This window comes from Hirundo rustica, chromosome 16, assembly GCF_015227805.2.
Source record: "Hirundo rustica isolate bHirRus1 chromosome 16, bHirRus1.pri.v3, whole genome shotgun sequence".
Lineage (NCBI taxonomy): Eukaryota > Metazoa > Chordata > Aves > Passeriformes > Hirundinidae > Hirundo > Hirundo rustica.
This window is the reverse complement of record NC_053465.1, coordinates 994448-1063580: the sequence shown is the minus strand read 5'-3', so window position 1 is coordinate 1063580 and position 69133 is coordinate 994448. Positions and strand designations below refer to the sequence as shown.

General features: G+C 48.3%; 3 protein-coding genes and 1 long non-coding RNA gene across 8 annotated transcripts; 3 read left to right on the top strand and 1 right to left on the bottom strand.

The window, feature by feature from the left end:
* Positions 1 to 9388: 9388 nt before the first annotated feature.
* Positions 9389 to 11423, bottom strand: MOCS3 (molybdenum cofactor synthesis 3). The gene is made up of 2 exons (XM_040079972.1): positions 11259 to 11423; positions 9389 to 11096 (listed from the first exon to the last, which is right to left on the bottom strand). Exons 1-2 carry the CDS (start codon positions 11421 to 11423, stop codon positions 9828 to 9830), a joined length of 1434 nt encoding a protein of 477 aa, XP_039935906.1. The 3' UTR covers positions 9389 to 9827.
* An 81-nt stretch (positions 11424 to 11504) lies between these two features.
* Positions 11505 to 17302, top strand: DPM1 (dolichyl-phosphate mannosyltransferase subunit 1, catalytic). The gene is made up of 9 exons (XM_040079973.2): positions 11505 to 11625; positions 12029 to 12128; positions 12805 to 12838; positions 13246 to 13322; positions 13433 to 13458; positions 13753 to 13848; positions 14365 to 14433; positions 14723 to 14837; positions 16919 to 17302. The coding sequence occupies exons 1-9, from the start codon at positions 11519 to 11521 to the stop codon at positions 17021 to 17023; spliced, it is 729 nt and encodes a 242-aa protein (XP_039935907.1). The 5' UTR covers positions 11505 to 11518; the 3' UTR covers positions 17024 to 17302.
* Positions 17303 to 24141: 6839 nt separating this feature from the next.
* ADNP (activity dependent neuroprotector homeobox) lies at positions 24142 to 47833 on the top strand. 5 transcript variants are annotated; one of them, XM_040079757.1, is made up of 8 exons: positions 24142 to 24183; positions 28580 to 28707; positions 33975 to 34127; positions 35388 to 35433; positions 36469 to 36775; positions 40736 to 40848; positions 41850 to 41942; positions 43776 to 47833. In XM_040079757.1, the coding sequence occupies exons 4-8, from the start codon at positions 35395 to 35397 to the stop codon at positions 46902 to 46904; spliced, it is 3681 nt and encodes a 1226-aa protein (XP_039935691.1). In that variant the 5' UTR covers positions 24142 to 24183; positions 28580 to 28707; positions 33975 to 34127; positions 35388 to 35394; the 3' UTR covers positions 46905 to 47833. The 5 variants fall into 5 exon arrangements, with proteins under 5 accessions (XP_039935691.1, XP_039935688.1, XP_039935693.1 ...); XM_040079754.1 differs by having other exon boundaries at positions 33972 to 34127; XM_040079756.2 differs by lacking the exon at positions 24142 to 24183 and adding an exon at positions 25188 to 25529 and having other exon boundaries at positions 33972 to 34127.
* Positions 47834 to 61564: 13731 nt separating this feature from the next.
* On the top strand, positions 61565 to 62784 carry LOC120760305 (uncharacterized). Its single transcript, XR_005703348.2, has 3 exons — positions 61565 to 61704; positions 61843 to 61922; positions 62469 to 62784. It is a non-coding gene; the product is annotated as an uncharacterized LOC120760305 (long non-coding RNA).
* Positions 62785 to 69133: the final 6349 nt, after the last annotated feature.

The following is a 69133-nucleotide window of genomic DNA, read 5'->3' as shown; positions in this document are numbered from 1 at the left end:
TTGTAATTTTCAGAAATACTGCTTCTTATTGGCATGTCTGGAGCAGGTTACGAGAAATGTCAGAATGCAGAATGGTTTTATGGCTTAAATGAAGGCCAAGGACATAACACTGTCCTTTCAAAAAAGTAAAATCAGTTTCTCAGTCTGTGCTGTTTGGCCAAACCCACAGCACACCGATTTTCCATTCAAATGCATTTAAAATACAAATTGAAGCTGTTCTGACATGCTTGTTCCTGAAGGAAAATTCCCAAACTTTTAAAAACGCACTTTACAAATAATTAGGCCTCTAGCATTCTCCAGTCTGTGGTAGGGAAATGTGCCTGTGAAACATTACTGCAGAGTGCTAAAATATCCAGTCTAAACTCTTGGCAATTAATTCTGTGCCAAAGCTGCAAATGAACCAGCTTTTCACTCTTGTTCTTCATCTTTAATTAGAGTTGGACAAAAAACAGGAACATCGTGACAAAAAATTTTTCTCCCCATTTTTTTAAAATTTCAAAACTGTTTGATCATCTGGAGCATTGGCTCCAGCACAAGTGCTATGCATCTTCTACCTTTGTGTCAGCATTCGTTATAAAAAGAACTGGTAATTAGATTAGTCCTGTGAGCAACAGTTGCTTATCTAAGAATGTGTTTGACAGGCTGAGCCATAAATAAGGAGCTGTATGTGAATATAAGGAGAAATCAAGACTCACCAAATAAAACCTAAGCTCATTTCCATGTTCTGCTAGCTAATAAATGCTGTAGGGCCGTCCATTTTCTCACTGTCTTTATGTTAATGCTCATTTATTTCATGTATCACTTTTTTTCTTTCTTTCTTTCTTTTTTTTTTTTTTTTTTTTTTTTTTTAAATCCCACAACTAGAGCTTGATTCTAAAGCCCTTGTGCAATAAAAATAAAGTAAAAACATCCCCCTGGAGTTGGGTGTTGGTTGAGCAAAACTGTGAAAGCGCCTTGCGTGCTGCGAGCCGTGCCGAGGCAGGGCCAGGGAAGCTGTGTGTTCCCGCCCTGTGTGGAGCTGTACCCGGCAGCAGGTGCTCCTAAGCAGCTCGACATGTGTGACTCTGAGGGCTGGACCTGCTGTGTTTTACAGGGGAGCGCTGGCTGTGGTCCCTGCGCTAAGGAAATCCAGCTCCGAGCCCTCAGAGCACAACTTCAGCGTGACCCCACCCGCGGTGCTCCAGCTCTCCTGGGGCTCTCCGGTCATCACGCCTCTCTGCAGTCTGTTATCTGGGTTTTTAGTCAGATCCATGAAAATTCTGGCTGGGCTCAAAAGCTGCCTGAGGGCTGTCACTCCTTTTTGGCCTTTTTGCAGCGTGTGCAGTCAGCAGGACAGCTCCAATCCCAGCACTGGGCGCTCTGATGGAGCCAGAAGGGCACTGAGCTGCCCACAGCAGCACGTGTCTGCAGCAGCAGGGGCTGGCTTTGCTCTGACTCCTGCTCTGGGTGCTCTGGCCAGCTGGAATCCCAGAGCAGGAGCTGTATTCCTTGGATTAATAAAGTGCTGGGCCCTCCTTGCATGTCCCTGTGCTCCTTCAGGAGCAGAGGGATGGAGGGTGGCACAGCGAGTGGGGCTGGGGCTCTGAGCAGGGCCCGGCTGTGCCAGAAAGCACCAGCAAAGGAAATCATCCCCCTGCTGAAAATCCAGCTCAAGAGTGTATAGGGACACCTCTTCCTCACGTGTTGTCCCAAGAATCAAAATCACAGCTCTTTGGGACAGAATTTTAAAATAATTCAACAAAGAATCTGTCAGATTCAGAAGAGAATGGGAAGGGTCTGTGAAAACTGAGGAAGAAAAGTCCCTGTTGGAAGCCGAATTTCCAGGTAAGGTGGTACAGTAAACTACTTTCTCTGAAATCCTTCCCTTTCCAGCCTCCTCCTCCCTCAAAACCAACACAAACCCTTGGTGGGTGCAAGACAGAAATGAAGGCAGAGCCACGTGGCTTCTCTAACAGCACATCAGAGAAGGTGAGCTGAAACCTCCGTATTATGCTAACACTCACTGCAGGTCAAGGTCTTAAAAAATTCTCTGTGGGGAATATTTAGAGCTTGTCTCCATTTGACCCTTTACAATGTTCCCACTTAATTCAGAACCCCAGATCCCCACAGTCAGAGGCTTCAGGAGCATCACTGAACAGTCAGAGGCTTTAGCAATGTCTAATTAAACACAAAGCTCATGCAGGGCTGAATCACAGATTCCCACATCGTCAGAGGCACGTCTGGGAAGGAAACCTGGAGTGCTCCACACATTCCTGACTCGTGTGGGAAGAGTTTCACTGGGGGTTCAGCCTGATGCAAAAGCAACATGGTTTGCTGCAAAATTTCACATCCCTCTCTTGGGTTTGCAACAGGCTGAAAAGCTGGAGTAGATAATTCTAAACCTACACAGGGTGAATTGACTGTTTAATAAAAAATTACACAAGAAAAGAAGTGTCAAATGTGACTTTGAAGACCATGACATCGATCCCTGCTCACATCAGGCAGTTCCATCAAGCCCTGCCCTGAGCAGCTGGCTCTGGCTGGGGTGTCAGAGATCTCAACGTTTACAGTCATTACTCACCATTTACTACCAGGAGCTGGTACAATACTGTGTGACCCATCTTCTCTGCGTTGATAGTTCTGTTGGCTCCCCCGTGCGAGATTTGACAGTGGATTTAGTATCTCATTACCCAAAAGATGGCAGTGGTACCAAAAGACAGGAGAAAAAGATCCCGAGTCTGACAAGCTGGTGGACCTGGAGTCTCCCAGACACAGAAAGTGCACCCTACAGAATCCCAAAAGATATGGAGCCATGGAACTAGAGTCTGACAAACATCTGACAGCAGATGAATGTCACCTCTGTCAACAAAAATGCATCTCAAAACTTCCATTGCTAGGGCAGAAATTGCAAACCACTAGATTTACCCACTCACTCCTTTGCCACCTCCTCGGTGGCATCTCGACCATCCCGTTTCAGCATCCCTAAGGATCCCAGCGCTCCTGACTCAGCAATGATCAGGTCCAAAGCAGAAGGGTGAAGCCAGGTCAGATGCCAAATGTGCTCCCTGAATGGAAGCAGCTCTGTGTGAGTCCCCAGGACAGGACTCCTTGTCTGGCTGTCAGTCACTCTGAAATCATACACCACGAAAAAAGACACATTTCTACACCACAAATGAAGTCAGGGAGAATTCTGTGTGCTGACACCCTGGAAAAGTTCAGTTTGGCCTATTAATTATTGACAGTGAAACTAGTCCTCCCTCCCTTTTTGCTCATTGTTTTTCTTTGTCATTTCCCAGTGTCTCACATCCTCTGAGATACTCCCTAGAAATCCCTAACGAGATGAGGAATGTTATTAGCCAGGAGCCTGCCAGGAGCATGGTGAGGAAGCGGCAGGATCAGGATATCAGGGGATCTTCTGCCCTCTTCAGCGGGGCTTTCACGTTTTCTTTGCCTGCAGGAACTACTCCAGAAGCAAATGTCACTTGAACAGAAATAAAGTTCTGCCATAACTGGAACCACAGCAGGCCAATTAGGGTAATTAGAGCATATTTGCTCCACTTTATAAATATTCATTAATTATCCCTGTAGCCCTTGTGACAGGAGCTGGAGCCCTGTGCAGCACCAGAGGCAAGCAGGGCACAGAAACCTGAGTAACTCTGTCAGGCTGAGGTCCCAGCTCCTCCTTTGTCAGGCCCCCTCATTAATGACAGCAGCTTTGTAGCCATCCCTAATTATGGTCATAATTTGACTCCTACATTCAGTGTGAGTCCAGAAAAACTGGGCTGTAAACCACATTAATTAGCCTGCTCCTGGGAATGGCCTGGAATAGAAGAAACTCCCAGCCGTCATCTGGAGATTGAGATTTTTAAAAAAAACTTTACAGCTCATTTGACAGCTCTCAGTCAGGCAAGTGAAGTGGTCAGCAAGATAATAATGTTTCTCTTTCTGTTAAAGATAACAATATAATTTAAATGGTGCCTACCTCAGGAACAAAGAAAGCACCAGCATAAATTTCTATAGTTAATTCTATAGAGAAATGAAGTTTTGACACGGAATTGCTGAATGATAAATTGAAGCGCTGCTCTCATTCTCATTAGCGATGCACCTCATGTCACAAAGCAGCTGAGAGAAATCATCCGTAACTTTCACGGCGCTGGCAGCTCCCAGGCCAAGGAAAAGATGACTCAGTTTCTTTCACTCATAAAGAAAAGCACGTTTTGGGAAATCGTTAAAGATTATCCTCGTGCAAGCCAAACCCAGCAGCGCAATTGCAGGTGACTTTCATTTTGGAGAGGAATATTTCTGGGGACAACGCCCGTGGGCAAAGGTAATGCTGCAAAGCATCACATGGCAGAGTGAGGGGAGGCTTCCAAGAGCCCTGAAATTGGTTTGAGAAAACTTTCCTTTGGGACAGACCCGGGGAAAGCTGCAGGTGCATTTTTTCCCTGCTGCTTTCCCCTCGCTCTCCACTGACAGCACAGCTCCAGCAGCAGCTGAAGTGCTGCCAGCCCCGGCACGGCACCGTGGGAATTCTGCAGGAATTTCCCCATGGAAAGGGAGCTCAGGCCTTGGAACTGCCCAGGGAGGTGTGGATCCCCATCCCTGGAGTGTCCAAGGAATTCCTGGAGGTGGCACTCAGTGCTCTGGGCTGGGGACAGGGTGGACATGGGGCACAAAGTGGACGGGATGTTCCTTGGAGGGTTTTTCCAACCTCAGTGATTCTGGGATTCTGGGACTCTGGGATCCTGGGATTCTGGAACTCCGGGACTTCGGGATTCTGGGACTCTGGGATTCTGGGATTCTGGGATTCTGGGACTCTGGGACTCAGGGATCCTGGGATTCTGTGATTCTGTGATGAGGTACAGTTACATTTTTGCACATTCCTGACAGGCAAAGCCAAAGGACAGGTGTTCCCTGTAAATGCGGCTCCGGTTATTTTCTGTATTGAGTATAATTCTATTTCTCACTAGGAGAGGGACCGTGCCCCAAAGGCCCCAGAGGTGGCTCCGTGCTGGGGAGGGCCAGGAACGGCTGAGGAACGCCGCAGATCCGGGGTGTGAGTCGGTGCGGGGAACGGACGGGGTTCATCCATGCGGAGCAGAACAGTCCCGATCCAGGGATCTGACATTGCCATCTACGGGCCGCTCCCGGCAGCTCCCGCCTGCTTCCCGTCCTGAGGCACCCACCTGCGCCAGCCGACTTTAAAAGGGTGGAAAACAAATCTGGGGAAGTTCTTTTTGAAATCCAGAGGAAAATATTCAATCCGTCGCACTGCAGCCGTGGCTTCTCGTTTCCAGAGCGGGCTGGTGGATCTGCAAGGACACGAGGATGGAGATACCATCACCATCACTTCTGGGAAGTGTGAAACTCCTAAAAATATTTATGTAGCATTTATTTGGTTTCAATGTTGATAAGTGATGCTTTTCAAAAGGCTAATGCAACTTTATCTGACTAAAATAAAGATTTTTCAAGGTCACATGGGCAATATAAACATCTCCATCACCCCAACAAGAACAGCCTAATAAGTAAATTATGGTTTTATCTATTAAAAAAAAGAGAGAATCTACTTGAAATAAAAAATAATAATAATTTAAAAAAAGATGGTAATCTAATTGAGGATGAGGAGGCAGCTATAGAGTGTTTTAATGTGTTCCAGTCACTGTCACACCTGCTACCTCCCACTACTCCAGCAGTAAAGTGAAACTGAGAGCAGTGTTTCAGAAGAATGTCTGAAATGACAACATGCAAGTCCTGGAAATGACTTCCATAAATTCTGCCTAAAACTTGTCTGCCCCCCATCTGGAATACACCTCTGGGTGTGCACATCCATATGTGTCCGAATAAATACATATGCAAAGGACAAGTTTAAACACTTTATTGATTTTCAATAATTTCAAACCCTTACAATGGTGACGTTAGAAGTGTGTTTCACAAAATGAGAACCTCTCAGCAGGGCCTGTAGGAACAGGACAAGGGGGATTGATTTAAACTAAAAGGGATAGATTCAGACTAATGAAAAGGAAGGTTTTTATTCATGTGAGGGTGGGGAGGGGCTGGCACAGGGGGCCCAGAGAAGCTGTGGCTGCCCCTGGATCCCTGACAGTGTCCAGGGTGGACACTGGGGCTTGGAGCAGCCTGGGATGGTGGGAGGTGGTTGGGATGAGATGAGCTTTAGGGTCCTTTCCCACCCAAACCATCCTGTGCTTCCATGACTCCTTCCACTGCCCCTGAGCAGGCAAATGCCCATTTGCCAAAGAGACTTCATTTCCAGCCAAATTGCTAAGGCGCCATTTAAATCTGGAGATAACCTTTCTTCACCAGTAGGGATTTGGTCTCCTAGCAACAGCACGAACACCTTGTGAACCAAACTACATCTTCTACTCCCAGCAGGGCCCCGGGAACATCCCAGCTCTGGTCCTTCCTCCCGTGAGTCCAGCAAAGGGTCAGGACACCAAAGGGGACAGCCAGCACCCAGGGGAGGGTCCCAGGGAGCAGGAGAGCAGCTGGAGCTGTGCACAGCACCTTGTCACAGCCCGCTCCCCTGCCCAGCTTTCCACATGCCAGCTGCGGCTGCAGCTCTAGCCTGACTCTGCAGCTCAGTGGGCACCACCTCTTTAATTACCCCTAATGCAGACTACAGGTAATTTCTTCTCTGGCTGGAAAACGTGTACCACAGCAGGACTAGACTGAATTTGTATCAGCTTGCTTTTCTGGTACGGTTCACATGACAGCCATCATTTTGGAGGGCAGCTATTTTTTGTTCTTAGCAGGAGTATGAAATGCCAGAATTGCAGACACTTCGCCATGAAAAGAACAAGAGGGCAAAGCAGCACCATCACACAGATGCTTTTCAGTTGGCTCTGGATCAATCACATGAAATATACTGCAAAGACAAGATGAAACGAGCACAGTCAATGATAAAAGCCTGTTGAATGGGCAAACAGAGGTGATTTTCCTTTCCTGTGGTGAGAGCAGAGCATCCCAGCTGTTTCGCTGCGGTCAGGGGAGCACAGAGGGTGCAGCTTTGTCAGTGCCCCCATCAGAGCAGGTGCAATGCCCCACTGCCTTGTCCAAGTCCCACAGTCCATGAATTTCAGCTATTACAACTGCTCTAGAACATCCTTATTAAATTGGCTCCTTGGAACCTGCTCACTGGAGTAAGATCTCAACATAACACACAGAGCAGAGACTGGGGGAAAGTGACGTGCACCAGAGGAGTGCAGAATAAAACTTTGCCATCTCTGCATTTCTTCTGTCTTTTGCCTTACTCTGCTTTTCTCTACTTCTCCTCCTGCCCTGTACATATTTCCCCACCAAGATGTTGAGGCTGCAGAGTGAGGTAAAGCAGCAGGGCTGGTATATTTAACCAAGCCACAAAAGGCTGATGCCACAAACCAATTCGTGTGTGCGTTTTCCTGTTGTTCCATTGCTCCAGAATTTGCTACCCTAATCCACATTAATATTCATCTCCATTTTATTTTATTTCCCTGGTCTTTTTTTTTTGAAAGACCTGCACAATGATGGATTTGCACAAGGGACCTCAGCTCTTGCTAAGCTTGAATTGCATCTCTTGAGCTCGGGAACTGTGTGGTTTATTAACTTGCAGTGCCACCTAGCACACAGCCCTCACATTATTCTTTCTCTAGTTTTAAAAAAGACAGCTCAAAGCTTTTGCATTAAAACAAAGGACAAACTTACTGGAGTATTTTAAGGATCTAACACCAAGTTTTGTTTTGAACAGTTAAGTTTTTATTAGAGAATGCAACCCAGAGACATCGAGGGTGAAGGACAAGATCCCGTCCTGATCTCACTCCTCCTGATAACACAGCCCAGCCATGCTCAGAGCTCCTTGGGCAAACAGCTCCTCTGCATTCACAACGTCAGCACACCCCAACAGCTCAACGGTGCTTTGGCAGCAATACAAATCACAGTTTTAGTGCTTCTCTTAGAATTTCTAAGTAGAGTTTCTCCCAGTGAACAGAGAAACCACTACACGTTTGGAATTCAAGAATTAAAGCAAGTCAAAACAAAAGATAAGCCTGCAGTAATAAGAATGGTTTGGGCTTAGTTATGATTTTATGACCCTTGACTGTTCAGCCTATCTTCAAAGAGTCCAGCACTCCCAAGGACTGCGTTTACAGGAGAACACACAGGCAAAACAATCCTGGAACAGGGGGAAAGACCTCACACACAGTTTCTACACACCCAGATTTCGAATCAAAGAGTTTTTCCCTTCTCCCCAAATCCTTGGGTTGACCTTGCTTGGAAAGACTGAAAGGAATCCCTTTGTCAGGTCAGAGGGATGCGTGACACAGTACCCACTGTGGGTATTCCAGGATTACTGCTACTGCTGCCTTAGACATTTCAGTCTCTTGTTGGCCTTGCAGCGAAGAGGAGAAATCACAGTGAAGACGGAAAAAATTAAACCCAGGTCAGGCATTGCAAACAAGCCCCCCTGTTTCTAATTCCCAAGAGGGGAAACCCTCAGAATCCAGACATTTCGAGGGAGCTGTGCCTCCACAACCCAACCACTCTCAGGCACACACCACAAACACTGAAGATTACTTTAAGTCGTGGCCTTTCACGTCTTCATTGTCCTCTAAACGGCGAGATCTGACTCTGTGTTTAGGAATTCACTACTGTTCCCTCAGGAGACTGCCACTGCCAGAACCATGGCATGTTACAATACAGATGGGAGTGTGGCTGTTCTCAAATTTATTTTACCAAAATACACATTTTTTTTCAACTACTAATTATAATGGCACTATTTTTTTTTTTTTCCTGGTACAATGCGAAGATTAGTCATGACAGGTGGTTTTTTCCTCCTCAGGAAGTAAAGAAATCCATACCTTAATTAATAAAAGGAGATAATTACTATGCTGAGGTGATGAGGCCTCAGGCAGCTCTGTTGAGAAGCTATTTATTTCTTTTTCGTTTCATCCAGTTAAGTACAGACACTCTCCAGATGTGAAGAGCTCTTCACGCCAGCGAGCGAATTCAACTGGGGAGCTGCAACTGCCACAGCAACAGGGAGAAAACTCAGGAAACAGGTTTTCGTCCTTGTGGGAGGGAGGATAAATAGCTGTTTTTTCCTCTCTCACCTCCTCATTACCTCTCCATCTCTGAAATCTTCTATGCACTGATAAAAGAGTTTTGTGTGTTTTACAAACTTTCCGTGGTTAAACTTAGGTCTTATTAACGGTTAACCTCAGTTTCTCTGTTCAAGCTGGGGAACCCACCACTTTGCCACCCAACAAACGAGGATGGATGAAGCTCTTAGCACCCTGGAGCTGTTCTAGTCCATGAATACACTCGGCTTCTGCAGAGAACTGAAAGGTGTTCACCACCATGGTCTCATGAGTGCTGTCCTGGCAACTCCCTGTGACAGATTACAGTGCTACAGACCAGCTAGAGATTAACAGTCATTATTTTTTTATTCATTTCATGCACTGTTTCAATTTGTTAAGCAGTTTGGAGACTGAGTAAAGACATGATTCCTGTGTTTTGTTGTTTTCCAGGCTACAAGCGCGAATCGGGATATTCTCAATCATCACATGCACAAGCCAGTAATTATGCCAAGTTTTTACTATTACATCATAACCAAGGAACACATTTCTTTCCACTTTCATGGATAGATTTACATTTTTATAAAAATAATCAGCTACAAAAATACGCATTTTTCTCACGAAAAAAAAGGTAACATAAAAGAGCAATATGGTATTTCTGTCTGGTTTTTCCATGGGTATTTCTGTCTGGTTTTTCCATGTGATATAGCCATTACACAGAGGAGCTGGAACCCTACAGAACTTACTCTGCGAATGTGTGGGGTTTTTTCACAATTTAAAATTCTAATACTGAGGAAACGTTGAGTCAATTTTAGTGGCCCAAGCCATGAGCCCCCCTTTAATATCCTTAGCTAACACAGAACCAAATTCTTCGGCAGGTAACTCCTGCAGGATCTTTACAGCCTTCTGGGAATCATTTCCTAACTTGCAAACAACATATACAGGGACGGAGGCTTGGCCATCAGTTCTCTGCTTTTCTTCGCTAATTCTATCCTGTAAATGCCGCAGGGATTCCTCATCTTTCTCCTCCAGTTTCCTCAGCGGGATGTGGACAGCGTGCTCCAGGCGGCAGATATCCACCTCCACCTGCGGCCGCACGTCCAGCAGCACGTGCGGGACGCGCTCATCCAGCAGCTCCTTGTAGCGCTGCACGGAGATCCTGTCCCCGGCGGGCAGCAGCTGCAGAGCCCTGCATTTGTCCGTGGCGGAGGAGCCGCAGAACGCCTCGTAATCCTGCAGGCAGGTGACGCTGGGGCTGTCCCCGCACACGGCGCAGTCCGCTCTCCTCGGCCGCAGCTTGATGTTGCGGAACCTCCCCTCGAGCGCGTCGAACATCAGCATGTGCCCGTTGAAGGTGGAGCCCATTCCCGAGGCGATCTTCAGCACCTCCAGCGCCTGCATGCAGCCGATGACGCCGGTGACGACGCCCAGCACGCCGCCGTCGGCACAGTTGGTGACGGCGTCGGGCGGGGGCGGCTCGGGGAACAGGCAGCGGTAGCAGGGCCCGCCGCCGTGGTTGTACACGGCCAGCTGCCCCTCCAGGCGCAGGGCGCTGCCGGACACCAGCGGCTTGCCGGCCAGCACGCAGGCGTCGCTCACCAGGTAGCGGGTGGGGACGTTGTCGGAGCAGTCGGCCACGATGTCGTACTGGCGCACGATGCGCAGCGCGGAGCGCGGCCGCAGCGCCCCGCGGTACGGCACGTACTGCACGGCCGAGTTCAGGCGCCGCAGCGCCGCGGCCGCCGAGCGCGCCTTGGGCCGCCCGCGCCGCGCCTCGCCGTGCAGCACCTGCCGCTGCAGGTTGCTGGTCTCCACCACGTCGTGATCCACCAGCCCCAGGCGGCCCACGCCGGCCGCCGCCAGGTACTGCGCCAGCGGGCAGCCCAGCCCGCCGCAGCCCACCACGAGCACGGAGCTCCGCGCCAGGCGCAGCTGCCCCCGCACGCCCAGCTCGGGCAGCACCAGCTGCCGGCTGTACCGCAGGATCTCGGCCGCGCTCAGCGCCGACCGCGCCGGCAGCGGCGGCAGCTCCGCGGGGAAGCCGAGGGTTCCCTCCTCCTCCTCCTCCTCGTCGTCATCCTCCTCGTCGGCATCCCCCGAGTCCCCCCGCGCCAGCTCGGCCGCCGGCCGCTCCCGCGGCCCGCGGGCTCCGTCCTCGTCCTCGGCATCCCCCGCGTCCCCCCGCGCCGGCTCGGCCGCCGAGGGCTGCCGCACGGCGCGGGCTCCCTCCTCCCGCTCCCGCTCCTCCTCTCCGTCCTCCTCCTGCTCGGCCGTGTCCCCCCGCGCCAGCTCCGCCGCCAGCCGCTCTCGCAGCCCGCGCAGCTCCCGCTCCCGCCGGCGGATCTCCGCCCGGAGCCGCGCCGCCGCCGCGCCCGCCATGGCCCGGCCCGCTCCGGCTCCGGCTCCGGCTCCGCTGCCGCTCCCCTCCCGCTGCCGGCCCCGCCGCTTCCGGCCCCGGCCGCGTCACTGCCGCCATGGCGGCGCCGGGCCCCGGCCGCGTGTCCGTGCTGCTGCCCACCTACAACGAGCGCGACAACCTGCCCCTGGTCGTGTGGCTGCTGGCGCGCACCTTCCGCGACAGGTACCGCCCTGGGGGACGGCCCGGGGCCCGCTGCGGGCGCGGAGCCGCGGGATGGCCGGGGCTCGGAGCGGGATCGGCGCCGCCGGTGCGGGGTTTGGACGGGGTTGGGCAGCGACGGGTGGGTCTGTAGGGCTGGGAGATGCCCGGCCATGAAGTGGCGGCGCAGGTTGGGAAGGCAGTGATGCCATCCGTGCGCACACAGGGGTCCCTAACCCGCAGTGAGTCACAGGAATCTTTTGGAAAAGCTCTGCCGGCCCATCGAGTCCAAGCCGTGCCCAGTGCCCAGTCCACAGCGCAGAGCACTGAGTGCCACATCCAGGAATTCCTTGGACACCTGCAGGGATGGGGATCCAGACCTCCCTGGGCAGCCCCCCTGTTCATTGGGAAGTCACTCTCGTTTCAGTGGAATCGATTTTGAAATTATCATCATTGATGATGGAAGCCCGGATGGCACACAGGAAGTTGCTCAGCAACTGGAGAAGATATATGGATCAGATAAAATAGTGAGTTGTGTATTCGTTTGGGTTTTTTTCTTTTTTTATATTGGAAAGCACTGTAAGTCCTTGAGAACTGGGATGGATTTCCTGGATTCTGCACTTTCTTTACATTCTTAAACAAGTTGTTGTACACCACTTTAGACAAGTGTAAGATCACGATAGTTCATAATGCTGCATTCTGACCAAATATGCAAAATCATTAATTGTTTGCAAACTGCTGTCAATCCTTGGTGCATTGCTGTGTGCTCCTGAGCAATGACTGGTGAGTGCTGCTGTACTTGGTGCAGGCCTGAGGGAAGGATGTGGTTTGGAAAAGATTTAATTTCATTTTATTTGACTGCAGGAGTAAGGAAATCGGGAACATGAAAGCTGGGCTGGGTTTGTGATTTATTTTTAATCTGTCTCATTGCATTCCTCAAGAACAGGAGTTTTTAATGCACTATTTTTATCTGTGCAATATATTACTGCATAACCCTCAGTTATACACAAGATGTTGTCATTTACTCAGTGGCAGTCAGATACTTTTCCAGTCTGTTACTGCATAAATGCCAAGTTTTTTAAAGTATTTCTGCATTAAGTTGCATATGAAGATTGTTTCAAGAAAAAAATATATAGGAAGTTTTGGAGGCTTTTTAAAAACTGTATGTCAAGTAATTTATATGTTTTTCTATATCCCCTGTAGCTTCTGAGACCCAGAGCAAAGAAGTTGGGCCTGGGTAAGTCCTTATTAACTCTCATTACTAAAAACAAATTAAAAATCTGCTGGATACTTTGATCGATCCAGTATATAAAGGTCCACAAAAAATCACAATAAAGCCCAAAAGCAGAAACACATTTTCATCAAGTTGTTCGTAAACAAACAAGCTTTAAAAATGCACATAAAAATCCCAAACACAGAAAGTGCCCAGAACCTCAGACCTGACGGTTCCCCCTGCCCTGCAGCCACAGAATGGGGTGTGAAGTACTGGGGATGCTTCGGAGCCCATCCTGCTTCCCTTGGCTCCTGAGTGCACGTGGCGCTTTGTAAATGCCATTTCAAGCAGTGACCCCTCCTCAAGTGAAGAAGTTCCTCTGTGCGTTTCTGTGTTAAAAGAGCGAGGGCAATTATCTCTGTTTCCATCAGGCACCGCTTACATTCACGGAATGAAGTATGCCACTGGGAATTTCATCGTTATTATGGATGCTGACCTCTCCCACCATGTAAGGCTGCGTTTACGGACTGTGGGTACAGCCTGTTGGAATTCAGTTTTCACTGGTTGCTGTTATTTTACCCCCGCCCTTCTTCCTGATCTGTCTTCCTTTCATTTCAGCCAAAATTTATTCCGGAGTTTATCAGGTAGGTGCCGACTGTAGTATGAAAGTTGATCTTTATAAATTATTTATGAGGCAGTCTATGAAGTTCTATACCATAGTGGGTAAAAAATAATTAGTAAGATTCCCTGAAGTAGCTCCTTATAAAAGAACAATTAACAGGTGTTTGAATAATGCTCATAGCCACCCTAACTTTCCTCTCCTTATTTGTTCAGAAGTTTGTAAAAATACAGATTTTGTACTGAAAGTGTGATTGTTCTTTGAAATTTGTACTTTGAAACATTCCTCCAGTTTTTCTGATAGAACCAATTGTTTACAGAAAGCAGAAAGAAGGCAATTTTGATATTGTATCTGGAACAAGATATAAAGGAAATGGAGGAGTGTATGGCTGGGATTTGAAAAGAAAGTTAATCAGGTTAGTACTCTTCAGCTCTTTACACAGAAGTTTGTTATTTGTAAATAATAATTCCAAGTACTCCATCGCTGTAAGCTGAACTCTTTAGTACCTGCTGGGCACTGCAGAATCACACTAAACACCAGAAGCACCCACACTGGCCAATTCTTTGGTCCAAATCCACCGAGAAGGGCTGGAATGAGATGGGTGGGCTTGGAAGATGGGTTGGAACAGTGGCCTCAGGTTGGACAGACATCCAGTTCCATCATCCAGGGAAGGGGCTGGGGCTGAGACCTGGCAGCTGTGAGGGAATCCCTCAGCCTGCACAGCTGGAATGCTCCTGTCCCTCCCCCAGAACAGGCAGAAGTTAACGTTGGTTTATTTATCCTGCAAAGAATCTGGAGCACAAGCTGTGTTACAGTCTGATCTGGAGGTGGTATCACAGGGACTGGATTTGGATTGTCCCTGGTTTTTCATAGCTGGAGTAAGTGCCCATCTTGTACCAAACAACTCTGACACTGATGTTTTCTTTCGCAGTCGTGGAGCCAATTTTCTGACTCAGGTCTTGCTGAGACCAGGGGCGTCAGATCTAACAGGGAGTTTCAGGTAGGGGTCTGGTTTGCAATTCCTAAAGTTTATGGGAAAATAAGAAACTGCTGGACAAGGAACTGGAGTAAGAACAGACCTTCTTTACTGGGGACTGTGAAATCTGTTTGGAAAGGGTGGAAGAAACAGTGGATTAGATTGCAAGAACTGCTGCTCCCAGGACCTCATTAGAGAGCTGTATAAATAGTAATGAGCTGAGTGACTGCAGTTCAGATTCCTACACACTGTCTGGATTTCTAAATTCCAGAAACCGGGCTTCAGGTTTTATTTCCTTTGGAATTGCTTACAGGTTGTACAGAAAAGAAGTCTTAGAGAAACTGATGGAGAAGTGTGTTTCCAAAGGCTACGTCTTCCAGATGGAGATGATTGTCCGGGCCAGGCAGTTGGGATTCACCATTGGAGAGGTATGGATGGGGCAAGCTGGGAGTACACTGTGCTTCCCTTCCAAGGGACACACACACTGCTGACTGCTGGCTACTTCCAAGGAGCAGCCAAGATTTTCAAATTAATACAATAAAATAAAGAAATTACATGTGTAGAGTTCTGTTTTTCCAGCTTTGTCAGGTGAATGCCAGACCTGAAGTTGCAGTTATTTACTCCTCTGGCTTCTCAGATCCTTCCCCTCTTCCTGTTTCCATTCCTTCAGCAGCATACAATTTTACAAGGCTCTTCAAAGGAGAGAAGGAAACCAAAATACACCACAAAGCTGCTCAGAGCCTTTTCTTCCCTGCTTCCTATTGTACAGACATCGCTACTCGAGCCTTTACAAATCATTTCATTTTCTCCAGCAGCCGGATTCTATTTCAGATTCGTTCTCTGTCAATTATTGCCTTGTTATTTTCCAAGTTTTCAGCTCTCACAACTTTTCTGCTTCTAAACTCTTTGAATGTGCTGTCTACAGTCAATGAAAAAACTCCATGCAATTGTTAGATTCTCTATCTCCAGCAGTCTGCTGCCTTTTTTATTTCATTGAATTGCTCTTGCTGGTCTCTTTAAAGATGATTCACTGGGAATCTCTCTGCAGGAGAATCTGCATGAATTGTCAGAGAATTCTGGTGCTTGTACTTCTCTCTCTAAACTTCATGTGTGGCATTTCTCCATCGACACGGCGTAGAGCATTTCCTCACAACAAAGCAGCTCTTCTCTGCCACCATTTTTTCTTGTGCAGCAGCATCCCAGGGAAAGATATTTCTTCAGCAAAGTTGAGAATTGAGATTGAGCTCTGCCAGTTTAAAAGGAATAAATGGCTGACGGGAACTGACCCAGGCTGTACCTGAAGAGCTGCATGCACATCTCTCATGTTTTGCTGCACTTCACCGAGTGTGCAGTGTCCTCCAGCACACGGAACAGAGCCTTGGAAAATGCTGGCTGTGAGAGCAGTGATAGAACCTCTTGTGCAAGGAAGGCAGAAGTGCAGAAACACCTCAGTGCTTAATTCTGTGCTGAAGGGTGATACTGGTGCCCCCTCATTGGATGAGATGTTAATTATTCTTCATCCTGGTCAGGAAATGCCACTTGTGCCCTCCTGCCCTGGCTCCGGACTCTGTGATTTCTGCCCATTTCCTGTAGACCAGCTCTGTGGGGTTGCCAGGATTGTCCCTGGGATCATCAAGGTGACACTGCTAAGACAGCAGAGTCACTGCTGAGTCTCTGCCTGCCTTTCTGGGCATCTTCTTCCCACCTTCCTGTCCTGGCCTGACCTGCTGGAATTGTGAGAGACCCTCTGGCACACGTGCAGGGGGCTGTGTGTTCCTCTTGCCGAATGATTTCTGGTTGACACTGCCAGCAAAACACCAAGCCAATTTTTTTGTGCCTTTTTCAATTGCCATTCTTTATTTTAGTTCCTGAAGTGTTTCAATTTCGCAGACAAACATTAGGGAAATGGTTGAATATTCTAACCCAGGGTTGGCAGAATGTGCTGTCACGTGTGCCCTGTGTGTGCTCACAGGAGTGAAAGCACAACATTCCCAACATCTCATGAGTAGTGAGTTCATCTGGACACTGTCACTTTGTGAAGGAGACCGAAATTAATGTTTTAAATGTCAGTAAATCCTGCAACTAATCTATAAAATGGCCAAAGACCAATAAAAACAGGTCTTGTACAATAGGCACTGCCATGTTCCCAAGTCATCCCCCAGCCAGGCTGAGGCTGAGCTGTTCCAGATCGGTGCTTCCTGAGGCACTGACTCAAAGGCTCTGGGTTTGGCTGACAAGGAAATGCTGGAGGCTTTGCTTTGCTCTGCCTGGGTGGATCATCCAGCCGTGAGGAATGTCTCTGGATCAGCCCTAAAGGTGATAAACCAAGTGGTTCCAGCTCTGGGGAATTACACGAAAGGCCCCGGTGAGAGCTGACACAGGGGAGCCAGCCTGGTGCTCGCCTCCTCCCCGTGACTGAACAGCTCCAGTCAAAGGCCCTTCTTTTGTTTACACAATTTCTGATGCTTTTGGCTTTGAACCTCAAAAACAACTCTGCTTGTTTCAACAGGTTCCCATCTCGTTTGTGGACCGTGTCTATGGGGAATCCAAACTGGGAGGCAATGAAATCGTCTCCTTCCTAAAGGGGCTCTTGACCTTGTTTGCTACAACCTGAGAGTTCATCCGAAAGTCGTTGTTCCAGACAAACCTTTTCTGACATCTGTGTAGATTGAAACATAAAATAGCAAAAGCTTGATAATTTGTGCAGTGGCCAGAAGACCTGCCGTGACCTAAGAACTGAACAACCATCAAAAATAAATCAAATATTCTGCAGCCCAGAATGCTCGTCCCTACAAAAACGGACTGTATGTTAAACTAAAAATTAATAAAGGCTAATGCTTTCTTATTTTTGTAAAAATAATTAAGTCCTAATAAAGAACACCAAGCTAAATGATCTTTTGCATTTGGAAATGAATCATTATTCAGCAGAAGTTAAGGATAATTTTGAAATAAAGATGAGCAAGGACAAAAAAAAAAAAAAAGAAAACCCACACCCCAACCTGAATGTGTCCTATCTTTGTCCTATGGCTTGTAAATAATAATTTAAAAAAATTAGAAAGTCTGTGGATAAATGGTAAATTTCTACTTCAAAGTCATCACATTGATAAAAATAATTCAGTAAAACTTGCAATAAAGGTTTATTTTCTACTGGATTGCTTTAGAGCCTGTCCTCTGTTCTCTAGTGGGGTTGTACGGATTCTGATAGTTTCTCCTCTGCTGACTGTCCAAAGCAAATGCTCCAGATATAATTAGCTTTAAAATAATAAAAGATGTTGCTGCAGGTTTTGAATCCACATGTAACTAGATCACAGTGACTGACCTGTACATTTTGTGACATTTGCCTGTACTTTTTCAGAAAATTACATATAATTTCATTTGCTGCAGACTAATCAGAGCAACAATATACACAGAGATACATCTCTGGATTTAAGGGCCAGTGAAATCTGCAGTAAATAGGTTGTATCTATTTATGTCTCATTTGGAGGTTTCATAGCAAAAAGCATTATTTTAAGTTAAAAATAGTTACAAAGTTTTTAATGACCAAATAATTTGGGTTTAGATGTTTATTCAAATGTACATAATGCTGATCATTTGCTGGAATGCAAATTAAGCCTCATGAAGTTCATCTTTTCCTCATTTTTCTGTAGGGGTATATAACTGAAGTCCAGTGTATGAATTATTCATCATCTGACTGCTGTGAATTAGGGTTCAGCTTTTAGAAGGTCCATGGGTACTTTTTAATTACAAAAATTGCCTGGTAAAATTCCTTCATTTATTGATGAGATCACATTTGGAGGAAGGTGCTTTCACATATCAATTAGGGTCATAAAACAGGAGTATTTTGAGTGCTGCAGTGTGTGAAAATTTGAAATGTGACAGGGCAACAGTCAGGTTTTAGGTAAATAGGTGAAATTCCTCACAATGCTTAAAAGTGACAGATTTGTAAGGGAAAATAACTTCTCTAAAGGAACAAACCCAAGAGCTCCATGGCATCAGGACATGAGCAGACACCACAGAAGTGCTTGAAATAAGGAAAACTGATCTCACTCTGCACCCACCTGCTTGCAGGAAGCCCCTCTGGAAGGAACCAATCCCTGGATCCCATGGACGGGAGAAGCATCAGGAGCATCCAGGCTTTTCTGCCTTAGTGGGATATACAAACACACACCATGGAAACCATTTGGCTTTTCCTAGCAAAAGAAAGTCTTGTGATCTTGCTGTTCTCAAAATGTTAGTAACAGACTATAGTGGAACAGCACTTGTATAATCTTTGGAGATCAGGTGCTTGGAACTCCATATAATGTCTTAAATATTCATGTACCAGGGATTTATATAGTGGCATTTTAACTCTCAGTTCCTTAATACCATTGCAATGTTCTCCTTGCCTTCTTGTGGCCACCACAAAACACTGACTTGACATTTACTGAGAATTTTTCATTTTATGTCCTTGGCTTTACAGTTCCCCATAAATCAGCTTTTCTTAATTACATCCATATTCATTTCCTATGAAGGCACAAATACTCTGCTAATGTACTTTCTCTATTATACCTTCTTAGGAATCTGTGTCTGCCAGCACTCAGTCATCTGGCAGGAGCAGGAGCTTTAATTGCTTCCTGTCTCCCATCAGTTCAGCGCGGGGCTGGGCGTGTTTAATGCCGGTGGAGGAGAAGGGAACTCACGTTTGGCACCGCTGAGTTTCCACCGCTTCCCTGTCCCTGAGCAGATGCAGGGTGTCGTGTATGAGGCCCAGCAGTTCAGCTCCTCCGAGCCAGGAGGATGCTGGAGCCGGGACAACCCCCGAGACCCCAGGGCCTGGCTTATTTATGTTCTGGAATGTGAATCCAGAGTCAGCCCCAGATCCCTAGCTGCTCTCTTTGGTGAGGATTTGTCTGCTCTGAGGTTCAGGGGAGGCAGCTTCACTCTTGCTTTGGGTTTTTGACAAACTCTGAGACTTTAACCTCAGCCTGCAATACAGATAAACCTCGCTGCCAGTATAAACACTATAATCAAACAGATTTTCCAGTGGACTGTGTAGAAATCCAACTGCAGGGCTCCACAACCTTCTGCATATCAACAGTAAAAAATAATGATGACTAATCGATAATATTTATCTGAGGGTCTATCAGGATCCCAAGTACAAGCCTGGATTGAAATCTTGGCAGAAATGAATTCAGTGACAGATTGCCCGCTGAGCTCAGTGCAGGGATGACTTCAGCGACAGATTTCAGTGGCTGGCATTCCAGAGCTGAGGAAATGCTAATACCAGGATCAGCAGGAGCAGGGGCTGTGCAGGGGACAGGACTGCTTATCAAACTCTTCCTTGCTTTAGAACACATTTATTACCTCGCCTGTGCCACGCTGCAGGAGGCACGGGCAAAGAAGGTAACGAGTGCCAAGCACAGAAACTTTGAGCATCATTTCCTCCTCTGTTCCTGCCACATTTTACCCTCTCTCTCCAGGCATTGTGGCGATTAAAAACTTCCTTATAGACCGGTTGTTACTGTTCAGGGGGAAATATATTGGAACTGGAGAGAGAAAACCAAACTGCACCTTTTAATCCAAAACTAGATCTGAAAACTCAGCCACTGAGAGGGATTTCAGCAAAGCAGAGAGCATAAAATGGGAAGTTATCCCTGCAAGGTGCTGGCACTCCCTGCTCAACAGCAACTGGCACCAACGCTGGCACCAGTGCCTGACCAGCACAGGAGCTGGGTGGCTTAGTGGGTATTAAAGATCATTGTGAGACCAATGGCGTTAATGCTCATTAACTTACTTCTATTTATTATCTAATTAATTATGCTGTGTGTAAAACCATCAGTAGTTGTCTTAATTGTTTTGTATTTGAATAAAACCCAAGCATGAGACTGCTCCTGAACTAGCACTAGGATGAATCTGGGCACAATTTTGACCTGAGGCAGTAGCACAATGCATGTGCAATTAAACCTATTCAGCTTGGGAGTGTTAATTGTCTCCCCTCTGGTCTGAAGTGTTTAGTCTCTTACAATGCAGTGATTTTACTGATTTTTCCAGTGGCTGTATTGTGAGAAACAATACCCACTTCTGTAATAGAAAAAGTAGATTAAGACTATTAGCATCAACTTCTGTTTCATTTTGTTCACTCTGTACACGCAGGAGAAAAATGATGTCAAGACTCCTTTTCTCCTTCTTCCCCGCTGCTTGAATTTTAACTTTACCATCAATTTTTTCACACAAACTTGGTAAACTCATCTTTCTTCCCAGGCTCTCTGTTGACAGCTGTCACACTGTGCAAACCACCACGAGAACCCTCCCGAGCTGAATGAGAACAAGATCTTGTCCATCACTCAGGACAGCTTTCACACCCACTCTCATCCTTCACCCCATTTTCTCAGCCCTGTCATTGCAGATTTTGCCCCGAGGCAGGCAGTGGCTCCCTTCTGCTCCAGCTTCTGCTGCCACATCACCTCTCTGTTCTCTCCCCTACCCTACAAACCTCTGCCTGCACCACCCCTCTTCTGCCTCCTGACACTCTTCTTTCTAGCTGGGTCTAATTTCATCCCCTCCCATGCCAAATTCCAGTTTCTAAACTCTTCACAAATGGTTTTCCATACTGTAATCACAGGCTGAGTACCAGCATCATGGCTGGGAATGTTCCCAGCTGGAAACTCCTTGATATTGCTGCTCTTGAGGAATTCTATCCACCTCTATCTCCATCCCAGCCTTCCCTTATCTTGTCTTCTGACAAGTATATACAGCAAGATACAAATTCACTCAGATACCTTCACTTGCTCCCAGAACTGAGGACAGGGAATGATGCCCAAGAGCCATTCAGTTCTTCTGTCTGGATTCCAAGTCTCTGTGTTTGAGCTGTTGTGTCCTTTGCACAGATCTTCGTGGTGTGTTCATTCATTTAAATATCGATCAGATATCATTTCTATCTCCAGCTGCATTATTACCTTGTCCCACTACACTCAGTTCCTCCAACCTTCAGACACTCCTGCTTACTCAAATCCAGCCCTCAGAACAGGTCTGTGCATTGTTTTTCTGGAGCTGGTGTATTTTTTGTATTAAGTGATGGCTAAAGAGTGGTCAGTGGTAATGCACAAATAAAACAGTGTTGAAGTAGGAAGGTGCTCAGGTTTGGGGCTGTGTATTTTAGGCAGGAGCAGACTGCCTCAAGCAGCCATGAAGTTAATTGAGTTTCTGAATATGGTCCTGACTTAGCAACGTTTTGAAATGTTTCCCAACATACTTCAATAATTGTGCCATCAGAGAAAAAAATATCTACTCTTGGAAGGCAAACTGATGTTGTTACGGGAAAACCAAACCAGCTCGCTTTGCTTTCCTTCCTTGAGACAGATTCCACACATCTCAGAGAACTCTCAAGGTTCCTCAGTTCTAGGGGCTCTTTAACACCAAAGCTCCAGCTTTGCTTTTGAAGTTTTGTGTATTTCCTTGTTTTTTAATTTACATTTTCTTGTAAAAAAGACTCTGTGACTTCCTGACTTATGACCACAGATGTGAAGATGCCATGGAAGCACGCAGTGAAACCCAGGTGTGACTTGCAGTGACAAGCAGGGGATTTCTATGTCCCACTGAGCCAGAAAGTCCCAAAGCACCCTCAGAGACACAATAAAACATCACTAAATTCTTCATAACTGCTATTTCAGTGAATTGTGATAAACAGCATGTACAGACTCTCAGGACACCAGTCACTTGAAAATGCAGGAGATCCTTACGTTATGTGAAGTCTAAAGAACTGGAGAGAAGTTTTCCCTGCTTCTATACTTCAGGCAAGGAATCAAATGGACCTTCCTTTCTAACGTTGTGAGGCTGAACTGCAGTGTGCCACTGAGCCAGAAAGGGTGTGAATGCTGAGGATGGAGGGAATTACGCTTTACTTCATCCTCCAAGCGCTCGTGTCTTTCTGAAGTAACAAAAGCCATCCATCCCTTTCACTCCTAGAGGGCTTTTTTACTGTGCTATAGAATTTGTCCTCAATTGTTGGAAGAGATCTTGAGCAGTGTCATGATCCACCACGAAGAATCACATGTGGGGTCCTGTCATGATCCAATGTTCCTGCTGTGAGAGGGGACACCCAGCGTCTCTGCAGAGGCGTGTGTGAGCACACGTGCACAGGGCTCACCAGAAAGATCACAGCCCTGCCTTTGGGCGCTGGCTTGTTTTTATGGTGTTAGCCCAAAATGTGAGAAACTGACACACGGAGGGATTCTTGAGGCTATCCTGTGCAGGGCCAGAAGCTGGACTCGATGGTCCTGGCGGGTGCCTTCCAGCCCAGAATGTTCTGTGACAAATTCGGATTTCAGAGCATGGCAGTGCTTAAATCACCCAGCTCCTGCGTCGCCTCACAGAATTCCCTGATGGGTGCCACTGTCCCAGTCCATGGCAGGTTTGGCAGTGGTGTCCCGGCGAGGCTCCCACACCCTCACACGCCTCCTTCCCTCCCGGGCGTGGGCCCGGCTGCCATGGGCACAGTCCCGGGGCCAGTCAGGCTGTGAGGGACTCAACGGCTCAGCTGGTGCCACCTCCCTGCTCCAGCAGCACAAGGCACGGGATTGTGTCCAGATTGTTCTGGAATGAGACTCCACAGCCTGCTCGGTGTTTGTTCAAGGCTGGTCCCTGCCCAGAGCAGAGGCTGTGCCTCCCGTGCAGGGGGAATTGCTGGGCTCGGTCCCTGCCCGTGGCCCTGGTGCCATTGCTGGGCCTGGAGCAGAGCCTGGCCCGGACCCGCTCCTCCCTGCCCACAGGGACACCCAGGGCTGAGGGCTCCTCTCCAGGCTGAACGGCGCCAGCTCCCGCAGCCTTTCCTGGGCACCGAGATGCTCCAGGCCCTTCAGCATCCTTGTAACCTCCGACGGACGGGCACGGCAGGCCCGGGCCGCCTCGAGGCCGGGTCGAAGGCCCGTGGGGCAGGGGTGGCAAGGCGGCCGGAGGCAGGCAGAAGGGCCGGGCCAGGCCAGGGCGGTCCCGGGGCCCGCGGGGCCGGGCCGGGCGCGCCCCTGAGGCGCCGCCGCCGCACGAGGCCCGCGCGCGCTCCCGGGGCCGCCCGGCGGTCACGTGCGCGCCCCCCGCGGTCACGTGCCCCGCCCCGCTCGCGCCCCCGCCCCGGCGGCGGCGGCCCCTCAGGACGAGATGTAGTCCCGGCCGGGGGCGCGGCGGAGGGATCCCCGCGCCGGACCCAGCCGCAGGGCGCGGCGCCTCCTAGCGGGGCCGGGGTAGATCCCGCCGCCGCCGCCGCCGCCGCCATGGCCGCGGCCGCCCCGGTGCGCCCCGCGGGGGCCCCCCCGCGGCGGAGCCGAGTCACCGCCCGGTGCGGCGGGCGCGGCGGGGCCGGTCCCGCCGGGACCCCCGGGGCTCCCCCGCCCCCCCGGGGCGCGGCCCCCTCCCCTCCCGCCGGACAATGAGTCCCGTATGCTAATGAGGGTCTGGCGTCACTTCCGCTCTTTCTCGGCCGCCATCTTGGCCCGGGCAGGCTCTGGGCAGCGGGACCCGGCTGTATTGTCTGAGGGGCCCGGGCGCTGCCCCCGCCCGCGCCCCCGCCCCGGGCACCCGGCCCAGTGACCGCCGCCCCCGCCCCCGAGGCCGCTCCGCACCGCCCGCCCCGCACACTGCACCCCCCCCGTCATTTCCCCCTTTGTCTCCCCCGCGCCGCCGGCGGCTCCGCTCCGCCCGCCCGCCCCGGGACCAGGCGGCGCCGGGGAGGGTCCGGCGGCCCCCTCCCCCCCCCTACCCCCCCGCCCCAGCCCGCCCTCGCTGCGAAGAGAGCCCGGTCAGGTAGGTGCGAGCGCGGGTTCGCGGTGCGACCCGGGCGGGGACGGCGCCCGACCGCCCCCTCCCTCCCCCGGGCATCCCGCGCCGTGCCCGCCGCCCTGCCCGCCGCACCGGGCGTGCGGAGCCGGCAGCGGCCCCTCCCCGCCCGCACACATGTTGAGGAGCCCCGGCGGCTGCGGGCACCGCGGCGCTGCTCCCTCCCCGCCGCCGGCCCCGGACGCCTCCCTTCCCCGCACGGACGTGTCCCGGCAGCCCGAGGGAGCGGGACCGCCAGCCGCCGGCCGGGTCCCACATCCCGGTGTGCGGCCGCACCGGGCCCCGCAGGCGGAGTTGGTGCTGGAGCGGCGCGATGAATGGGAGCAGCCGAGGGGTCCCTGGCCGCGGGAAAAGGCGGGATCCACCGCTGCCATCCCGAGCCGCATCTGCGGGATGCAGCGGCGTTGCCTCACCCATCCCTGCCCCGGGCTACGGTTACCGGCGCCGGTTCCTCAGACAAAGGCGGGGGACACCAAACCCGGAGCCTCGCGGCCGCGCCGAACGGATACCCCGGTGCCACGCACCCTCTTCCCCCGGCGGCTGCAGCCCGGGCGGCGGCTCCGGAACGAGTGGCAGTGCGTTCCCGGTGCCGGGGTGTCCGCGCACCCCCGGTGCCTCCCGGCAGCGGCCGCGGGTGTGACACCCCGGCCCCCCCGAAATCCGCCGCAGCCCGGCCGGGGCGCTGCGCGGCGGCAGCCGGCAGGGGGCGCCCTGCGCGGCGGGCACCGCTGCGGCGGGGGGGGGGCACGGCCCGGGGCACCGGCAGGGAACGGGCGGGTCGGGCCTGGCCCGTGTCACGGCTCCTGTCACGGCTCCTGTCACGGCTCGGGCCGGCTCCTGTCACGGCTCGGGCCCGGCTCGCAGGGACGGTGGCTATCCCAGCTCTGGGCACGTGGGTGCAGCCCCCGAAACCCCCCCGGTGCGGGGTGAGCCTCGAGGGGCTTTGTCTGGGACCACGGGGCAGAGCCCTCGGAACTGTGCGCTCCCAGGTGTTGATGGTTGTTGTTTGTTGGGTGTTGTTTAATCCATTTGGTAGGTGTCAAAGAGGTTTGCTTTCCTTGTAGAGAAATCCCCGTTTCTCTCAAGTTGTGGGGTTTTCCCTAGCTGTGTTTATTTTTTGCTGGTATTTTCTGTTTCTGTTTGGAGGCAGAGGATTCCTGCCTGTCAGGGTAGCGTGGACCGACCTTAGCTGGCTGCTGTGTAGCTCAGCCCTGTGTGCCCCAGCAGTGCTCCCTCCTGCAGGGTCTTCTACTTGGGAAAACTTTCACTTCAGGACTCCGTGAACTCATAATCACAAGTTGTCATCCTTTTAGGTGAGAAGGATGGATCAGCCTGCTTAAGAAACAGAAAAGCCCTTTTTTTTCTGTTTTTAATAACAAACCAAAGCTTGGTTCCTTTGCACATGTGCAGTTGCAGATGTTGGGCAGTAATTTGATATCAGGAGATGGACATCTACCATGATATGTGCTGAAATCTTAAAAGAGACAACAGAAGAGAAACAACCTGCTTTTAAGAGAATTGCACCAGATGCTGATGGGTTGTAACATAATGGTTACCTTTTCTGAAGATTATTACAGCAAATATTCCAACTTCAGTCTAAATAGAGTTGTTCTTTTTGACACACAACTAATAACTTGTTCTCCAAAAGTGATCCTAAGCTAGATGTTTTTGCACTGTTTTTGATGGTTGGCTGCCCTTTGCTCAACTTAGTATTATTTCTTATTTAGCATTTGAGAGTGACTCTTTGGTATCCAGCAGACATGAGGTGCTCCCAGGGGACATCTCTGAGATCACTGAAAACTGATACAGTTTTAGTGCGCCATTACTAAAATGAATTTTTCTGTTTTGAATTGAAGTGCTGGTCCATCAGACAGGTTTGTAGAAGGCACCTCTTTCAGTTACCGCTATTTATGCTTCAGGGTGTGTTGTCATGAAGAGCCTGAGGTTCGCTTGTGTGTTAGGCTGTGGGAGGTGGATGCTGTGGATGTGCAGGAGATGAGGAAGGTGAAAGGTGACTCCTTTGCCGAGTGTTGGGAATGAAAAGTCTTCCCAGGAGAGGAACTTCCTGACTGTTTAGGAAAGTTCATGCCCTGCGGTGTTAGGCATCAGCTGCACAAACACAGCGCCCAGGAAGGTGCGTGTGCTCCTCAGGCTGAGAGGAGGAACTTGGTGGGTTTTCTGTGTGTGCAGGGCAGAAGTGCTCCCCGTCACTGACGCAGGTCCCCGTTATTGCCGCAGCCTGTGGGTAAAGTGTGAACTCTCATTTATTGGTGCTGCCCTGTGCTGTTCTGAGCTCGCTGTGAGCTCTAGGGAAATGCAGGACAGCGTTCTGGGGCAGGTGAGTTGTGCTGCTCACACACTGCAGGGTGAATAATGGGTAATTATTCCCAGTCAGCTTTACCACTCTGTAAAAACATAAATACTGAAGGTAAACATGGAAGTTTACGGTAGGATTCCTGGAATACGGAAGCATATCGGAATCTTATCAGTAGTCATAAGTCATACAATCCAAATGTATATTTTATGGCTTGTTATTAAGATGGCAGCTGATTTGATTGATGCAAAGAAAGAAATTGAAACAAGTGATTTTGTGGAATCAAAGACGGTGCTCCTGGGTTAATGTGTTTCTTTTGAGGTAGCTGCAAATAAGATTTAGCAGCTTAATAGGAAACGTATTGGGGTGGTTTTTGTGGGGTTTGTTTTCAGAAAGGGGAAGTTATCTTTGCTCCACTACTTGAGATGTTTAAGGGAGACAAAATTCCGTTGGGAATGAACAAAGCAGTGTCAGATCTGAGGAGGGCCAGTCTAAAGACTGTAGGAGAGGTGCCAGGAGAGGCAGGGAACAGCTCTGGGGCTGCAGCTGCTCACTGAGTCCTTTCACAGGTGCCGGTGGAGCTGCTCTACCTGCATGGGCAAAATTGAGGGATTTTTAAAAGTAGTTAGTTCAGCTGAGTTTGTATATTACTAATGCTGCTTTTAGTGGGATTATTTTCTTTAAGATGTGTGCGACACGCCTGTTTAAAAAGGCAACAGCTGACTATGCTGGCCTGTATCTAAACAAGCATCACACCGGTTATTTTGTTATACTGAGTCAAGAGCTGCTCTGCGCCCAGATTTGTGTGTATAAATATATATAGGGTATGGTTCCTATGAACAGAACTGTAACAGGATAATTTTAATGTGGAAATAGTTCTGCTCATATAAATAAATCTGTTGCTAGAGGTGTTTCTTGATAGTGTAAGAGGTGGAGATGACAATGAAAGGTGCTGCTCTGAGTCTCTTTGCATTGGAAGAAAAAGAACCCTTGTTGATGTTAATTTAGTTTTATTTAAAATAAATCCTGTACCTTCAGTATGTGCGGGAGGTTTATTTTGCCTCACCTGACACATTTGGGAAGAATGCGCTTGCTTTCCTAGGCAGGATGGCCAAATTGGCCTGTTCCTTTTGAGCTTTCAGGAAGAACTTAGGTGTGGTTTAAAAACCAAACGGGTGTTCCAGATTTGAATAAAGGCTTCTTGGAGAGGGTGTAACTGTTGTTTATCTACCTGAGGGCCATGTGCCTCAAGGCAAGAACTGGGTTGTTCAGAGCTTCACTGCAGCTCTGGTGTCAAAAGGCAAACAGGAACTTGTATTTAGTGTCTCTGATTGCTCTGTAGTGCTCTTGAATGTGAATGAGGGTTGATGGTTTGGAGTAAGAATGGAGTAAATACCATTTTTCCTGCAGTGAGTCACTTTCAGTTACCACCATTTATATCCTTACTGTTTTGGGTGGTTTTTTTAAGGTGGCATTAAAGATTACTTAGATGTAAACCGGGAGTGGCTGGTGAGTCCAAGGCCTGTGTAGTTGACCCTGTGGACACATCACACCTGCAGATATATGCAGATCACATGGCAAAAATATTTCATTTAATATCTACTTCTCAAGTAGTATCTAAAACAATTTACAGGAAACAAAAATAAAGCAACTGTGCGAGCAGCTGTGTGAGGGAGCACTCCAACTCCTCCAGTCCTGCAGGTGGAGGAGAGGGCCTGCTCTCGAGCCTGCCTTCACTGTTGGCTGTTTCTTCCCTGCCCCAGCTCCTCTCCTGGGTCTCAGGCAATGCTTTCTTTCACCCTGTTCTCCCTCTGCTGTGCAGTGATTTGTGATGGGACTCGGGATCTCAGTTTGTGCTCGTGCTGCAGCTGGGCCAAGGGAGCTGTTGGTGATGCAGCTTCGTAGCATCAACAGTAAGGGGACAAAATGGCTCTGGAAATCTAAGTGGGCAAGATAGTGATCTTAAAATGCTTTTTATCACCTAATTAGCCAAACTCAAGTTTGTGATCTTCTCTTTTGTTTTGTTTCCCCATTGCTGCTGCTGTGAAGCCCTTTGCCTATCAGAGGTTCCTGAGGCAGATGGAAGACAGCAGTAGCTGAGGTGGACTGGACTAACGCTGGAACCTAGGCAGGGATTGGAGCCCTTGGGAGCTGTGCTTAGACAGAAAGGGAGAGAGGTAAGAAATGTGCAGTGTAAGACTGATCTGAAGCTCTTGTTTACAGCGTTTCTCCCGTGTTGTAATGGCAGCATTTGTGCCTCGCGTGTGTGAAGTGTAAGGCGAGGGAAAACAAGCAGCACCAGCCTCCTTCAGTGCCTATTTTTACCCTCGGAAAACTCAGATGCAGCCAGTTGGCGAGATCCCTCCAGTATCTGCTGGATCTGCTGTCTGAGACAGCATGGATTGGCGGGGCTTTGGATGAGCTGGGGAAAGTATTGGTGTGCTCTTTTGTGTGCTGGTTTGTGCTGCCCCTCCACACAGCCGTGCCTGTGGCTGCTGAGGGCACAGCAGGGCTGCTCGGCGCTCTGGGTGTGAATACCTGAGTGTGTGTGTGTTGTCTGAGTGTGCATCTGTGCCTGTCTGTGAGTGTGTGTGTGCGTTGTGTGTGTATATCTGTGCCTGAGTGTCCTTGTGTATCTGTGCCTGTGAGTGTGTGTGTGTATCTGTGCCTGTCTGTGAGTGTGTGTGTGTATCTGTGCCTTTCTGAGTGTCTGTGTGTATCTGTGCCTGTCTGTGAGTGTGTGTGTGCGTTGTGTGTGTATATCTGTGCCTGAGTGTCCTTGTGTATCTGTGCCTGTCTGAGTGTGTGTGTGTATCTGTGCCTGAGTGTCTGTGTGTATCTGTGCCTGTCTGTGAGTGTGTGTGTGCTGTGTGTGTATATCTGTGCCTGAGTGTCCTTGTGTATCTGTGCCTGTCTGAGTGTCTGTGTGTATCTGTGCCTGTCTGTGAGTGTGTGTGTGCGTTGTGTGTGTATATCTGTGCCTGAGTGTCTGTGTGTATCTGTGCCTGTCTGAGTGTGTGTATCTGTGTGTGAGTGTGTGGGAGCTGCCAGGGCAAGGCTGGAGCTGTTTCCTGCTGCCCCAGGGCTTGGCCAGGGCCCAGCAGCAATGTTTGGGTGAGGGAAGGAGCTGCCCTGCCCCAGACCGGGCTCTTTGGGTGAAGGAAGGAGCTGCCCTGCCCCAGACCGGGCTCTTTGGGTGAGGGAAGGAGCTGCCCTGCCCCAGACCGGGCTCTTTGGGTGAGGGAAGGAGCTGCCCTGCCCCAGACCGGGCTCTTTGGGTGAGGGAAGGAGCTGCTCTGCCCCAGACCGGGCTCTTTGGGTGAGGGAAGGAGCTGCCCTGCCCCAGACCGGGCTCTTTGGGTGAGGGAAGGAGCTGCCCTGCCCCAGACCGCTGCTCTGGGTGCATCAGGGCTCTCTGTGGCTGTTGACACGGTGCTGATGTCAGGAAACACGACACAGAGGGCAGGGGACCGTTTTCGCTTGCAGTCTAATCTGGCTGCAGTTTTCCAGTCAGTGTAATCCAGTCATAAATTACATGTATATTGATTATTTGCTTTGTTCTTGCACATTTTACAGCAACCACTGTGCTGCTTTGTTTAATTACACGAATGTTTTTGTGAGCTTTGGATTGAAAATTTTAAGATGGTTCTTGATTTAATTTAAATGGTAACTGCTCATTCATTAATCATGCTTCTATTTACAAAATTATTTTTACTCTGGGATTGTTCATGCTTAGCTACAATCTAGATGTGGATTTTTTTGGAATTGTGGGGAATATTCATGCAGCCTTTTTTCCTGATCACTGAAGTGTGGATATCATGGTGTAAGCAAATAATATCCTTTGTGCTTCAATGATCTCCAGTCTCGATTTCAAATTTCTGCAAGATGTGCAGGCTTTATTGCATTTCACACCAAAATCTTTTAGAAATAGCCCTGAACAAGCCTGGCTCTCACACTGAGGATGTGTATTGAATATTGATTTAACTGCCCATGTCGTGTGCATATAAACATTTATCTGTGGAGGCCTTGAACAGTCACAAAAGATATTCCCTAAGATGTCAGGAAGTGTGCAAGCCTAATTCTGGAGCTGTGAGTGCCTGTAATTCAGGATTTCCTGTGCCCTGATTTCAAAGTGCTTTTCATGCTACAGAGGTTTCCAGAGTTGCTGTGGCCTTTATCCTGTATGTTGAAAAGATCCGTCAGAAAACATTGAACTACAGCTACCAGCATTCTTTAACATACCTCAGCCTGCATCATCAAAATCAGAAACCCACCAGGAGTTCCCAGCAGTGCCGAGGGAAGCAGGTTGTTCATCAGGACAGAAATAAGGAGTTGTGGTTCCCAGAGCAATCAGAATGTGACCATTTTGTGTTTCACATCGGGGCATAGAGATTCCACAGTGCCCGGCGCTCCTCCTGCTGAGGTGAAGTTGAGGAGGAAACAGTTAATTCCCGCTCAGTTTTGCAGTGAGTGTCCACACCCACCAGATGGAGCTTCGGGCTCCAGTGGAAAATTCCAGAAATTGAGCAAGAACGAGAAGTGTGTGAATGACTTAGGAGATCCCTGTCTGCGGGGCTGCAGAAGGTGCTTTTTTAGCCCTTAAATAAAGAATGACTGGAGACTGAGGCATATCAGCCTTACTGATCCCTTTCACTACAACTGCCTTCCATAGTTCTTCCTTGGATGGGAAGTTGGGAGTTCTTTATGCAACAGTCAGGCTGAGGCTAGGCAGCAAGCCCAAACCAAAAGGTATGAACCAGAGTTTCGTAAACCTTTGCTGAAAATTGCCTGTAACCACTGAAACGGGATGTTAAAAATTTTTAGGCTCAGAATTTCCTCCCAAGGATAAAATGGTTTTCTCCAGTACCACATTTTAGATGGACTTCTCTCCTGAGGCCATGTTTGTGTAGGGTGCCCTGAGAAGTGGTGTGAAATGGTCCTTTTGTTTTGACACACTACTTGAAAATGGTTTTGGAAGTTGCTGATCTAATCTCTGAAGTGGTTTTTAATATTTTTAAATCCTTGGCTTTTTGACAAAGGGCTGTTAACAAATTGCCCGTTTGCCTGTGGGGGAGAGCTGGAGTGTGTCCTGTGCACAGCATGGCTCTGGTGTTACCGTGCTTTGGCCAGGTAGCAAACCTGCAGCTGGGGATTTCTGTCAGTTGGATAATCTCACTTTTAAAGCTGAGCTTTTCAGAGGGTTTGTGTAGATTGTTCTTTCATGTGCCCTGTCCTGTTTTGGGTACAGACCCGAGCAGGAGGGCTGGCTCTGCACCCAGATCCCCTCTGCAGGTGGCTCGGGGGCCAGGCTGGGGAGGTGCTCTCGGTTGGAGATGTCGCTGTTACAGAACAGGCTCCCTCCAGGGCTATAGCGGATTGTAAGAGGAGCCCTCGCTTGTCTGGCATTTCGGATGTGCTGCTGAACTGCAAATCTCATTACCTTCGCAGGAGTGTGGGTGCACAGCCCTCACAAAACTAGGCCAGAAATGCTTAAATAAGGAGGAAAGGGAAGAGTCCAGGGGGAGAAAGTGAAAATGCTCAATGTCAGCCAGTGAGAGGTGTGTTGGAATGGACTCTTCAATCACTCGGTACAGGGAGGAGAGAATTAATTGCAGCTCTCACTTTCAAGGAAGCTCTCAGTAGTTTCTGTTCTCCCAAATTCTCTCTTCTCTCTGATAATTCTCCTCCTTTTTTGTCTCACTTGCTCACTCTTCCCTGAGATAACTTTGTGATTCCTGGCTGTCCCTGTTCCTTACTCAGCTGTCCTGGAATCGTCAGGTCCGAGTCCCAGGGCCAGGCCATCGCTGTCCTCATGTGAATATAGAATATTCTACAGCATCACACCAGAGAGCATCATTTAACCTGTATACACAGAAATGCAGCTTTTCTGTTGCTGTGGGAACCGCAGGTTCATTTTCTTGCATATTTTCCCTGTATTTTAGAGGTTTCACTCAGTGTAGCATTACCAGCCTTCTCTGCAAATCTGTTTAATGGCTGCCTATAAAAGGCACTTTGCTGGACAAATTGTTACTTTGTTTCAAAAGCAGTTGCAGTAGGGAAATAAAAATATCGAGAAACCAAGTCTTGTTTCATCTCGCCCGGGAACACGGAGCTGCTGCCAGCTCTGGTGTGTGATTCTGTGTTGGGCCGTCGGGTATAAACCAGTAACTTCTTCAGCTTGAAATACTGGCGAAATATTGGCTAAAATCAAAGGAATTTGGATGACATAAAGTAAGAAACATGCCAGATGCTTGGGGATCCTTGTCAGCAGCACACAGAAATGATCCTCAGTGTTTGGGAGACCCAGCATGGGATGAAGTACTTCCCTGAGCTCAGTATCATCAGCCTGATGCAGTAATTGCCTCTGATCTGCTCTTGAGGCTGATGGGTCCTCACCCAGAAGTGTGTCTGCTGCAGGGAGGACTCCCTGGGAGAGAGTTCATTTGGACTTCTTGACACACAGGGACGGTCTGTCTTCTAGTCAGAAACTGATCCCAAACACAAAAAACAAGATAACCCATCATCCATCCTTGCATGGCTGAAGGTATGGGTGATGCTCCTGTCAGAGCACATGCAACATTCCAGTGTTCAGTTTTGCTGTCACGTGAAGTATTTTAAGCATGTTGTCTTTAATTTCTTAAAATGTTGTAGTGTCTTGTGTTGGAAGTGTATTTGCCAAAGAAAAGCACTCAGTACTTCAGGCTGTGGATGTTCTATCTGAATAATCAAGAGATTAAAATCTAACAATTTATATTGCCTTATTCCCTGGCAGAGTAATTATTAATGACTCAACAAGTTTTGCTTTTATAAACTTTTGATTTGGTAGTTTCAGATTTCATGGTTCTAATGCGTTGTGTTTCCAGTCTGTGCAAGACTGGTTTTCTATCCGTGGGTGATGTCAGCTGAAGAAGGATCAGTCTTGCAATTCCCCCGAACTTCCCATCCTCTGCCAGATTCAATCTGAGTGCTTTCCAGAGGACTGTGTGTCCCCAGGGCTGTGGCTGAAGGCCGTGTCACCTGTTTGCTGTCCCATTTTCACGGAAGGTGGGACATCTCCAAGGTGTATGGGAACCTCCAAGGAAGTGTTGGGGATGGTGGCAGCGTCGCCGAGGCCCCCAGGTGCAGCTGTGCTGTGGTGCTGACAGCTCAGCTGAGGAGCACATGGCACTGCAGAGGGTGGATGGAGCGTGAGGAGGAGCATTCCCGGGCTCTGCACTGCTGGGTTTCTGAACTGGGTACCTGAGCTGAAATCTGAGCTCCGCAGCGTTCCTCGGGCAGCATCCCCCAGCAGAATCGCTTGTTGGAGCACACACCTGCTCAGACCTGCAGCACAGCTGCCCTGCAGCCCCAGCAGAGGCACGGGGCTGGGGTTTGTACCTGTCAGTGTGAGAGTGCCCTTATCACATCTCTTCTCTCTTGTCTCTGCTCTCTGTTTTCTCAGCAGGGTATGAGCCTTCCTCGGTGCCCGGGCTCTGGGCTCCCCCGGGGGTGTAACACAGCCCTGTAACACACTTCTGCAAGGAGAATTGGCTTTGGAGGCTTGTGCTTGAAACTTGTCCAATGAGTCTGGGACGCCCAAGCACCATTCATTTTGGAGGTAAATGCCTCATCAGAAATACTGCAGAGATGGGGAGAGTGATGATCTTCATTTGGGCAAAAAGTAGTTGCAAGGATAGTTCTGACTGTTCACTTCTGAGGTTTGGGTGTTTTGAACTTAAAGGAACACCAACTTGGACTCTAGAAAAACTGAGAGGTTTGGGGGATTTGGGTTCAATCACTGGCAGTTTCGCTGCAGATGAATTGGTTTCCTGGTTTAAAATTTTCCCTCTTCTGTCGGTTTAAAACCATCAGAGGTGAAAGTGAAAGCTGGTTTAGACTGCAGCAGAGATGACTCTGAAATGCTAAACAGACTGGGGGAAACCCTCTGACTTGGGATAGGGAAGTTCGGAGATCTGCAGTTTAAGTTGGATGTCCCTTTAAGTTATTCCTTGGAATATGACGTCTTATTTAAATATCAAGTGAAATGTTTGGTTTTGGATATTCAGCTGAAATGTTCTTTATTAAGGTGCTTTCTCTCATTTGTCTATAAACTGATCAGTCAAAGTGGGCTGTATAAAGGGAGGGGAGAATCCTGTGAAAAGATAAAACCAAAGGGGAAGAAACCCCCGACAACAAACCATTCAAAAACAAATGAAAGAAAATACAGCAATGACAGGTTGAAAGGCTGGTACTTGCCTTGGGTGGGGGAGGGAGAATTGTTTGCATGATGTGTTTCACTTGCAATTTACTTCATGTTATTGTTATTGAAATTGAACCAGGTTACTGATAAAATTGTAATGATAATGTACATTAACAAAGTTAATGAGTTAAGTTTGCTCTAGTAAACAGCAGTAATGTCCTGGCACCCAGCCCACAGAGAACTGAAACTATGGTACAGATTTGCAGTGTCTGGGTTGTGCTGAGGATGCTGATCCTGGGTTCCCGTTGCTTTTTGATTTTAATGCCAACTGTTACTGAGAAATATGTAATACCCAATCCCAGGCTGTCTGGTACAGAGCTACCCTTTTAATGAAGTAATTTTTAGCATAATCTGAATTTAAATACTAATGTGTTACCACACTGCATGAATTTTTTTGATTATGGTGTTTGACTCTGCTGCAGCCCTTCCCTTTTAGCATTATTATGCATATTAAGAAATTTGGGGTTGAATTATTGGAATGAAAGCCATGGGATCATGAAACAGCCCTAACAAAGGCCATGGACCAGAGCAGAGGGTTTAAGTGTGCAGGGTGGGGTGTATTGTAGGGGAAAGGAGCAGCTTTTAGAATAAGGGTTTGAAACATTGCTTTTTCTGTAGGAAAAAGATGGAGTATTGCATGCTGGGAACAAGTGCTTTCCATAAGGTAGCTAAATTTTAAAAGTACATTTGTTTCATTTTGTTTTAGGCTTTGCTTAAATATTGTAATCTAGTAATTTTGTCCTTTCTGCAGTTTTCATTTTGATTAGACCTCTGCAAATCTTTCTTCAAAACTTAACAAAAACCCAACCAAAAATCTCAAACCTGGCCTTCAACTGCAGTTTGCCATTTCAGAAAAATATTTAAAGGTTATCAATAATGGTATAAATTCTTCCATGGTTTCAAAATTGCAGGTATTAACACTGTTACATTTGAAAGTGAAGGCGTTCGGTGACTACAATGACCAAAAGTAAAAACAACCTGTTATGTGTAGTCTCCATTGACGCCTCTTTAGAAGCAAAAAGCCCCAAGCCTCCAAACACCGACCCCAAGAAGCCCCATCCCTCAGGAATGCTGTCAGCAGAAACTCCAAGTAAATTGTCTCTTTTTTTCCCCTTTGTTCCTGCGAATAGCAAGACACAACACACTTGGAGGAAGTCTGGGTAGATGAGTCAGGACTTATTTCATTAACTGCAGTTAAATGTTTTGGCCAGGTTTCCCCAGGAAACAAAGCTTACACAATTTTTCAGATTGTGGCTTGTCTCCTAATCCCTCCTCCCAGCCAAGAGAGCCATTTTCACCCAGCTGGGTGGAGGTGGAGGCCTGGGATGAGCACCTTTAATGTGGATTAATGGATTAAATGTATCTCTCCAGGAAGAGAGGAGACAGGTTTGAGGGTCCCCGAGTTCCCTTCACACCTCTGTGCACACGCGGGCTGTTCCTCAGCGGGAGCAGCAGTGCCGAGGGGCTGCCAAAGGCTCTGGGGGAGGAGGAGCTGCAGGGACGGGACAGAAACGCCGCTGCCACTGCTCAGCCGGGGCTCCCGGGGTCACTGCCCGGCCCGGCCCGGCCGGACCCCGCTCGGAGCCAGCCCCAGGAGGAGCAGGGCATTGCCTTGGCTGAGCGCGTGGAGCGTGGAGCTCCAAATGAGGTGTTGTGCATGTCTGGAGTGCATTATTCCATGGATACGATATTATTGCAGGTACAGCAGCAGCTCATGATGCCCCGTAAAGCTTTTCTTTCCCAGAAAGAAAAGCAGGCTCGTGCCAGGGAAAGGGATATGTTAAAAAAGAGGAGGAGGCGACAAGACTATCTCAAAAGGAGCGTGGAGCCGCAGAAAAATACAGAAACAATAAAATGGCACAGGGATGATGAGAAGAGGAGAGAAAATGAGCAAGTTAAGGACAAAGATATCAAGAAGCGGTGGAGACAGGATGAGAGAGAACGACGAAAGAATGTGGACGCTATGAATTGGCACAGGGAAGAGGAGAAGAGGGAAAATGAGCGAGGTAAGGACCAAGAAGGCCAAGAACCAGCAAAGAGAGGAGGAGAGGGGGAAATCACGGAAAGGATGGACCTTGTGAAGCAGCAGAGGATGATGAGGGGGAGAGGGGAAAACTGAGGAAGAGCAGTTGTGTTTTATAAGCATACACAGAAATAACAGCATATAGTATCATTTAGCTTAAAATTGATTTAAAATCTGCTTTAATGAACTGGAGTTCTTACACTGCTGATTATTTTAGTAAGACAAGATTGAGCTGAGGATGTCTGAACTCAGTCACGATGGGACAGGACAGGCTGGGTTTGCACCTTGCTTATACAAATGTCTGTTTTGCACACTTGTTCACACCTAATGCTTTGTTCAACACTGTAGTTGGTAATTCTGGTTGTCAGATCACCAAAAAGCTCAGGTTTTCTCAGTCTTCATAATAGGAATAAATGAGAACATTAGGAAGGGAGGGGTCAACCTCATGTGCTCGTAAGAGAAGGTAAAACTGATGCTTTATTTCATTCTTTTTAATAACATTCATAAGAGGGTTGTAATCACATCCACAGTTTTATTCTGAGGTCACTTATTTAGCAAAAGTTGAACGGAAGTGTAAATTTCATGAATTGTTTTTAAGAAACATTCAGCTCAATAGATAAAAAAGAAGAGATGAGAAGACATTAAGAAGAAACTCTTCCCCGTGAGGTCCTGGTAGAGATATCCCAGAGAAGCTGTGGCTGCCCGTCCCCCGCAGTGTCCAAGGCCGGGTTGGACAATGGGGCTTGGAGCGGCCTGGGATGGTGGAAGGTGTCCGTGCCCATGGCAGGGGTGGCACTGGATGGGCTTTAATGTTCCTTCAAACCCAGGCCAGTCCATGATGATCCACTGAAGAAATTACCTTAGTGCAGGAGGGCTAGCTGGAGTGGCCTCTGTGAGGAGCCCTGGCCAGCTCTGGGGTGCCTGAACAAGATCAGAGGCACTGGGCTCTAGGGGGGTTTGTTTACAGCTCTCGGGCATTCCATGGTTGGTGTTCACTTGCCGTTTCGCAGTGATGCTGTCCCCACACCCTGCTGAGTGCAGGCTCCTGCTCAGTGCAGTGCTCAGGGTCCCCACCTTCTGTGCCTGCTGCTCGTGGGAGGCTTCCCTGGCAGTGGCAGGACATGGTGGCATTTCCAGTTAAGCAGAGTAGGTTTGCTAGAAAACTAAAATGGGGCTGTCGTGGTTCCTTTACACAGCCGCATCTTCCTCCAGATGATTTCTTTAGGTCTTCTGGTTGAAAACGGTTGTTTACTCTGCAGCCTGTGACAGTAAAAATCCATTGTGCTTGGTTGTTCTGTACCAAAGCTGAGACATCAACCAAGCGCAAGAAGCACCCGGAATAATGTCCAGGTATGACAGTAGCACAGTGGGGCACATCTGGAATATTGGCTGGAGGTTTCAGTGGAGGGAAAAGGAAGGGCTGTGTTGGTGTGAAGCTGCACAAAGGAAGATCCCCCATTTCCTGGGTCAGAGCAGGAACATCCCAACACCTCTTACCTGGGCCATCAGAGGGGGCTCCTGACCAGGGCCAAAGTACAAAAGAGCCAGTGGAGAATTAAGATTTCAGTTGCACTAAAATGGAAATAGCTCTTGCAGTGCAGGGACAGGTGCAGGCTTTCTGTCCCCTCTGGTGATGTGGCTGCTGTGGGGGTTTGGTGTTTCTGTGTCCAAGGGCACACCTTCTCTGGGGTCACAGTAGTGCTGAGATCAGAGGGAGGGCTTGTGCACTGCCCCAGGAATGGAGTGAAGAAAGCCCTCACTGTTGCAAATGTGAAATGAGAACTTTGAGTACCGTGCTTCTAAATTAGTTATCTTCTGCTCTTTCATAGCTTGTCTTTTCTGCTGGGAGCTGCACAAACAGGGCAAAGCAAGGTTCCAGATCCTGCTCACAGTCACTGTGCTTCCTTTGCCATTTCCTTGTGACTGGTGCAGTCTATGTACACACACACTGGACGTGGGAGAGCTTTGGGATCTGCCTTCTGAGGCATCTGGAGATCCACCGTGGATATTCCTAGTTCAGGGCACTGTTGGGGTTGGTTTTAAGCAGTCATTTATTCGTTCCACCCAGCACTTCAGTGTGGATTGATGTGGTCAGAGATGCTCCAGGTGTCTTCCCTTAAACACCAGCTTTTGGTCAGATAAGGGATGCATTATTCCCAGAGCAGCATTAACGCCTAGATGTTTATTTGAGAGGCTGCTTAATCCCAACTGCTTTTATGTCCCCATCCAAGGAGATGCCAGCAGAGTGATGTTTACATTACAATTGGAGTTATTTGCTGTAAATAGAAATGGATAGAGATGCTAAAAGCTTTTGTTGTAGTCACAGCCTGTAATAATATCAGACTGTATCTGGCTCTCCACTCGCTATGATCAAGTAGTCAGACATTTCCTAAATGAAATGAATGTATTTGCCTGAGGAGGAGGGGTTTTGTTACAATTAGGTGAGTTGGATTCAGCTATCCAGCAGAACTTGCAAAGTGAGGTTGATGTTAAAAGCTGACATTTAAAAGTTCCATGTTTCAGGTGTGAAGATCTAACTATCCTCTGTTAGGATGGGTGGTGATAGGAAGATCTAGGGAATTTCATGTCTTTAAAATTTGACTGAGGCAGGAAGGTGCTGCAGATAGACCAGAGGTGTTTCAGGCAGTTGTAAATAATTGGCTTTCTTTGAGTTTCTGTATATCATGGTACCTGTGGCATGTTCAGCTGTGTTAAACACAGGAATTAAGAGAAAGCATTTGATTCCTTTGGTGAACAAGTCCAGTGGCATTTTGAAATCGGCTGTTTGATATCAAGCAGTATTTTGAGACTTGTGGCTGACTCAGGTGTACAAGTGATCAGTGCTTAAAGACAAGCTCTGCACTGACTCTGGCTGTGTCATGAGACCAAAAATGCTTTTCTTTGCAAGCACAGGGGTTCATTCTTCAGGTGGGAACTTGGGTTTTGAGGAGAGCAGCCCAGCCTGCCAGGAGCTTTATGCACTGTGTTCCTGCACTGCTCTTTCTGCAGTTTGTGTTAATCACCGGGAATAACATTTCTGATGATCTCCTTGGATTTGAATTTCACTTGAAAATATTCATTCAAATCCTGACCATACTTGATTGAGCTGCTTCACTGAGTTTTTTCTGAAAAATGGGATCATGCCGTGACTGGAGGTGTTTCTGAAGCACTGAAATCACCTTTCATGTCTTTAAAAGGGACCTGGCTTGCTCTAGGTTGTGTTAGACATTGTTTTTACAGTACAGATGAGGATGGCTAGAGCAGAGGAAAAGAGCAGTTTGTGAGTTGGATTCCCTTCAGCTGGGCAGCCCCAGCCCGGCCCAGTGGAACTGTGGGCACTGATGGAGGGAGGCTGACAATTCCCAGGGACACAGAGAGGTTTAAGCCATCTCTTGTGCTTTTCCCAGTGGTTTCTCTCTGGAGGGATCTGACCAAGCTTTCAGGTCCCCTCTTCCTAGGAGAATGTTTGCTAAACAGTTTCAACCAGTTAAAGCTCTGAGTACAGCAGAGGAAGGAAACAGCATTAATTTCTTACTCTAACTACAGCAGAATACAAAAAGCATATTTATCATTGAAGAGATGCTGAGATCTCTTGTAAGACTGACACAAACCTTGAAGCTCAGTTTGCCAGTTTTCAGATCAGTTAGGACACACTGCACAGGAGAGAATTGAGTTCTGAAGTACTTCAGTACTTGGTAACTACAGACACTCCAAAGCAATGAAAGTTGTTTCCAGAGGCAGCCCATTGCTCCTGCAGCAGTTGTTCCATCAGTTTGTTGCTGGTTTTGAGGTGCCCTCTGCATGGGCAGTGTGAGGGAATGGTACAGCTCTGCTGCCAGTTCTGTGGGGGAATGAGGCAGAATTGCTGATAATTTAAAGTGCGGCACTGTCAGACAAAACACATTTGACTTAAACCTTTTCTCTTACTCTTCTTTTCCAATAGAAACTATGTTCCAACTTCCTGTCAACAACCTTGGCAGTTTAAGAAAGGCCCGGAAAACTGTGAAAAAAATACTTAGTGACATTGGTTTGGAATACTGTAAAGAACATATAGAAGTAAGTATGGCGCCTGCAAGAGTTAGAGCAAAAATGCTCCAGAGTTAGGAGGACAGGGAGGTATTTGTGTATGCCATGATTTATTCTTGGACCTGTTTAGGTTCCACACAAATTAGGAGTTAAATAGAAATTTGAGGTATAATGTACCTTTAAACACTTGTAGAAACATCAGTGGCTACTGAAATCCAGGAATGCTGGAAGAACCAGGAATGGTGTGGGATGTTGGGGCAGAAAAGGTTTTCAGGAAGTGTTTGTGCTGCAGCATGTGCTGAAGTTACAGAATCAGTTCCTGCGAGGGAAGGGTGTTTGTGCTGCTCCCCTGGACAAACTCCTTCGCTGGGGCTTTGCCTGTTCTTTCAGTGTCTCTTTAAATAGCATTTCAGTGAGGTATGTAAGAAAAATTGCAGAATCTGTAGAGCAAGTCTCACGTTTAAGAGGAGAATTCTGAACTGGGACGATGTTACTTGCAGTATTCATTTCAGTGGAAGTGTTATTTTTGATTCTGTATGTGCTGCTGACTTCATGCCAAAGGTGAAATGCCGAAGAAATGCCTCATAAGATAATTTTTTAATAAGAATTGGGTGTCTTGGACATCACACATGTCCAACTTCAAAAGCTTCCTGTGTGAAATTTATTAAAAGCCAAACAAAAGAAATACCACACCTCCACCTCCAGAAAAAGCATCCGAAAAACCCCAAACCCACACATCAGTTTGGGAACACTTTTCTCCAGGATTGCTTTTGGGATGAGATGAGTTTGTAACTACAGTGTTGGGTTGGTCAGGATGAGTGGTGAAGATGTTCTGCAGGTGTTCTGTGATGTGGAAAATGTTCAGAGCTCTCCCTCTCCCAGGAGGTGCCCCCCAAACTCCCCCAGTGCTCTGAGTGATGCCTTGGCAAGCAGCACCTGGGAGGGTGCAGGGGTGCTCAGGGATTGCTTAAGGGAACCCTTGGGCCTTGCTTCTGACTCTCTGTCCTCTCTTCCCATCTTCCCTTCTCCAGGATTTTAAGCAGTTTGAACCTAATGACTTTTATTTGAAAAACACTACATGGGAGGATGTGGGACTGTGGGACCCATCGCTTACAAAAAACCAGGTTGGTAAAAGTTTCAGTTGACGCTGAGGCTGGAGATGGGCCGTGCTGAAGGGCATTTCCCAGACATGCCAAGAGCTTTTCCTGCAGTTTTCCTCAGGGATTTTCAGGTGTCGGCAGCTCAAGGGACAGCAAAAAGCCACCTGCGTTTTTCTTAGTTTTGTGAAGTAGTTTGTGGTGTGTATCTCAGGAGCCTGGCTGGCCAGTACTGCAGAGATGATGGGTCCTTGCTCAAGTCAAACAGCTGCACGTTAGGAGCCCGTTCCCTCCTGTTCCCAAGCCTAGCATCATTTCACCAGCCCTCTGGCCAAAGGATCAGCAACTTTATACAACTGGCAGCGAGTCTTTTACCTTTCCTTAAATGTTTTATTCCTGGTTTCCATCCCCTCCGAAGCTGTTTCACTGGACACTGCTGCTCGGTGCAGGGTCGCTGTCAGTGCAGCCCTGGGTCCCACAGGCTGTGTCCCACATCTGCTTTGGGCATTTCTATTTCTGCACAGCAGCTCGGGGACACTGGAAGTCCTGCTGTTGTGATGTTTCTGAGCCAGTAATAAAGGAGAGTTGAGGCAGCAGTGGAGGGAGGAAATGATGCTGTTGGTTCAAGCACGTGGTGTGAGCTGCAGCAGCCTCTGCTGGGGCTGCAGGACAGAGTCACCCCAGCATGACAGGTCAGAAACCTCTGCAAAGGAATCCCTGTGTGAGCACCTCAGGGCTCAGGTACTGCTCTCAGGGGAAACTGGGACCTGTCCCGTGATGGATTCCTACTGTTAATCAGAAAATGACCATTTAGTACTGTCGTGCAATACACTGATGTCCCTTTTAACCCAGAATAATAATTGTAATATAAAAGGTGACAGCTCTTGGTTGGTTGGCTTGTTGGGGCCTGTCCACCAGGAGTGTGAGGCTTCAGCAGGTGGCCAGAGCAGGTTCCAGCTTGGTTCTGCACAGGCAGAGTGCAGCTCTCCAGCTCCCTCAACTGTGTGTAGCTCAGTGCGCAGGACTCGTTCTGACACTCAGGAGGAATCCCTGTAACTCTGAGTTACCCCGCCTGAGGTGCCAGGCTGCTTGTGGCTGTCCCTAAGGCCAGTGGCACTTCACACTGTGCTATAGCAGTTGACAAGAGCTGCGTTGGCACCGTGTTAAATGGCACAAAAGCTGCAGGCAAACTGCAAGGGTGGAATGCCCAAATTCCTTTTTGTTCCTCATTTGAGATTGATTTAAAAATCAAGTTTGTGCTTTGATCACAAGGAAGAGGCTTGTTGGCTTTAAGGGCTTGTATAGCCTGTGTCTTGGTAAGCTTAAATCCTTTTGTTCACCAAACAAAAGTTTAGAATTCCCTCTTTGCTATTAAAGTGTGTAATGGATAAAGACACTGAAATAGCTCGAGTTATAGATCCATATTACATCTATAAAGTTTGGCGGATTCAGGTGATCAGTATCTCCTCTGGATGCAGTCTCATTTCCTCAAACAGTCCTGCTTGGCCTTCCCCCAGAAAGGAGCTTACAGGGACCTTTTCTCGCAGCTCAGCTGCAGGGAGGAAGCTTTTCGTGTCTGATAGGGAAAGACACTTCTGAGTCAGCCTCACCTGCCAAGGTGATGGTTAAACCCCGGAGAGACCCCTTGGCACTCACCACATCATGTGTACGTTCATGTGATCAGCTTTTGAGGGCCTGATCTGCAGGCCACAAACGGGAGAGAGGGGAATTGAAGGCTTGGGACAGTCACAGGGGGGCTCGTGAGTATTGTTTAGAAAGGTTGTGTAGAGAATATCATGGGTGTTACTTTGCTGAGAAGTGCTGTTGAATATTTAGTCTGTGCTCTGTTCTCTGTTCAAGGACTATCGGACAAAGCCCTTTTGCTGCAGTGCATGTCCCTTCTCCTCGAAGTTCTTTTCAGCCTACAAAAGCCACTTCCGGAATGTTCACAGCGAAGACTTTGAGAACAGGATCCTGCTCAACTGCCCCTACTGTACCTTCAACGCGGACAAAAAGACTTTGGAAACGCACATTAAAATATTCCATGCTCCCAATGCCAGTACACCGAGTGGAGGCATCAGCACTTTCAAAGATAAAAACAAACACGAGAGCCTTAAACCCAAGCAGGCTGACAGTGTGGAACAAGCTGTTTATTACTGTAAGAAGTGCACTTACCGTGACCCGCTCTACGAAATCGTTCGAAAGCACATTTACAGGGAACATTTTCAGCACGTTGCTGCTCCTTACATAGCCAAGGGAGGTGAAAAGTCCCTCAATGGTGCAGTTCCGTTGAGCTCCAGTGCCCGAGAGGAGGGGGGTATCCACTGCAAACGATGCCTTTTCATGCCGAAATCCTACGAAGCTTTAGTCCAGCACGTGATCGAAGACCACGAACGGATCGGATACCAGGTCACGGCCATGATAGGTCACACCAACGTAGTGGTTCCGAGATCTAAACCTTTGATGCTAATAGCTCCCAAACCCCAGGATAAAAAGCCTATGGGACTCCCTCAGAGGATGGGCGCCCTCTCTGCTGGCAGCGTTCGCTCGCTCTCGTCACAGCAGATGATGAACAGACTCACTATACCAAAGCCCACGTTAAATTCCGCGGGAGTCAATATGATGTCGAATGTTCACCTGCAGCAGAACAATTACGGGGTTAAATCGGTGCCCCCCAGTTACGTGGGTCAGCCAGGGGGGAGGCTCAGCCTCGGCGGCAACGCGCCCGTTTCTCTTTCCCAGCAATCGCAAAGCATGAAGCAGTTCTCAGCGAGCGGCAATGGAAGGCCTTACACTCTGGGAGGGGAGCAGAGGTCCCAGGCCTCAGCCAGGTACTCGCTGCAGTCTGCCAACTCCTCGTCACTGTCGTCGGCGCAGCTCAAACAGACGTCGCTGTCGCAGTCCCAGGCGGCGTCCAGAGCTCTGGGTCAGTCTGGCTCCAAATCCCCCGTGGCTGCTACAGGCCCCTCCGCTGTCAACACCTCGTCCACGCAGAAGTGGAAAATCTGTACGATCTGCAACGAGCTGTTCCCCGAAAACGTGTACAGCGTCCACTTCGAGAAGGAGCACAAGGCCGAGAAGGTGCCCGCGGTGGCCAACTATATCATGAAAATCCACAACTTCACGAGCAAATGTCTCTACTGTAACCGCTACCTGCCCACGGACACGCTGCTCAATCACATGCTGATCCACGGGCTGTCCTGCCCCTACTGCCGCTCCACCTTCAACGACGTGGAGAAGATGGCTGCCCACATGCGCATGGTGCACGTGGACGAGGAGATGGGACCTAAAACTGACTCCACCCTGACCTTTGATTTGACGTTGCAGCAGGGCAGCCACACGAACATACACCTCCTCGTCACCACCTACAACCTGCGCGATGCTCCTGCCGAATCCGTAGCTTACCACGCTCAGAACACCCCCCTGGTCCCGCCAAAACCGCAGCCCAAAATCCAGGAGAAATCTGACGTGCCCGTCAAAAGTTCTCCGCAAGCAGCAGTGCCCTACAAAAAAGACGTGGGGAAAACTCTGTGTCCTCTGTGCTTTTCAATCCTAAAAGGCCCCATCTCTGACGCGCTGGCGCATCACCTCCGGGAGAGGCACCAGGTGATTCAGACGGTTCACCCCGTGGAGAAGAAGCTGACCTACAAGTGCATCCACTGCTTGGGCGTGTACACGAGCAACATGACGGCCTCCACCATAACGCTGCACCTGGTGCACTGCAGGGGCGTGGGCAAGACCCAGAACGGGCAGGACAAAGGGACATCGTCCCGGCTGGGCCAGTCCCCCGCCGCCGCGCCCGTCAAACGCACCTACGAGCACATGGAGTTCCCCCTGATGAAGAAGAGGAAGATGGATGATGATGACTCGCCCTCTGCCTTTGAGGAGAAGCCCGAAGAGCCAGTAGTTCTAGCACTGGACCCCAAAGGTCACGAAGACGATTCGTACGAAGCCAGGAAAACGTTTCTTACAAAGTATTTCAATAAGCAGCCCTACCCCACTCGGAGAGAGATTGAAAAGCTGGCGGCCAGTTTGTGGCTCTGGAAATCGGATATCGCGTCTCACTTTAGCAACAAAAGGAAGAAATGTGTTAGGGATTGTGAAAAATACAAACCCGGGGTGCTGCTGGGCTTCAACATGAAAGAGCTGAACAAAGTCAAACACGAGATGGATTTTGATGCTGAATGGCTGTTTGAAAATCACGACGAGAAGAATTCCAGGGTCAACGTCAGTAAGACTGTGGATAAAAAAATCAGCTTAGAAAAAGACAATGACAGTTCCTCAGACAGCTATGAAAACCTAGAGGAGGAATACAACGAGAGCCGCAGTCCCTTCGGCCAGCACGTCCCCGACATCGCTGGGAAAGCCTCGTCCGACAGCACAGCGCAGAACCCCCAGGACAGCATCGCCAAGGAAATCGTGGAGGAAAACACGTTACAGCCTCCAGAGAAGGCTGAGCAAAAACAAGAGGAGAGCTCCAAGTACGAAGAGATGATTGCTGCTGAAGAGCCAACGAAACTGGTAGGTGACGTTTCAGACAGTGAAGGTGATCAGGATGACCAGGATGATGCAGTGGAATGGAAAGATGGAGCTTCCCAGTCTGAAAGCGGGCCTGGGTCCCAGCAGGTTTCGGATTTCGAAGATAACGCGTTGGAGGTAAAACCAGAAGTGTGGACAGATGAATCTTCCCAAAGCGAAGATGCCGGGAGCAGTAAACCCACCGTGGAGGCCAAGGGGGGAGGATCTGAAAGCGATGAAGAACAGTCAAAGTGGAAGAATCGTTCCTATGGAAAAGTAGAAGGGTTTTGGTCCAAGGACCAGTCGCAATGGAAAAACGCCTCCGAGCTGGAGGAGAGCCTGGCCAGCGAGCAGATGGAGTGGCAGAGCAGCGCAATGGACAGCGAGGACGGCGAGGGCTTCGGGGCCGTGGGGGCCGAGCCCATGCACGGCAGCCTGCCCGGGGTGGAGCTCAGCAGCCAGCAGGCGTGAGCAGCCCTGCCCTGCCCTGCCCAGCCCTGCCCGGGGGCACGGACAGCTCTGCTGGCCCAGGGGCTGGGAGGCCCTGCGGGGATGAGCACAGTAACCTAATGTGAAAACGGATACGCTGCTGGCTCCAGAGTGCACACGGAGAAAAGCAGAGGATTGTTTGATCTGCATTTTCAACCCTCCTTTCACCTTGTCCATGTTGAGTTGTGTCTTTCCAAGAGGCCCCTCTCCGGCAGCGCCGTGCCGGCGACCCGGTGCCCTGTATAGCAGACTCTGGGGAAATGGAGTTTTCATGTATCATTCTGAATAGTTGAAATGTATATTTGTACAGTCTTTTAGACCTATTCAAGTGAAGCTTATGGAACTGTTCTTGTGTACCCATCATAGATCTGTTTCTCTTTTTTAGTGTTGCCCTGCTGTGTAATAAATGCTGTATCTAGTTTCCCTAGCAAAGCTTGAGACTGCTCTAGTAAGAATTTTGACAGACTTAGTTTTTGCACATAACCTTGTACAATCTCCAACCAGAGGCCAGAGACATAAAAATATATGTGGGCTCTGTTGTATTATAGAATTTTCTTGTTCTGAATATCCTTGACATGACAACTGATGACAAACATATTTCAGAGCCATTTTCTGAAATCTTTTAAGCTAAAAAAGAAAAATCACATGCAAGAAACAAGTTTGCAGCTACTAATTTTGACACCTTTTAGATCTGTATAAAAGTGTATTGTGTTGAAGCAGCACACTGAGACAAAGTGCTGGGTTTGGATATTTAGTTTTATCTTTAGTTAACACCAACAAGGTGTTGTATTCATTTATACCATCTAATATATGACACACTGTTGTAGTATGTATAATTTCGTGATCTTTATTTCCCTTTGTATTCTTCATTTAAGCATCTAAATAAATTGCTGTATTGTGCTTAATGTAAATATTTGCTTTATTACATGCAAGTGCTCCATTCCTGGTTGGTAAATCGCACCTTCCCATATTTATTCCTTCTCTTTTTTGCCTCTGTTTTGCAGAGTGCTGCCCAGCCCTGCTGGGGCCTCTCTGTTTAGTACTTACTGAATACTTATCTCCCTCCAGGTTATTGAGAATCTCCAGAATAACTTGTGCCGCAGTGTGTTGTTCCTGTTCGGTGCCGTAGAACACGGTTATAAATAACATTGTACTGGTTTGCTTGTTCTGCCTCCTGGGGAAAGGAGGTCTGGGAATTCCTCGATGAACGGAGATCTGCTGTCGCCTGGAGAATCCTTCCCTGTGTGTCCAGAGCACTGGGCCAGAGGGGCAGAGCTTTGGAATGCTGACCATTCCCACAGGGAGGAGCTCAAGGCTGGGCCAGCCCGGAAGGTAACGTAAACTGAACACCAGAAGAGCTGAAACTGAGTTTGTTCAGAGCTGTGCTTGGCTTGGCCAGGCCAGGCCTGCGGTGTGGCCCCTGTGCAGGGACCTGAGGAGGGGAAAACTCTTCCTCAGTGCAGTGGGGACGTGCAGCAGCCTTTATCTGATTAGCACTGGCATACACAGTTTGGTGTCCTTTTATCAATGCGCCACGTTTGTACCTGGCAAGGTAATCTTAATAGGAGCAAACTCTATAGTTAACAGTGTTCTGAACTCCTGGGTGTAGTCAGTGAAGAGGAAAACTGAAATGTGAACTCTTTAGGAGTGTTTCATTTGCCAGAAGTACCATTTTATACAGTGATTAAATTAAAGGTCTTGCACACAGCCATTCTCTTACCAGGATATCAAGAAGGATGGAGGGTGGTTATTTTAAGCCTTGGCATAAACCTTCTAGGATTTCAAACCAGTTACTCTTCAGATCTGGCTTTGAGGCTGGTTGCAGATTCCTCCCCAGATTTGAGGCTAACCACACTTTTGAGGAAGTCGGAAAGGGGAAGAAAATAGGGCAGTAGAACTGGAAGAACCTTAACCCGCTGTGTGTAATTCAGGATATCGTACCATGAGCTGCATGGGCTGGAAGTTACCCGAGTTTCGCAGCCCCGCCGCAGTCCTGGAGCGCATCCCCAGCCCCGCCACGGTGCTCGCAGGGGAGAGGCTCCAGCTGACCCTGACCCTGGGCTGGGTCCTGGGCCTTCGGGACCTTCCCGGGGCTTCGGGAGCCTCCCGGGGTTCAGCGCAGCACAAGGAGCAGCAGGACTCTGCTCCAGAGGCTTTGTTTCAACCGCTGTACCCGGCCTGAAGGGAAACATTTCTGTCACCTGCAGGGACACCCTGGGGACAGGGGGGTGCCGGGGCAGCCACACCCGCTGCCCAGCTGGGCTGGGTCAGGCACAGCTGAGGCCTTGAAGCCCTGTTTGTGCACAGGCTGCTCTGAGGTGCTGTGGTCCAACGCTTTCCTGGCTTTTCCTCCTGCTTCCAGCGTGCTCCTCCCTCCTTCCCGTGCCCCCTTCCCCGAGGCACAGCCCTGAGCAGGGATTTCCCAGCTCTCTGTCCATGATTCACACCCCAAAACCGCCCTCGCCCTCAGCACCTTCCTGTGGGGCCGTGGCTGAATCCTTCCCCTACTGGGGGATCGCTGCTCCATCAGAACATTTCTGGTGTTCATTGCAGGGGCTCTGAGTGAAATCAGCTCAGTGCCATCTGCTGCTGCTGTCCCTCTGTCCCGCACCACAGCTCCCTCACAGCAGCTCTCCTGTCACTCCTCAACCCTTTGACACATATTTTCATGGCAAACCTGAATATTCACCCAGTATTTTTATAGGAAAATTCTGTCATTCTTGCCGCTAAGAAATTGGCAGGTTTCAAATACTCACAGGTACAGTTCCAGGAAAGTTTCCCATTGTGCAGAACGCACATATCACACACAGCTATGGCAGGAAAACAAATTCATTTCCATTTTAGAAAGAACCAGAAGATTTCAGGAATATGTCATGTGCTTTGTCTCTCCCGTTTTGTTAATAAAGAAGCTGATATTTGCATAAGCAGGTTGGTGTAACTGGGAGTATTTTGTTCCTTTCCTAACTGATTTGCCTCTCTGTAACCCCAGCTCATTTGCTGATCCATTACAAGAACCTGCATTGCAGGGGCAGAGGCAGCCACTCGCTCTTCTCTCTATTGCTTTATATTTTAATTTGACTTTATCTTTCATCATCAGTCCCACTAATAAATATGAAAAGGTTGTGTTCATTTATTTCTGCATCAGAAGAGCTTTGGTCTCCATGGTTACAGCCATGCAGCTTTACTTTCACCATAAGCTTGGCTTTTTTTTTTTTTTTTTTTCCCTTCACAGACTTTACAGTGGGTTCTCCATCTTGAGCTTTTCCACAGACATTTTTAAAACAAGCATTTTTTTTCCATTTCTCCACATTGTACTTGATGCAAAGCCAATCATCTGAAAGGTAAATCCCCTCCTCTGTTCCCTGTTCAGAGAACTAAGGAGGTTTGATTTTCCTGGGCCTGTTTTGGTAAGGTAAAAACCTTAAAAATGCTACAGGTGCAGAGGTGGGCTGTGCTGCTGGTGGTGCTGGCTCAATCACACCCACGCTGTAAAATAGCACATCCAAAGGCCCAGAACAGCTGCACAGAAAGTTTATTTCTATCATTCAGGTTATATCACACAACAGCTTGTAAAACACTGCTGCTGGTGCAAAGAGCGTGCTGGAAGCTTCAGCCACATGTAATTTATGGCATTTTAAAATTCTGCCATTGACTTCATATTCTCTTGCAAAATCTGAGTGTGTGGAGCTGACAGTGTTGGCACAGGACTGGCAGGTTTGGCAGGCTGCATAGAGCACCCTTCAACCCCCTGATCATTCCAAATATAAAACGTGAAGGTAAAAAAACCAAACTTTTGGACATTGTCTTCACCAGTTTTGGGAGCTCAACCAAGTACAGATCCCTGGGATCAAATCTTGGAATAAATCTTTCCTCTCCACAGAGCTACAACAGGGTCAGAAATCTGGGCTTCCCCTTAGAGCTACCAGCCCAAGACCTGAGAGGTAACAGTCAGTATGACCCGATACGAGCAAACTCGGACACCTCTCCTAGAAACCTCTTGGTTATCAAGAATCACTTACTTGGATTTTTGGTACGTACACAGGTGTCAGGAGAAATTCTTCAGCTGGGGAGGGCTCTGCAGGTCAGGGGCTGTCTCTGAAACAGAAACGGCAGAAATTCAGCTGCTTGCTCAAGAACAGGAAATAATACTTGAGGAAATTGTCTGCTAAAAGAGACCAGGGCGTGGAATCATCATCTCAGAAGTGAAGTTGCTCTTCAGTAGTAATAACTGACTGTGTAAGCAGTGCTGAAAATGTGAATTTGTTTACTCTCACACCTCATTCTACAGACTTTGAAATCAGCTGAGTTAACATTGAACAGATAAAAATAGAGTAGAACACAGGGGAAATTAAGTTTTAAAGCACAGAGAAATGCAAATGAATTAGTATCACTTGAAAATACTGACTACAGAAGAAATACATACAGGGATTTGGGTTTGCTTCTGGGGTTTTTAAGAATTCAAACAATTGATTAATCCTGAATTGAGGAGATAAAATAATTTCTTTCTGTAGTGCAGCAATCCAAACCTCTAGCTAAAATCCCAGTCTCAATGGAAAAGGAGCCTCTTTCCCCTGAGGCTGATGCTCTCCCGGCTCCCAACTTCACCTATTTCCAGAGGCCAGTCTGCTATTTAGATTAAATCCTCCCATGTATTTGAGTGCAATTCTCCTCCCTGTGCTTCATCACCTCCTTCCTGTGGGCACAACTTCTAATGTAACACAAACCCAGGTTCTTCTTCTCCAACTCAGCCTTCACAAGTGCTGGGTAAGAGGAGCTGAAGAATCTGAGCTGACCATGGAAGTGCCACTGGTCATGGCCTGCACCCCTGTGAAACAGAAAGGACAAAAAGCCTGAAGCAAGGAAGCTGTGAGAATATCCAGCTGTAATAATTCATGGTGGAATATGAACACTTCATTGTCTTCCCCAAAACGAAAGCAGAGAAAAGGAAAAGTTACAGATCACTACAGTTTTCCAAGTAAAATAATCTGTCCCTCATTTCTAGGGCAGCGCTGCCAGTGGTCACACCGGGAGCAAAGGGGCAGGAGAAGGGCTGTAAATTACAGTAATTAGGCTTAATGAGCTGGGTGCTGATCTGTTTGCAGAAAGCACTGGCCACAGCAACCCAGCTTCACTGTGGGCACAGCCTTAAAAGCAGCCTCGGGCTTTCCCACGGCTCAAAAAAACCGCTGTCCCTCTCTGGTTTGTAACCAGTTACTTGAGAGTCAGTGAGAGCACTTACTGTCCAAAATCCCTCCAGAAAGGTGATGCCACAGTGACAATGAGGATTTATTCTTTTAGATCCCTGGGATATAAATCTGATGCTTTGATGTCTAGTACCTTATTATTTCTATAGTATTACAGCTATTTTGACTCACGCCTTCCCCTCCGACCTGCAGGAACCACGTGCTTTCCCTGTACCCCCTGGCCACGGGGCATTTTTGGGGTCACTCCGCAGAACTGTGCCACAACAACTTCCAAACCCACTCCTCCTTTGGTAGCACCCACCAAACCCATGGAGGAGCTCTTGTTGCCAGGAAACATAAAGGAAATACTTCACTCTTATCTGAGGTTCAGCTGCTGAATCACTGGGGAATGAGAGGCAAAGTTCCCAGTTTGGAAAACGTTTTCCAAAGAGGGGCCCAAGGAAAGCTTTTCCACTGTGGGACAAATGGGCAGGAGGAATCTCTGTGCTGTGCACAGCTCTCAGGCTGAGATGAAATAATTCCTTTGTGGTCAGGAAACTCAAAGGAGAACTGAAATGGTTGCCTGCTAAGCAGGAGGGGGATGTGGGGAAGAGGGAGAAAATGTCTTGAAATTCCAAAGGCTCTTGAAGTGATCAAAAGAGAAAGGTTTGAGTAGAAGCAAAGAGCTTTTTGCCTCCAGATCACTGATTCCTGTGTGTGCCCAGATCACACCAGCTGCTGGAAGCAGATCTCTCTTGATCTGCCCCTATATTCTATTAACTTAAAGACCCAACAATAAGCTGAGAAAATAAAGATTAAAGGAACTACAGAGGAATTTAGTATTTGGAAGGCAGCATAGCATGTTCAGATGAGGCCTGGTCAAATAATAGCAATGAAAGGATTAAAACATTTGTGAGAGCTTTTGAAAAATCAAGTACACATAATTCTGCACTTGCAGGCAAATAAAAGCGCTGGCATGTAGAATCACGCCTGGAAGAATAAAACTTCTGGTGGCAGCTTTAGAGACTTCAGTCAGCTGCATTTTAACAGGCAGCCAGGTTATCCAGGGAGACAAACTGTGACACTGTGGGAGGCACTGAAAGCACCCTGGAGAAATGCAGCTGGAAGCCCCCAAGAGCCAGGCCCTGGATGACACAGCAAACACCAGGGGCAAGAGAAAATGACCCATTTAGGGGCAGAGGGGTCACTGTGACAGCTGCAGCCCAGCACCAGAACAGCAAAGCTGGGTTTAAAGCTGATCACTTCCAGGGTAATCACAGCCAGGTGAGAATTCTCTTTGGGACAGGAGGAGTTTCTGTCCTAAGGCAAACTCAGCAATGTAAAGCCACTCCAACGTACAGAGCACAAACCTTGGAGTCCAATGGTTGCTTTCCTCCCACACGACATACCCTTCATGCAGCATTCCTTGGCAGGAGCTGGATTCCATTCTCCATTACCATCACGGGCAGGTAAAGGAATCAAACTACTGCTCTGTGAGCCCAAAATGACTGGATGAGGAGCACAAGCTGCAGAATTTTCTTCCTGGAGAAACACAAATGTCCTTTCCTTCCTGTTGTTCCAAATGTTTCTGTACAAGCCCTTTGGAGCTAAGTCAATTCCATGCAAGCATCACATGGATCCTGTTGACTGAAACTGGTCATTAATGACAACCTTTCACTTACAACATATAATTTCCTCAAGGCAAGAGTAAATCAGGCTTCCCTTGTGAAGTACAGTATCATGAAAATACAAGAAATCTGCCAAAGAGTTACTTGTATTTCATAAATAATAATGAGGTACATGAAGTCAAGAGAATTTAGAAAAAACACTGGAGAAAAACCCAACCATGTCCCACTTTTCCTCCCTCAGTCTCTTAAGATCTGTTCAACAGCTGCAATAACAGATCAATAATCTTGCTGAAGCCTCAGGAACTCAGTTTATTGGCTTGGTAAGGAGACAGAAAACGAGGATGCACACAGGGGTGTGAGATGCAGCAGAGGTGGGACAGCTTCCAGGACCTCAGCACAAGATGTGTTCTGAGTGCTATCCCAGATTTGGTAACTGGTCTGTTACACATCAGGTGATGGATTCAGCTCCTCACTAATAGAATCATTTCCCCAAGATGCCGATGCCAGAAGGAGCTGGTCCTTTCCAGCAGAAGGTCTGGATGTGTTTTTTTGCCATGTGTGGCTGGTGTGACAGTCTGTGTCTGTGAGGCTTCCTCGGGCAGCCAGCCCCGACTGTGGCGTGCCCAGACTCCCAGCTGCCTGTGCTCCACTTCAGGAAAGCCAAAAGTTAAACAGGGAATGAGACAAACCAAGATAAATAAAACCCAACATTCTGAGCATTTCAACCTTCAGGAGCAGCAGAGGCAGAGACCTTCACAGCACCCTTCTACCACAAATACTCTCATTTTATCAGTAAGGTACCTGCATGCAGTCTTTGCCCTGGTTTTACTGCCAGCTCTGCTCTCAGGTTCCCAGGTCCTTGTCCGGTGGGACAATGTAAGGAAATGCCTAAGACAGGCAGATCCAGAGAGGGACTATTAGAGCAAGCTGGTAAAAAAAAGAGAAAAACAGAACAACAAACACTAACAAAACCTTTGGGACCAAGCAGTGCATTTGGGGATGCTAAAGCTGCTGGTTCACATCGTTGTGAGGCTGCTGTCAATCAGCTTAAATGTCAGGGCAATCAGAGCAGGTTCTTGATGACTGGAAAAAAGCCAAATGTCATGTTCAGCTTCCAGAAGGCTGAGGAGAAAGAACTACAGGATGGTCAGCCTAACCTCAGTCCCAAAAAAATATGGAGCAAAACCTTTTGGAATCCATTTCCAGCACTCCAAAAGAAAGGAGGTGATCAGGAGGAGCCAGCACAGCTCTGTAAGGGGGAGCAGTGGCCAGTGGCCCTAATTCCCAACCGGCAGGGAGGCAGCTCTGCAGGCAGGGCTGGTGCCCCTCCGACAGCAGCAGCTGCCAGATCCAGCAGCCCCTGGCAGGGGAGAGGTGACACAGCGGGGATGGGGACAAGCACAGCCAGGCTGAGGGCTGACCCCTGAGTCAGGAACTGTGATATCAACAATTCCTTACTTTGATTTTTGGTCTGGGGGCCCCGTTGGCTGGATGGACACCCTGGGAGCAGGCCCAGCAAGGCGACAGTCAGCGTGCTCACAGGGCTGGACACACTCCTCATGAGCAGAGCCTGAGCCAGCTGTTCCCTCAGCCTGAGGAGAGGAAGGGATGGGAAGCACCTTGGACACTCCAGCAGATCCTGCAAGTGGCAGATTTACCCTGACAAAATACTCAATATTCTAATGCTCATTGGGAAGGCATTCAGACTAAGACTGACCCTCCCACAAGTCACAGGAGATGGAAAGTTACGCTCATTTTCCAGGAGTAATCCAGCAGGAAATAAAGATCAGTGAGAGCTGGCTTGTATGTCAACCTCCAGTGAGCAGCTGGGATGCTGTTCTGTGGTGGCACAGCAGAAATTTGCCCACAAGTACAAGAATAGCCAGCATGCCTGCACTGGCCAGCAAAGCTGAGGAACTGTTCCCAGCTGAGACCAGCAGCTGATGCTCCAAGTATAAAAACAGGGCAAGAATGCAGCATATGTCTGAAATGCTCCCCTAACCTATAGGAATTTGCAGCATAAGAGTTCCTAGAAGTAGAAAGATAACTTTGCTCAACAACTTTGATGAATTTTAACATATATAAATCTTCTTTCAGTTACAACTGCAACAGCGAGTTCCAAACTTCAGTGATACATCACATGTCAAAACCCCTTATTTGGAGACCATTTCTTGATCATTTCTACTTACAGTCTCGTGCAATTTCAGATCTTATAAACTCTTCTGGATTCTTGTTCAGTGTGGAAAAGAGAAGACTAAAATCTGCTTAGCTATTTCGCAAAGGGATGTGGTTCCCATCTCCTGTTCCAGGTGCCTTTTCTTGTCCTGCTGCACAGGATCAGAACTTCAGTCAAAGATGAAACCACAGATGCAGAGAGGGGCACAAGATGATTCCGATTTTCTGTCTTCATACTTTTCCTAATAGTTCCTAACTTTCAATTTTTTTCTTGTCTGTGGCTGACCTGTCAGCTGAAGGTTTTCCCGAGGCCACCTGGGCTCCTTCATGATCTCTTTCTTTAATGAAAAATGCTGGTTCACAGACCAACAGCACTCATGTGAGGCTCCCTCACATCAACCCCAATTGCATCATAATTTATCAACACCTCGTTTCGGCCAGAGTTTTCCTCTCAGTCTCTCAATGTTGCAAGCTCTGCCTGCAGCTCTCTTGCCATTCTCTTTTGTGATCTCAAAATAACCATGTCAACAACCTTTCTCACCTCGTTGTTTGCCTCATTTTTTAAATCCTTTGTGAACGCTGAGCAGCCTGCTACAGATACAGACAGCACATGAAAGACTTCTTCCCAAGCCATCAAATATTTGGGATCCCAAGAGGATGAAGGAGCCAGCACTGCACTTCTACACTTTCCAGGCCATCATGGAACATATTTGAATTTGTGACTTTTAGGAACCTGACAAGAGCACAGCCACAGTTCTTAGGTGGGAGGAGAACAGCCCAAACAGTCCCTCCCCTGATACAAGCCTCTATTTCTTTTTTGTAAAAAGAAACAATGTTTTGTTTGACGGGCTGGGAATTACAATAGTTTTGCAATCCCACAAGGTCCTGCTACAGAGGGCGCTCAGGAAAGGAAAGAGTTAAACAGGAATGGAGGGGGCTCTGCAGGGATTAACCAGATTTTCCTGGAAGAGACACTGCCAGGGAACAGTCCTCCTTCACGTTGTGTCAGCAGGCAGAGCACGGCAGGGTCCGTGTGCCAGCAGGGCACAGGAGAGTACAGCAGGGCACAGCGGGGCTGGGGGAGCCCAGGGCACCCAAATCCCCCCAACCCCGCCTGCCCCGGGAAGCGAGGGGAGCTCGGCCTGGCTGCGGGGTCGGGCTGGTGCATGCAGACACACGGACACACACCCAGTGACACTCACACGGACACACACACATGTCCTGCGTGTCTGCTCCTAGCAGAGCACTGGGCAGTCCTTGCAGGTGTGCCCAAGCAGGCGCAGCCCATCAGGGCGTGCCCCAGCCCAGCCTAAGTGCCAAGTCCTTCCCAGCAGAGCTGGCTCCCTTGGCGTTTCAGTGCCCGGCTGGAGTGAAAACCAACATGCACATACCTGCCTTTTTTTTTTTTTTTTTTTTCCCCAGCCATACTGACACATGGACTCTGCGACAAAATGCTACTGAAGCCCAAAAATATCTGCGCTGCCTATAAATATATTATGAAAGAGCTTTAAACTCTGCCCTGAAGCACTTGCCGATTGGCTGCCAATGATGTCACACAGCCCCGGAGCCCGGCCGAGCGCCGGGCTGGGGAGGCTCCGCTCGGAGCCGGCAGCGCGCACACGGGGCACAAACACGGAGTAACCGCGGTGGAACCCGAGTGTAACCACGGTGTAACCGCACTGTAACCCCACAGTGTAACCGCACTCACACACCGCCCCATAACCACACCACGGCTGCTGCAGGCCCGCACCGTCCCCTGGACCCGCTGTAGCCCCAGGCCCTGCTGTGCCCACAGCCCTATCCCAAGGCACAGGACAGCGCTTTACGGGGAGAGAATCCTTCCTAACGGGCGCAGTAAATCAGCGTTTGGGTGTTAGAGACACTTGTGCACATTCAGAGCAGGTACTTTGGTCTTTCCCAGCAGTTGTGACTTTACGTTTCAAGACAAAGGTGAGCCAAGTACGGTGCCCTTCCCTTTCCCAACAGGAACCTGGCCTCCAGTCCTGTTTGAATAAACTGCTGCGGAAGTCAGAAACATTTTACACAAACCCCAACAATACCACTGCCCCAGGCTGCTCCGAGCCCTGTCTAACCTGGCCTTGGACACTTCAAGGATGAGGCACCACAGCTTCTCCAGACAACCTGTGCCAGGGCTTCACTGCCCCCACAGCAAAGAATTTCTCCCCAATATCCCATCTAACACTGCCCTCCAGCCATTGTTCCTTGTCCTGCCATTCCAGGCCCTTTCAAACAGTCCCTTTCCATCCTTCCTGTGGGTGCCTTCAGGTGAAGGCTGCATGTTGTTATCCACTGTTGTTCCCTCTGCCTTTCTTTGCAATTTCATATTAAAGACAAATGTGCTAAAATCAGCCATAGGGACAAAAAAAAAAAAAACAAAAAAAAACCCCAAAAACAACCCACACAAGCTCAGAGTCTAAAACCCCCCCTGCTTTCCTCGATTACTCCTAAAGGATCTCTTAACCGCTGAACCCAGCACATACCATGGGTTATTTGGAGTGGAACAAGTACATTAACTTGTAAACGCTCCTGGAAGCCGGGAGGCAGCGCCAGCCCAGCTCCCGGCTGCAGGCAGAGCCGCAGTCCGTGTGTTCACACTCGCCATCTGCTCGGCTGCGTTTGCACCACAGGAAAAAATGAAACCGCTCAGTGAAGACTCCTCAGAAGCGCCAGAGAAGAAACCCGACCCCACCGAGCCATAAACTCGGGGGTTGTTTGGATTTCCCTTACGTTCGCACGCCCCTCGCTCTCTCAGCTCTCGGCGCAGAGGCACCTGTGTAAAACCGGCTGCTCAGCGCCGCTGCCGGCCCGTGGCGACGCCGGGAAACCGGGGAAAACCAGGCGGAACCCGGGCGTGGGGAGTGCGGGCAGCTAGGGACCGGGCGGGGACGCGCGGGGATGCGCAGGTGAGCGCAGGGATGCTCAGGGGCGCACACGGAGCTGCCGCTGCAAAGTCCCTTCTCCGGAACACCAGGACATCAGCCCAGAGTGCCCGAGGCCACGGGACCAGTGATGGAATGTGCTCCATTTTGGGAAACAGGCATGGGTTAAATTAATTATTTTCAAAAATTAGATTTACAGTACAAACCCCTTCTCGCTGCCTGGGAAACTAAGGAAGATCATTACCTTGCCCCAAAAGTCACACACAGCTGAAAAAAGGGCTTTAGCGGGACGTACCGATGTCACAAACACCTGAGCACAAGGCATCCTTTAGACTGAAAACCCCTTCAGCTGAGATCCTTCGTCCTTCACACTCGCACCCTTTTACTGCCAGTCCAGCTCTTTCCTCCGCACAAAGGAGCCCAGGTGTTTCTTGAATTCACTTTGCCTTCCAACGTTTCACTCATTCCCATTTTAATGAAACCCATATGGTTAAGTATTACTGCCCTCCCTGTCTTCCTCAAGGCCCTTTTCCAGACACTTGAATTAACTTTATGAGTAGCTTTCCCTGTACCACAAAAAGTTGCAGAGATTTTATGAACACCTTTCACGATTCTGAAGGCTACAATAAAATGGCTTATTTACTTGAGCCCACTCAAACACAAGGAATGAAAGATGAGTGTCTCCTATTTTCAAAAGTATCTTGGTCCAAGATCACCCCTTTTACAGCTTCCCACTTAAGAGCCACTTCAAGAATTAATGTGGCAGACTGCATATATTAAACTGGAAGCTCAGAGACAGAACAGCTTGCATGACGACAGCTGCAGTGATTTTCAATCCCAATTGAATCCTGAGTATAAATTATGAACTTGTTTTTATAAAGTAAAATGTTTGTAAACAGATAATAATTTTATAGAGTTTTGGGAGGGGGGGGGCATTCACAGAAATAAAAATAGGAACAGAATAAACACAGCAATTTTTGCTTTTGTCACACTGAGACCACAATTTCCACAGACATTCCTCTGATGGGACACCATTCCAAAAGTATCTATTACATGGTTATAGCAGTAAGGAGAGGAGCATAATGTGCCTGGAGTCAATAATCCGCAGAAATATGGTAAAACAAAGTTCCCAACACTCACCGCAACTATGGCTGGCAAGAACAGAAATTCTCAGTGTACTGAAATCCATCTGAGATGTTTAACCCTAACATCACACTACCTGCAGGATGTTTCCTCATCTCAGCTGGAATATAACATGTAGCTGGTGGAGCACAGACTGAGAAAAACAGTATAACCGAAGAAACCCTGAGACAGGAAACAGAGTCAGCCTTCCCTAGTAAGGCGATTCTAATATTTGGGAAACATGATTATTTTCTCTTAACAGCAGCTGTATGAATGGCACACCTGTGTCAGAGTTACAGCCCAGGTTTATGAAGAGGAGCCCTGACCCATCAGTATTTCACATACGTTGTTTTTTAATACTGAGCACACACAGCCCTGTCTGATGGCGTAGATGTGGCACTGAGCCTGCACTGCAGGCAGAAATGCAAGCACAGACAGCAAAGCTGCTGCAGCAGCAGCCACTCCCCCTGCCCCAGCAGCCAGGCCTGCAGAGCTGCAGTGGAACATGCAAACACTTCCATCGCAGTGTGAGCAGCAGCTCTGCTGCAGGGACACACAGACACTTCCATCGCAGTGTGAGCAGCAGCTCTGCTGCAGGGACACACAGACACTTCCATCGCAGTGTGAGCAGCAGCTCTGCTGCAGGGACACACAGACAATTCCATCGCAGTGTGAGCAGCAGCTCTGCTGCAGGGACACACAGACACTTCCATCGCAGTGTGAGCAGCAGCTCTGCTGCAGGGACACACAGACACTTCCATCGCAGTGTGAGCAGCAGCTCTGCTGCAGGGACACACAGACACTTCCATCGCAGTGTGAGCAGCAGCTCTGCTGCAGGGACACACAGACACTTCCATCGCAGTGTGAGCAGCAGCTCTGATCCTGCATTCCTGACAGGAGCAGCAGAGGGACGGAGGAGAGGAGACAATTCCTGCTATTGACTGTAACCTGCTCTCTAAGTAATTCACTTTAACTCTGCACAGGGCAGTGTTATGTAAAACCCTGTCGAAGGAAGATTTTTCCTGCTTTTCAAGAGCAAGCATCAGAGCCAGCACCCGTGTGCTGCAGAGTGCATTTCGAGTTGAACCAACCAACAGTCCCTGGCAGTGACACGGGGGAGGAGCTCTGGTTCCTATTTTCTGGCACAGATCAGACCAGCTTACAGAAAGACAGCATTTTACAAATCTTTACATATGTAGCCAGAAGCTTTTGTCAGTGAGATCCAATTATAGCTTAAAAACAATTTCTATGACAGAAAAGAGACGAGAGCACTAATGAAGGTGCCTCTCTGACAAATCAAGTTTTTTCTAGTTGTTTTTGTTCATTCATTTGATCTCAGTACTGGAATTTTGTAACAAGAATTGGCTCAGTATCTTTCAAAACATAAAGGGCCTAATCCCTCCCATTAGAGAACAGGAAGTCAGAAGCCAATCTTAGCGCTGACTAAAAAAAGGGATCTGGATTGTTATTTTAACTTCTTTGTCGCGCATAAATGAGGCTATTTTTTCCCCCTGGTGCCACTGCAGCATGATGGCTCAATTAAAAGCTGATTCTCCCCAATAAGTGGCACCTGTTTACACAAGAGCTTTGCCCCAGGTGCTGTCTCTGGAGCAGTGCTGGCCCTGCAGTGTTCCCCGTTGTTGTGTGTGCAACTCCTGTGCAGCACAAACCCTGATGGTTGTGTTTGTGCTGCCCTGCCTGGCACAGGGTGGCACAGACACATCTGCTGCAAAGCCCTTTTACACCGCTCTGGGTGCAAACACAACCAGTTCAGGTGGGACAGGCAGAACTTTTGTATTTTGACAAATACACAGCGCTGTGACAGCTGAAATCTTGGCTTCTGGGCCTACTGCATCCTCTCCCTTGAATGTTCAAGTGTTCAAATGTTAAACTGTTTTCTTTCTCAACACAGAACCAGCTGGGGCTCTCAAACCACATAATGCATCAGTCCAGGTCACAATGGAACTGGATGAACTTCAAACATAGCTGCAGGTAAAATAAACTGAGCATCCCCCTGAAGTTCTTAACATTAAATATTTAAGCATATGCTAGATTTTTTTATTTTCCCCATTATTTAAAAAAAAGGAAAAATGGCCTGTAGTACTCAGCACTTGAAAATTAATGAGTTTTAAATATGATCATAGCACACCCCCAGTTTTGAAATACTCTGCTCTATTTTCTCTCTTCTCATCTTCCCCATCTGGTAAGGTTCAGTATTAATTTAACAAATATTTTTCTTCAAGGCTGTCAGAAAAATCTCATGGCACTTTCAAAACACCAAATATTATCTTGTGAGGTAAATTAGGACACAAAAAGTAGCATGGCATACACGTGATCACATTGTCAGTGGCAAAGAATAGCAGAAATTGCAATATGTGCTGCTCTGGAGTCTTCAAGGAGAGAAACTGCTAATATACAGCAAAGAGTGAGGCTGACACCTCCCTCGAGTTGCATTTGAATGATGATCTGCAGAAGTTAGAAACTGCAAAGTCTCCACATAGGAAAGATTTCTTACTCTGGTGATTTATTTCTGATAAGACCCAGCTTGCTGTCTTCTACATGAAGCTGAACCTGAACTCCACAGCGCTCCTCAGCTCTCCTGAGCTCTGCTCTCCCAGGGAAGGGGTCTCCCATCCATCCATGGAGACTGCAGCCTGCAGTGTGGGATTCCACGGCACTGGGAAGCACCGTCAGGCACAGCTCTCCTTCCTGGACACTCCAGTCAGACTCATCAATATCTCCTGCTCATTGCTGAGCTCAGGTGAACCAGTAAAGGAACACAGAGAACGTTCCATGTCCCACTCTGTTTCCCACTTCCATTTCTGAGAATCAGCTCCAGGTGTCAGGAAAAGCCAGCAGCCAGCACCTTAGCCAGGACAAGAGAGCAAACCCCACCTCAGGGGAGCAGCTGCTGGTCTGCAGATTACAATATTTGTACAGAAAGAAAAAAAAAGACAGCGAAAAGCCTCCAGAACAATTATCTAATAAATGTGTACTTTTTCTTCATACCAGCAGCATGAGATATTTTTGGAGGTTATGTTTTATAAGTCTGCAATTATACAAGGGTTAAAAAATACACTTAAATATTTGACAAGATTCTCAGCCAATGCCATTGAAAGAAAATTTCCAGTTTTAAGAACACAACTGTTAGTACAAGCTGAAAACAGAGAGTTGCTAATGTCCAGATTTCTTCCATCAGAAGATATGAGTGGTTTCTTTAAACTCCACATGCTGAAGTTGTCTAAAATAGATTTCCTGTCCTTTCTCTGAGACTGCTGCACCCCATTCAGCCAGGGCACAGATAACATCTTTGAATAAAAATGCCTGAAATCACAGTTTCTCCCATACAAAGTTCAAGCTTTACAGCAGAAAATCTTTTCTGTCACAGAGCCGCAAACTTCACAAGAGAAGGTTCCTTCCCCTGTTCTGTTCCCTCCGAAGGTGTTTTATTCTTACAACCCAGCAGACTTACCCAGCCACGTTTGTAATTTATATTTAGTACAAGGTCCCTTCTGTTCAGCCCACCTCTGGATATTCCAAACACAAAGAGTGAATCCCAATAACTCACTTTTCTCCTACAGATTAGATCCTTTTCTCTTTTTTTTTCCACTAATTCCAATGTGTTTGCAAGCATGAATACACCATCATGCAAAATGTCAATTTTTTTTTCTTAAAAATAAATAAATAAATAAAAAGGCACTGTACTTGTTCAAGCCCAGCTCAAGGAAGTTTCTGTGTTTCCAGCCTGGCCTTTGTGTTCTTGCTGGTGTCCCAGTTACACAACAGTGTTTGTATGGGCAGCCCAGCCCTGCAGAACTTCCAGCTTTGATCTTTTTTCCAGATTGGGTATTTCTTGCAGATTTAACAATTTTGGAAAGTTTTAGGGAATAAAACCAAATCAATTCAGATAATGAAATTAAGGAAAAGTATGTATTGTTCAGCTCTTTTGAAAAGCCCCGATGCCTTCATAAGCTACAGCAGAGATTTTAAATTGGCAGAAAACTACCCTCATCTGGGATATATTTTCCCATTTCCAGGAAAATATGACTGAATTTGGCCAAGTTACAATTCTTTACTGAATTCTTTACTCTATATAAACTGTGTTTTCCTGAAGATTCACTGGAATTCCACAGCTGAGGATGAAATCAGCGTGCACCATCTCTCGTCCACGCCACACTGAACAGCCGTTATCCCCTTGGGCAGTTCCTCTTTGCCCAGGACTGCAGGAATGGATCGGGATTCCTCCCGCAGCTGAAGCTTCCAGAGCTGGCTCTGGCACCTGACAGAGCTGTGGATCTGTGCAGCTCTACCCAGTGCTCACGGGCAGCTGTGAGGAATGGAAGGGCCGAGGTCAGGAAGGGCTACCCAGAGCTAGAAGGGAGTCTTTGACCACACAGAACAGAGTGAGGATCTTTTTGCTAGAATGGAGAGAACCTGGCACTGGGCTAATAGTGCAGGGAATTTTGGGGGGCATTTTCAGGTATTTAATCTAGAATCTCAAATAAAGAATAAATTACAGCTGTAGGTAATTTAATCTATGGATCAAGCTTTATGAACTCCAACAGGTACTTGTACATTTTACTGATTTACTTGTATATTTACATTTTACTCCAACAGGTACTTGTACATTTTTACTTCCTACAAAAGACAAAGATACAAATGAGTCACATTTTTCACAAAATGTGACTCATTTGTGTCTTTGCTTTTTTTAGGTAGTTGGGTTTTTAACAACTGAGTATAAACAAAACAATATAATACATAATTACTCCTAGTAAGATTTTATTGTATTTTTATTACCAGAAGGAGTAGATCAATGCAGATCAAGTGCTTTTATAGTGCTCGAAGTGTTCTGCAACAGCAGAGCAGACAGTACACAAACCAACAGTGTCCCCTGCACTACTGGTGCCAGCGCTGCAGCCCCAAATGCACACACAGCCACTCCCCCCAGTGACAGCACTGCAGCCCCTTTGGGACATTGCGGTGTCTTTACAGAATGTCCTGCAGAGCCACCAGAAAGTGAGCACAGAAAGCCAGGGACCCAGTCAGTGGAGGAATACTGACATTTCCTAATGTTAATCAAAACACAGAATTAATACAGGATGGGAGAGAGAAAGCAGATTGATTTCAGGTTTGTTCTACTGGATTGTTTTGGGTTGATGGCAGGGAGGAAAATCTTCCTCTGTCATAACATACATGTGAAGAACAGATTCGTGGGCTGAGGTAAGGCTCATATTCAGGTAAACTACATCAGATTAAAAATTGAGCCCAGAATTTCCAAAGGTAAGGTACAAACTTCCAACACTGATGTCAGAAAGGAGCAGGGAAAAGCCACTCCTACAGCACAGTGCTGCTCTAATTGATATGGTAACTGCTGCAACTCTGAACAACAGCTTGGAACAGAGCCAGAGAGAGGGTGCACAAGCCCAGGATAACGATGACAGAGCAGACAAGAAACAAATTTAGACCATCTTTCTCTGGGGGTAAAAGAAAATGACCAATCCAAGACCCAGGAGAGCTGCTGTTGCAGCAGCAGGCTGTGCTGGAAGGAAATGGAATGCGAATCTGATTGCAGAGTCGGTGTGCGCAGCCTGCAGAGCCACGGCCGGGTCCAACAGGAGTCAGCGCTGGCAAAGGGAAGGGAAGGGATGCTCTGGGTGCAGCCACGAGCCACCGAGAGCAGGAGTGCTCTGAAACCCCACCCGTGAACACCGATCCCCCTTGGGCAATGTGTTTTACTTCATCTTACTGAAGAGTTACTCAAGTGTGCTCAGTACAAACACCAGTCCATGGGGGGAGAAAAAAACAAACCAAAAATGTTTGTCTTCCTAGATTTTACTGTGCTAATTGGAGGAGGGAAATTTTGACTGAGTTTTATGTTCTAATTCAAATCACCAAGACTGTAACTGGAGAGGATGACTGGAGGATCAACACACACATTTAAAAACAACAAAAAGTATTATCAAGCAGAGATTTTGTAGCTATCTGTACACCTTCTTGAAGGACCGGGAGTCAAAGAAATGGAAACAGTGAATTTCCACACGTAACTAAAGCAGCTGTGCATGTCTGAGTAGACACTTTTTCCAATCATGCTTTAACACAAAAAATCCTGTCTCACAAGGTAACCAGCACTGACCCATGGAAAAAATAAGAGAGCAGCAGATACAAGAGTCTGGGGTAGGAATGGCTGGCAAGAGAAGGTTCACAAGAGGTTTGAAAGCTTGTGGGACCCATCTGAACAAACTTGAAACCTTCCCTTCACTGGAGCTAGAAATATGATGTGCACGCCTGACTGACAGCACAAAGCACAAGGAACACAAAAAAATCTTACCATAAACTCCCAGCAGAGTGAATGAACCTAGCAGCAAACAGCCAGAATCCAGTCAGCAGTGAGGAGCTATGGACTGCAGCCGGAGCCTTCGCGGAGGCGATGCCCTCACACCGGAGCACTCAGCACCTTCTGGGAACGCGCTTAAGGGATCCTTGGCCAAAGAAACCAACCTCCCCTAAGTTCTACACTTAGGACACACTAACAGTGCCTAGCGTCTAGGTACCTGTAGGGGTGTGCAGGGGTGTGTAAGGGTCTATAGGGATATTTGTAAGGGTGTGTAGGGGTATTACTTTTATGGTCCGTAGGAATTTATTTGCAGGGCTGTGCCGGGCCCTCTACTGTGGGTAGTTGTAGGGCTGTGTCGGGGTGGATAGGGTTGTTTATAGGGGTAGATGTAGGGTCCGTAAATATTTGCAGGGCAGTGTCAGGGTGTATAGGAGTATTTATAGGAGTATTTGCTGGGTCTCTAAGTGTTTATTTCGGGTCCCGCCGCTTCCCTCCGCTCCTCCCACTCGTTCCCGCCTCACCCCTCAGGCGGCCCCGCGCGCGCCCCGGCGCCACCTGGCGGCGGCGGCCCGGCAGCGCGGCCCGCGGCCAAGATGGCGGCCTGAGGGTCTGGCAGGGCCCGTCACAGAGCCCCGGGTAAAACCTGCCCCGGACAGACCTTAACCCGTGCAAAACCTGCCCCGGACAGACCTTAACCCGTGCAAAACCTGCCCCGGACAGACCTTAACCCGTGCAAAACCTGCCCCGGACAAACCTTAACCCGGGCAAACCCTGCCCGGACAAACCTTAACCCTGGCAAACCCTGCCCGGGCAAACCCTGCATTGGGCAAACCCTGCTCCGGACAAACCCTGCTCCGGACAAACCTTAACCCGGGCAAACCCTGCCCGGACAAACCTTAACCCTGGCAAACCCTGCCCGGGCAAACCCTGCATTGGGCAAACCCTGCTCCGGACAAACCCTAACCCGGGCAAACCCTGCCTGGGCAAAACCTGCATTGGGCAAAAAAACCTGCTCCGGACAAACCCTAACCCGGGCAAACCCTGCTCCGGGCAAACCCTGGGCGTGAGAGGACAGAACGAGTGGAACTGTGGGGGTACTTCCACAGTGCAACTTGTGTCTGTCCCAGCTCCGGCCAGGGACGCTCGCATCAGGCACAGCGGTGTCCTGCAGCAGAGGCACCGCTGGGCAAAGTCTTCCACTGGACCGTACAAAGCTCATCAGGAGTGCAGCTTCACGTGCTACGACTGCCCCACAAAATTAAACATCAGAATGAAAGTTAGAAGCCACATACTAGAGAAAAGTGCTGTTCCCAATTGAAAATGTAAAAAACCGCAACACTAAGGTAACTCTGTGAAAGGAACTGAAATCCCCATTCCCATTTCTATGGTGCAGAGCCAGGCCCACCCAAAGAGACACTCAAGAAGACGCAGCTACAAAAGCTGTGATCAAGTCTCAAGCAGGAAAACACCCAAATTACACGGCTGCTTGGAGCAGGCGACCGAGATGTGCAAGGATCAAGAGAGGTCAGCAGTAAAACAGGTGTTTAATTTCAGCTGAAGAGGTCTGAAGGAAACAGAATGACTTCCAAGGAACGAAGAACACAATTTATTTCTGTATTTCTCATCAGAACTAACAGGCACTCACCTCCTGTACAGCACTGTACTAGAAAGTTGTTTGTGTCTTCTTTATTTCTTATTTAACACCAGTACAAGTGGCACTTGACTAAGCCAATAAACTCCAGCTGACATGAACTTATACTTGAATGAAACCTGTTCCCTACTAAGTAGTTTACTTTGCAACATCATCTTAAGCTTGAAAATCATTATTCATTTCTCATAAACGTAAACAGCATTAACGAAATTTGTGTCTTGTCCATTGCAGGCCTGTAGATGACAGAAATAAGACAAACACTGTCAGTGGTTTAACCACATGAAAATGATGTGGGCATCCTGGACCAAGCATTGCGTAATCACCTTGAAAATGCTGAACACAAAACCAAAACAAAGATCCCAAGATGTAGATGTGTGTAAGTGGTCTGACTTATTGCAAATCATTTACAGCCACATATGAAAAGCTGATGTAAAAGGAAGAGGTGTGGGAAAAAATTCTCTGAATAATGAAACAGAACAAGTTTCTCCCCCCCCGCTTTTATTTTTTTCTTGGAGACAGAAATAAATCACATCAACATTTTACTGTCAAAATGAAGAGAGGAAGCTATTTAAAATATTGGCTTAGGAGCATCTTTTGTTGTGACAAGAGAAAATTTCAAATAAACTGCCCCAAGAGAACATTACCAACTTTACATCACTACCAGGCTCAGGTGAGATATCAGCTTCCTGCAGGTCACAAAGGGAACACCCCCAAGTGCTCCCCACTTCGAGGTTTGGAGCCTTCCTCTCTTCTTTGGTGGTAGTGGGGAAGTGCCTCAGCCTACAAAGATAACGAGTACCAGGCATAGCAATTAACAAATTAAAAAAAAAAAAAAAAAAAAAAAAAAAAAAAGTCTAAACAAACAAAAGCATGCGTAGATTCAGCAGCAGCTGAACTTTACCTAGCCCTGCATCGCAGGCAGGGGAGTCCCGCAGATCCGTCTCTGCTCATCCCGAGGGAGCACCGGCCACTCACGGAGCATCGGCCGGGCCGGGGCCGCTGCCGGCACAGCCCCGCCGAGGGCTCGGTCCGGGCACAGGAGCCTCCACGGCCGCAGCGGGACCCGGCCGGGGGCTGCGGCCCCCTCGGTACCGCCCCGCCGGGACCCGCGGCCGCGCCTGCAGCCGCCCCGGCGGTGCCCCCGTAGGACCGGCTCGGGAGGCAGCCCTGGCTCCGCGCCCCCTCCTCCGCAGCCACCTCCTCCCGGGCCGGGGCGGC

Coding starts and splice junctions, on each gene's coding strand:
- MOCS3 (XM_040079972.1), bottom strand. CDS start 11,423: ATGGCGGGCGCGGCGGCGGCGCGGCTCCGGGCGGAGATCCGCCGGCGG. Junction 11,097..11,258: donor GGGAGGAGGGAGCCCGCGCC/GTGCGGCAGCCC, acceptor GAGGAGGAGGAG/GGAACCCTCGGCTTCCCCGC.
- DPM1 (XM_040079973.2), top strand. CDS start 11,519: ATGGCGGCGCCGGGCCCCGGCCGCGTGTCCGTGCTGCTGCCCACCTAC. Junction 13,459..13,752: donor TTTATTCCGGAGTTTATCAG/GTAGGTGCCGAC, acceptor AATTGTTTACAG/AAAGCAGAAAGAAGGCAATT. Junction 14,838..16,918: donor TGGGATTCACCATTGGAGAG/GTATGGATGGGG, acceptor TTGTTTCAACAG/GTTCCCATCTCGTTTGTGGA.
- ADNP (XM_040079757.1), top strand. CDS start 35,395: ATGGAGTATTGCATGCTGGGAACAAGTGCTTTCCATAAG. Junction 35,434..36,468: donor GAACAAGTGCTTTCCATAAG/GTAGCTAAATTT, acceptor ATATTATTGCAG/GTACAGCAGCAGCTCATGAT. Junction 36,776..40,735: donor GAAGAGGGAAAATGAGCGAG/GTAAGGACCAAG, acceptor CTTTTCCAATAG/AAACTATGTTCCAACTTCCT.